Below are 60,948 nucleotides of genomic sequence, written 5' to 3' on the forward strand. Positions count from 1 at the left end.
CCACCGGCCCACCTCACCATTGGTGGTTGGGCCTCAGCCTCTCTGCCCCCACCCTTTGGAACTCCATCCCACAGTCCCTTCACCTTGTTAACTCCCTTGCCTCCTTTAAGCCATGTCTCAAGACTCTCCTCTTTGACCCTGCCTTCAGCCACCCTCCTACCCTCTCTGCTCTCCGCCCCACCCTGATCCCAACCCCTCAGCTCAGGTTAAGGGTCAGCCTTGTAGAACAGAGTTGAGGAAACAGGCTGTAGATGTTCAGTCCTTGAACATCTTCAAGGCTGAGACTGATAGATTTTTTAAAAAATAGAGGGATTAGGGGATATGGGAATAGGACAGGTAATTAGAGTTAGGTCTGAAGATCAGCCATGATCTTATCGAATGGCGGGGCACAGGCTCGAGGGGCCGAATGGCCTACTCCTACTCCTAATTCTTATGTTCTTATGTCCAAATCCCTGACTGCCCATCACCTTGGGACATCCTCCCAAAGTTAAAGGCACTATATAAATGTAATTTATTATTGTTTCATCAGCTTAAAAATATTTCCTGAAAAATGTTTTGAAGGTCAAACACAAGTTCAGAAGAGTGCAACCCTTGGTAAATAATTTAATGATTTATCCCATTCAGACTCAATATAGTCCAGAGCTTTAAAGCAACTTCATGTAGACATCTGCAATTATTATCTGCTACATCTGCCACATTTCAGATAGTCAACAATTCTGGGTAAGACATAAACAAACCTCTTGCAAAATAAACTAAGAAGAAATTAAATACATTTTGGCCCAATGCAGAGCAATAATAAAATAATTGTTTACTAAGGTCTTAACAATAACTAAATAAATGAATAAAATGCAAGTCCTGTCATCGTATATACTCACACACATTAAGTTTAATGTCAATAAAATATAGTCTGTAGAAATGCCTGCCAACACGAATATTACTATATTGTTGAAGGTTAAATGAACCAGCTAATTTGGTTATAAACACGAGGAGAGACCGGGCACCCAGGAACACAGCATTGTAAATCCAATCTGCTATTTTTCATATGTAAAAAATACTGATTTAATGACATTATTGTATGCTCTAGAGTATTCATAACACTTCATCCAGCAAATAATATATTAATTATATTTAACTCAAAACCTTATACTTTGAAGGTCTCAAAGTGCTCAACAACATATTTTTAAGTGTAGTGAATGTTCACTTCCCCCAACAAGACAGCATATCAATAAGTTTTTCCAAGCACATTATTCCTGGTCCTTTCAGTAATTGAGCAATTTAAGCATTGTCTGAAGTGCAATAATATCTCTTTAACATGTTGGTTTCCTCCCCACCTGAAGACTAAGCACTTTGAGATGCTGCCCCATGTGAAGGGCACTATTTAAATGCAAATGTTATTGTGAAACCCATAGGGTATACAAAAGTGAATAGGTCCTCTGTATCTTCCAAGACCATAAAAGTTAACAGAAATATCATTTTACACAAATGTATCTATCAGATACAGTCCATAATGAAACTTCCATCAACCAGTGAAACAAAGGGCATTTGCGGGACCCATGATCTGTAGTAATGATTAATATTATAGTAAAACTAATTTACATACTTATATGGTCAATTGAACACATTACTAATAAGTTAGTATAATGCTTTGACTTTAACCCTTCCTTACACCTTAAGCGATGACTTATTTGGCGTTAGCTGAATGTCTTGACGCATGTGGAAATCCATTACGATATTTAAACATATATGTATACCACCTGTACATAGAAATTTCCCTGTGTCTGGAATGGAATGTGCATTCTCTCCCTGGAGAGATCCACCCTGTTTACCTCATTCCGGAAAGTATTGAATGCAGGTTGCGAGAGCCAAGACTTAGGGGACACAGTGTGCATTGGGATTCTGCTGGTGTTTAACAGCTAAAACCCCATAACTTGCCATGAGCAGCACTGTCTTGCAAGCTTGTTGCTCCTGATCGAGGTAGGACAACCCTGCTTTTGAGGGCTTTGACTTGCAGGGTTAACAGCAGCCAAGTGGGAAGAATCCCTGCCCCCAGTGACTAGTCTGCTCCTCGAAGACTTACATTTAAATCTGTGTATTAAACTCTGAATGTGAATTATTAATCAATACATTTCATTAATACGTTCCTCACTTGGCATAATCCATGGTTTTTAAGTTACTATGGAAGATATTTGCTGATCAATAAGTGTGTGGTTTAATTTGTCTAACAAGCACATCATTCACATTAGCTTAATGAAGCAATCCTCCAGCTATGACCACCCTGGTTTTCATGAAGGTGTTAAAAATCTGCAATGTCAACAGTGTCACTTTTTTCTCTTCAAGGTTCCTTGCTTTATCAAGTTACAAAAGCAAAAGGCCAGAAGCCTAGTGTTTTAGCCTATGAATATTACACCTTTGTGGCTGCACTGGGGGAGCAGAGAAACTATTACATTTCAATATGCTTCAGCAATGCTGGTAGAGCATTGTAGGCATAAGGAATTGTCAGACTAAGAAAATAACTTAAAATAGAAACTAGCCAGATTTAAGAAATCCTCACTCTCCTGCCTTTCTCTTGGTGCTACATGCCACTTTAAAGTCCATATTACTCTCTGTTTATACCCCTCAATCTGCTTCCCTGACTGTCCAGTGCCTTGGGACGTCCTCCTAACATGAAAGGTACTACACAAATGTAATTTGTTGTTGTTGTTATTGCTTCCTACAGTGATGATCATGAATAGACAGCCTCTCTGCAAAGTGAAGCACTTGCTTGCTGAATACTGTCCTCTGATCTGTTGCATAAAATGTTCAGAAACACATGTCTCACTATGTTAAAAAGAAGAAACCTCACCTTCACTGGTGAAAATAACATGTTCTTCTAAACAAGGCATTTGTGGACTAAGAATCTGTGCTCTGATGAATAACCTATTCACATTTCAATAGGTAAATTCACCAACGAAGTCCCCTGTCCAGTAATAAAGAGTAGGTGAGCTAAAAACGCTATGTGCTTAAAAAGATTTTAATTCACAAAAATGCAAAGCATCCATGTCCTGTAAAGTTATTGCTAATGGTAAAGATTTACTGCTCTTGTGTGAAAGATGAAATCAGGAATGGAGGTTTACAATATTTTTAATAAGATATTATATCTTACAGTGCAGATGTAAACCAAAGGATCAAATGTCGATTAGGTTAAGCTATATTTTCTCCATGGATTTCAGCAGTACATACTTCTGTGCCCCCTAACATTGGCCGATCACTGGATAAGAGGATGTGTGATTGGGGACTGGATGTTTCTTTGGTACTAACGGTTGATGATACACAGTCAGCTATGCTGTTTTCTACAGTGTCAGGTTGTTCTGTTAATGAGTTCTTTAGAGTCCACTGTTCACTCTCAAAATCAGATTCGCCAATTCCATCTGGACTGATTAGTGGAGATTCAAACAGAAATGAAATGTCACTACAATTCTGAGGTGGCCCTGTACCCTGTTCTTCTGAAGGACTTGTGTCGTTACAGCCATTGTCGACTTCAAAAGAGACTAGCTTTTCAGATGTTTTTATCCTCTCATTTCCCAATTCGTCAGTTGCTTCCACTGAGCAGGATTGAGGCACTACCAGACAAACATCCATGGCCTGCGAGTCTGTATGCAAAGATACACACACCGGACTTCCACAACTGTCATATCTTCCCGTGTGCATTATCTCAGATTCTTTGAGCTCCTCCTCTTCAGTAACCAACCCGGTTGTTGCAGGCTGACCCAGAGTTCCTTGATCTCTTATTTGATCTAAACATTAAAAAAACATTATTGTTGTTTTTTACATGACTTACTGGCTCTTCCTACATGGCAGAGAGAAACAAATCAACATTGAACGTCAATACTAAATGGTCTTCCCTCTTCCATAGATGTAGGAATTAACCACAAATAAGCACATTGAGGCTATTGTATTACAAAGTAACATAATATTATAGAATTCCTCTAAGGCAGCTGCTTCTTCATCCAAACCATGCTGGTGCATGATAATAATATAATAATAAACCTTGCATTTGATATAGCGCTTTTTCACGTCTTCGAGACGTCTCAAAGTGCTTCACAGAATATACTGTAAAGTGAATTGACTGTATATTTTGTGGGCGAAATGCAGCAGCCAATTGCGCATATCAGTGAATAGAGTTCAAGATCTTTGTCCTCACTTTTAAATCCTTCCATGGTCTTGCCCCACCCTTCTTTTGTGACTTTCTAAAACCCTACCAAGCCATTTGCTCCCTCTACTCAACAGGCACTAGCTTGCCTCACCATTGGTGGTCGGGCCTTCAATCTTTCTGCCCCACTCTCTGGAACTCCTTCCCACAGTACCTTTGCCTCGCCTCCTTCAAGGTCCATCTCAAGACCTTCCTCTTTGACAAAGCCTTTAGTCATCTTCCCAACCCCACCCTCGTGGCCCCCAGCCCTCCCAAATCTAACCCCCACCTTGGGTGCAAACCCTCAACTGTGCAGCACCTTGGGATGTCCTCCCGATGTAACAGATGCTATATAAATGCAATTTATTGTTGTTATTCTAATATTATTGTTCTAATATTATTCTAACACTAACATTATTGACAACAGGCTGAAGCTGAATGGAATAAAATCTTGTTTATGTTGTCAAATTAAATACTTTGTCAGCCTCACCTTTAGGTTGTGTCTGATGCTCTACGGATTCCAACATAGGAGACTTTGGTCTTAGATCCACAGGAATGGCAGCATCGGTTAACGTTATGGTTTCCTTTCCACCTGTTGGCAAAATTGGAAGGTATGGGGCAAAAGAGCACAAATAGTTAGAATGTTGTTGCACATAATGTAGATATTACATACTATTTACAATTATTTACAATTTTACATGCCACACACAAAGGGGAATTAATAAAGGATATTTGCATCACATTTGTTCAAGTACAAAATAGGGCCATAACTAAATAATGCAAATAATCTCTCATCAGATTACAAGATTCCATTGAAGTCCACCCATAAATATGACATGAGATTTTATTCTAATATTAATAATAATAATCTTTGCATTTGATTTAGTGTCTTATCACGTCGTTGAGACGTATCAAGCTCTTCACGGAATATACTGTAAAGTTAATTTACTTTATATTTTGTATTAATATGTTATATTTTACATTAATATACAGCACTGAATATCATCTTACTCATGGATACAGGAAGTCAACTCTCCAAAACAAACACTCAAATGAGTTCTAATTTAACCATCATGAAGTCCGTGTAGGAATATTTAATTATTCCAAATGTCCCAGAACCAACATAATAGATTAAATATTCTGCTTGACACAAAGTGATGGGTATTTGATGTTGTGCATTTATAATGAGATTTTCTGCAGTGTAATCACACATTGAGTACTAGTATCTTTATTGGGTTAACAAACCACGTTCAAAAATTATGAGCTAGGTTATTAATAATAATCCTTGCATTTGATACAGCGACTTTTCATGTTGTCAAGACATCGCAAACCGCTTCACAGGATTTACTGTGGAGTGACTATGTGTTTGCAGGCGAACATGGCAGCCAATTTGAGCACAGCAATGTCCCACAAACAGCCATGAAATAAATGATCAATTTTATTTGGGTGAATTGTTGACCAGGACAACTGGGAGAAACTCCATTCTCTTTCTGAATAGCGCCATGTGATCTTTAATGTCCACTTGAACAGGTTTGATATCTCATCCGATTACTACTACTAATAATAATCCTTGCATTTGATATAGCGCTTTTCAAGTCTTCTGGACATCTAAAAGTGCTTCACAGAATATACTGTAAAGTGAATTGACTGTATATTTGTGGGCGAAATGTGGCAGCCAATTGCGCACAGCAGTGTCCCACAAACAGTCGTGGATTGAAGTGACCAATTTATTATTTTTTNCTCGAGGGATTATTATTAGGCGTATGGAGTAAGGAAACTTGCCCAAGGTTTCGCCCTGCCGTGAATCGAACCCAGGTCTCGCGCTTGAGAGGCGAGTGCTCTAACCACTGAGCTACAGGACTCCACATTCTATGCATTCTACGTCTTTTAAAAAAGCTTTCAAGGTTGCAATTAGCTCAAATGAGTTCCTAATCTCATTAATGAGTGAGTGTTTGGTACAATAAACCCACTAAAATATTACTATTTTAATAACAACCCTTGCATTGATATAGCCTCTTATTACGTTGTCAAAACATCTCGAAGCACTTCACGGGGATTTTACTGAAAGCGTACGTCTATATGTAGATTAACTATGTACAAAGGAAATCACAGTAGCCTCTACTCGTGTGAGTAACTAGTGAAAATATTCTAGGTGATTCTGTAATTCTTTATATTCCTTTTTAATGAAATAATTAAGGGAAATCTATACGAGTTTGCACATTGTTCACCCAACTCGCAAATTATTGATAACAACAGCAAAAATTACATTTGTATAGCGCCTTTCACGTCGGGAAGACATCCCAAAGCACTGTAACCCAACCTGTAAGTTCCACTGTTAAAATCATTGCACTTAGCAGTGAATATCTTGCTCAATATCTCCCCAATTAATGGAGTTTGTGTATTCTTTCATTTGATGGGCAAGATCCTTGTAACACAGGTTACATGTCTTTCACATGAATAAAGAACATCCAAGTTCATTGCCTAAAGGCACCCCAGACATCTAAAACCCTCAGCTCTTTTTAAGAAGGGAAATACATAATACATTTACAAGGCATGAGAGAAGCTCAGTACTCAGAGGTACAACCTATCCTCTATCCTTACCACAAAAGTTTCCAACAGTAGATTGCATTTCCTCTCACTGAGTGACAATAATCACTTATTGTCACCCAGTTCCTCAGTGCTCTTTATTGGTGCATTATGGTTCCTAGGTAATGGCCTAATCATCCGCATCTCAAGAGTGGCATAAATATAAATGCATAGCATTTAAAATGGATACAAAGTTAGTTCAATCAGTACATTCTGTGGTTAAAGAATATTGATGGTTACAATAAGAACTAGCCTCTTTGTCTGCAATACTTAAGGCGTAGGTTATTTTTATTCCTTTTCTCTCTGCTTTTAGGCTCCTTGGAGCAATGAGATGCTAAAACAGGCAATGTATGCAATCTGATCCTCACATTTCTTTATGCACTGGTCACTGGGAGGTGTAGGAAAGCAAGTCTCTCAGGGTTTTCCTCCCACAAAAAAGCACCTGAGGGCTCAAAATTCTCATGGCCTTAGTGTTGGCTCTTTTCAAGAACTGGCGAAAATTGGCTTTCAAACTAAAAGAGAATTTTAGAGATTTCTCTCCAATTTTAAACGATGGTCATTTAGCCTAAGACCAATTCACTGATAGTAGATAAGTTCCAACTCAAGTTAAGGGTTTGTATAAAGGACATTGCGTGTCCTATGTTTTCACATTCTGCACCAACCCAGTGATCCTAAACGAGAATTAACAGAGGTTATGCAGAAATCCATGATCTACATCATTCATAAGAAGTGGATAAATATAATTGTTGTCTTTAGATTGAGATCAATGAGGAGAACTGCAAGATATGATTGTATTCTGAAACCAAAGCTGTCAAATCTTATTGTTTGGGTTTTGAAATGGACAGTTGAAAAATCCCATTCTACATGGTTCCCTCCCATTTTTCTTCTGTTAATGTGTGCTTAACAAAACGTCTGAGAACAGAGTTTGTTAAAATCATGGAATCGAGACAGACAATGTGCATAATTCTCCATCACTCTAAGTCCGCAGGGAAGAAGTCCAGCCCAGTTATGTAGACATTAAAACAGTGCCAATGAAACTATAATTAAGTGCAGAGGACTTATAACATACTCTATGTTTCATCAACAAAATTTGTTCAAAGACAACTGGGAAATTCTGACAAACATTTAACAAGTTGTGATTGCAACTATGGAGTGTAATGAGGAACATGCAGGTGTAATATTACTGTTAAAAGTGTAACAAAACTAAAAAAACTGCTTAATTCAAATCAAAAGGAATAATGGAGCCACCCTTTCTATCCTACACTGCAATCAGTTTGCAAATTACTGGAATGGTGATGTAGACAGGAAATGGTAGAACAAATTTGTCTGAAAAGGAAGCACACACTGACAATGAACAGACAATAATGAACACAAAATGGTGCATTAATGGTTCATAAAGCACAAGTCTGGAGTTTTTCCATCTATCTCTTCACACAGAAGTTTTACCATCAATGTACCCCTTTGAGTGCATTATTATGATTATATAATGCTATTGACCATTCAATAGATTCATTTTCAATGCATTTAAAAACAAGGTTGCTGAAAGGTTTATATGGTAATTCAATGCCAGATTACTTTTGCCGAGTCAATAATAGCATTATATCATTAAAATGTATGCAAGCATGCTAAGACTCAGTGTAGTACAAGCAAAACCTACTCCCTAATCCCACTGAGAGATTGTAGCTCAGACCTGTAGGCAGCAGGAAAGAGAAAACAACTGAGATTATTGTGAGAGCAACATCAACAGAGAGAGACAGAGAGACTGTTAATGAAAGTCTTTTCAGATCATATTGGATGTCCTTGTACTGAAGGCTTAACAGTTACTTGTTTCACAATGTTTTGGCTAATACACAGTGGACGAGGAGAACATTCACAGCACACTAATAACTTGGAGAGCTTGGAATACACTATGTAGCTTGTCACTGCTAAATTATGAATAGGGTTGGTGGAAACTCATTTTTATTTTTTATGACTTTTGTCGGATAATATCAAGGATATTTCTAATTTCTAATATTTCTACAAAATGGCCAATTTCCGTGTCATACGGGCGCTACAGGTGTAATTTCCCCGTCCATTATTTTCGTAACAATGTGGAACATTGGAAAAGCTGACAGATATTGACTTTTTTATAAATTTCACTAGCTGCAGTTATATCTTAAGGCAATTGTGATGGAATTATTCTTCTTGGATTTATTTAAATCTTACTGCGTGTAAAATGCACTATATGTATACAACACAATAAAAGGACATTTCCCAAGGCAATTTTCAATACAATAATAAGTTGTGTTCAATATTTTAACATTTTCAATGATGTCTGGCTCAATTTTGATTGGATACTGTTAGTGCAAATATCTGAATTAGTTCAGTGGAACATGACCTTTGTAAATAGTATAGCTTAGAGTGGTTTAGAATCTCAACAGCAGAAACAGCAATGTAAAATAAAAGGCACTGATGCAATAGGAGTCTATATTAGGATATTTGCAAGTAGAATTGTTGTGTTAAGTACAACTTCCATGACCCGCAAATCTCAAGTATGACTAAGTCCAAAAAAATAAAAGCAAACAAAATGCCTGACCATTTCTTACCCCTGATTTTTAATATTATATATTCTTGCCAGCTTTTTTTTCCAATTTATGACTTGCAGGCTGTGAATTTTACAACGTGAAAATTAAGACCTGGAATTTCCAAATGATAAAACAGATTTGGTTTGCAAATATTGTACATTGGAACAAAAAGTCCAGATAAAACCCTGCATTACAGACCTGGTAGACTCCATAAACCAGAAACTTCTAAGGTCCTCAGCTTTTTTTCCAATTCAGCAACACGACTGCCCAGAATTCTGCAGAAGTGAGAAAGGTAGGGATGAAACAACAAAAATTACATTTGTTTTTCACGGTTGGGAGGATGTCCTAAGGCGCTGGACATTTTGATGGGACACAGATTATAAAGTCCACTGACTTGCATTCAGCAGTTAATCAGTCATTAAAACCTTTTTGTCTTTTGAGTAGAACAACCCTTTATCAGTAGGAAGCTTTGCAGCTCAGTTCACAGTGAGGGAAAATAATTCAATCTTTTACCAAAGCAAACACGTGATATTTCAACTCCCTTGTTGCCAGGAAGAATAAAGAACGTTAATTTGTTGATTTGTGCCAGTAGGAAATCAATGGATTTAATAGTGCCCCACAAGGAGCTCTTGATTAACAAGCTAAAAGAGTGCTACGTGCCTGTTAGTCTGTCGCTGGTGCTGAAGAACCATGTTCTTATCATGAATTGTCTCAAGCAAAGCAGTCGCCAAGGACTTCAGGTCTGAAATGGACTGTGGAGTAGCTGGCAAACTGCAACCATGATCTTCTGACAAGAGTTCCTGGACTGCAGCCAAGGTGAATAAAATAACAGTGACAACATCAATAACACTTCAGCAGAACAAAGGCTGACATTTTGTGAACAGTGAATGAATTAGATGGAATATATTACAGTACAACACCACAGCATTGCATTTATTATGCATTTTCAATGATGTTGTTTCATACAGTCTTGTTCCATATCAACCCATGATATTCCTATCACCATATAAGCATCTTCTCAGAGCTCTTTACCATTACACGGTTTCTCGAATTCCAAGCAATGGGAATGGGTCCCTTAACACAGGTTGTCATATCAAGATGTAAGCTAGCCTGGCACTGGCATTTAAAAAATATTTGAACTGTTATTTGACATTATAGCTGCATGCTACAATGTTTTTTCTATTCACTCATTAGATAGCGTTTTTAAACAGAGCTTTGACAGCTTTTTTTTAGTTTAGTGGATTCAAAATCAACTAGTTTTTTTTAACACCAGTTTTTAGTTGATTCAAAATGATGTTAATTCTTTTCTGTTTTTGTTTTGTCCCCCTTGCCATTTTTGTTCTCTACTACCTCACTATCTCCTTCCCTCCAAAATGCTTTTGACTTCTTGTTCTTTCTACTGGGGTACTGTTCTGCCTCTGGTACCTCATCCCAAGTGTTTTTTATTGATATGTGAACCTTGAAACTAAATGTTGGCAGGCTATTCACCAAGAGGATCACAGCTCAACTCACTGCATACCTCACCTGATATCCATAGATGTACAGGGTGTCCACAAAGTCCTGCTACACCCATGTTTTTTTCCTACAGTACACTGAGCAACTGAAACATGTGGAAAAATGATGATAATTGTATTTAGAAGTATAATTAAGTACAAGTGATTAACGTATTTAGATATCCAGAGGATCGGTGTGAACGCTTTTATTTCAATTCTAAATAATGACCCATCACCATGTTCTGTGTGATATCTTCTGTAACATGATAGAGTGACAGGTATCCAAACACAAACACATACTTGTAGTTGGGGTGACTGATAGTGATAGCAATTGAGCTGAACATCGCTTTTCAACTCCTAGCCCTTGAAAGCTCAAAAAGTGGTGACCCTGACTGAGAAAGATGTTTTAAAAAAACTCCTTCATAAATCATTGTGAAGAAATTATATCAAAGGTGTATTTTTAGATAAATACTGGAGGAAAAGGCCAGTGTAGTACAGTCTTGTCCTGTTGCATTAACAATAACAACCTTTGCATTTGATATAGCACCTTATCACATTGCTGAAATGTTTCAAAGCACTTCACAGAATATACTGTAAAGTGAATTCACTGTGTATTTTGTTATATTCCTTAAAACCAAATTACCTTAAAGACATCGAACATCAATCAACATAGAATCATAGAATTATACAGCGAAGAAGGAGGCCATTCAGCCCATCGTGTCTGTGCCAGCTCTTTGAAAAGAGCTATCCAATTCAATCCCACTCCCCCGCTTTCTCCCCATAACCCTGCAAACGTGCCCTCCCCAAATAATTATCTACTTATTAGTTCTACTTACCAAATCATTTTATTTTAATAAAATAGGGGCAGAGACAGTATTAAGCATGCCTGTGAACCACCAACAAAATATTCAGTACATTTTTTTTCACACTGCCTCTTGTTAAAAAAAATCCCTTTATTACTATTAACTGTCTGCACAAACAACAAGACATTTAAATTGAACGCCATTAAAGTCACTATGGTATCTTTCCTTCAATTCATGAAAGACAAGTTATTAACAAGACAAACGTGTTTTGATCACTGATCCACAAACCAATTAAACCTCCAATCCAACAGCGCACAATTTACTTACCTGCTTGTGACTTGGAGTGGATGGATAGACATAGAAAAGGAAGCCTATTACAACAACAACAACAAGATTCCATTTATAAAGCGCCTTTCACGTCAGGAGGACGTCCCAAGGCGCTGCACAGTTGGGTCATGACCCGAGCAGGGGGGAAATGGTCAGGGTGAGGGAAGGGAGGGAGCGAGGAGGGGGGAAATGGTCAGGGTGAGGGGAGGGAAGGGAGGGAGCGAGGAGGGGGAAGAGAGTCGAGAGGGGAGCTGAAGGCTCGGTCAAAGAGATTACAGCAGATCCAGTAACATTACCATTAAAATTCAAGATTTGCACTAAATGAAAGTGAGTTTGGACAGTTTCACATTCCAACAGACAGAACTGAGGGGTAAAAGCTAACTTTGAAAATGCCATTCACACATGCTGCAGCAAACTTACAGGTTTCTATCCCTTCCCCTCTCCACCCACCTGTACACCCTTTCCCCCGCCCCCCCACTAGTATTTAATTAGTATTAAATGTATTACTGTTAAATTAGAAAATAGAAATGAAGTGCTTCGAGACGTCTCAATGATGTGATAAGCTATTACATCAAATACAAGGATTATTCTTATAATAATAACAATAAACACAAAATTAGTAGGAATTTTTTTGGGTGTATAATTACATACACAAAATGTCAAATAAAATAAAAATGTGAAATTATGTATGAAGAGATTGCAGGCCTAGTCTGTGCTGCAGTTGACCATGAAAGATAAACCCTGTGCTAAGTTTCATGTCTCAGCCATGGCTTCAATTAGGAATGTTAAATTAGACTCAGAACACCTGGATTAGAGAGAGAAATGTCAGCTTGAGTTCGATAACTTTCCAGGAACGTGCTTCTTGTATGGAGATAAGAAGATAATATTGGACTTAACTATGATTCCACTTATCAATGCTTGGTGAGTTACCATGGAACCATACCTCAGCAAAAGGAAACAGTCAAAATTCTTTCAGGGGAGTTGGAAGGGAAGGGAGTGAAGAAAACTGAAATAACACAACTACAACTTGTGTTTGCATAGTTCCCTTCACACAGGCAACATCTCAGGAGGATTTCTCACCTCCTGATAGTGAGGGTCAAACTTTTAACAAGCATCATTCATACATTAATGCTCATGCAAGACCTCTTTGTTTGCTGAAGCACTAATTTCATCCGATTAGATTTCATTCTAATTGGCTTAGACAACCATACGTATAACAGTTTGGAATATTATTCTTGGGATGTGACCAAAACTCTCCAGGCTTGAGGCTTAAGCTTATGAAGTTAAAGAATTAATCAGCTAACTTTATTAACTAACGTTTTAAGGCTGTGAATCAAGGCCCTTCTTCCACATGATCAATGGAGTGGATAGTATTAGGCCAACCAATCTCTTACCACACATCATTAATGATCCTGCTATAAGCTGACAAATGTGTTCTTGGAGCTGTCTCTGATGAAGCTTTCTTAACACAAGTCAATCGTTCTGTGAAGGAACCAAAAACCTTCTTGTTGGTAATTGGCATGGAGAGGGTGTGGGAAAGATTCAATTGCTGGAATTGGTGGTGGAACACGTGTTCATTTGTGTTTCTTTTAAATGTCTGTAATTAGAAGTTTTTTTTTAAAATGCTTGTCCAAGTAAAGCATTAGTTCCTCTGCTCCTGGTCTGGCCTCTTCTTGCTTGCTGTGGCTCCATAAGCACTGGTTGCCCTTCTATGCCCTGCACAAGTATTTACTTGCATTTACTTGTGCTCTGACATGCTACCCTGTAGATAGGGCACAAATTAATTGCAAGTTATTGTCGTTGTTGCATTTCCCATTCAGAGCTTTGATGATGAGGGAGGGCATTTCTTCACTCTCCATAGACAGTCTTCAGATTTGGAGGGTCTAACTTCAAAGACTCCAAACCTGAATCAGATACAGGGAAATTCTGATATAGTTCCCTTTCAAACAGCATTATCTCTCTTAAGACAGTGGGTCTCCTGTTAACCTGCAATAAGCACTTCGAGACGTATCGAAGACATGATAAGGCGCTGTATCAAACGCATGGATTATTATTATTATCATTTATTAACCTGTTTTTGGTGCTGACCAATTGGCTTCCTGCGCAATAAAATAGTAATTATGACTTTGAGCAGTTCAGGTTAATACAGTGGCAGAGGTGGAGCACTCAAATAGGCAGGAAGCTGAAGATGCTCTGCTCCATCGTGTCTTCCTGCACCTCTGCAGCTTACCTTGTTTAGCAGAAAGGACTCCTGTAAGTGCGCTACTGTTACTCCGGGCACTTGACTTTGGATTTTTCTTGCGTTCAAGAGCATTCTGCTGGGAAAGTGAAATTGTGAGCATTGTGGAAATATTCAGCTTATTCTTATGACTCATTTTGATTATTAATTGTAATCACTACAATAAGACAGCAATAAACATCTAGACAAACATTGGTGCAAAAAGTGTGTCAACACAATAAAACGAAAATATTGACCAAGACACGCAGCTTTAGAACAAAAATCCTATCAAAGAACAGCATTGCCCTGAAATTGTACAAGTAATCTTTCCTCATTTATTTAAATATCAAAAACCAATGGTATTTGTATATAGTGAATGAAAGCAAGAAAGCTGGCAAGCAAAAAAAAAGTACAAGAGCAAGAAATTCTACAAGAGGTTTTGTTATTTCAGGACATGACATAACCTGTATCTTGCACAAATGTAATAACTTTACCAAAATTGGAAGAGTGGTTTACTTCAGTTTTGATAAATCAGAGTTCAAGGCACTTATTTTAAATTAATTTTGTTGTTTGGAGTACTGTACAAAAACCTTAGGCCAGTGCTTTTTCTTTAAATTCACAATCTGTCAAGAGTCAGCCTTGATGTCTTTTTCAAATTTCCTTTGTACTGTAGCTAAAAAAGCAACAAAACATTAAAACAAAAATGTGGGTAAATAAAGATTCAAAATGCTCAGCCACAATTCATGTAAGAGGCCATTTGGAGATTTTAGTCTATTTAAAATCTAAAAATAGGAATCAAAATGGTCAAATGCTGCTAAGAATACATTATAAAATAAAGGCCTTGAAGTACCTGACAACAAAGACTTGGAAACTAAATGGAGACAAATGGCCAGTCAAGAGTAATCTCATCAAGAGATGTAGCCAACAAAATAATATCACAAGAGTGAAGTTTGGGAACTTCAATACCGTTATGAGAAACCTCAAATAAGATTACTGGCTGTGTATAATACTTTATATTATATAGTACGAAGTTGGTGAGATCAGTTCTATTTCATCTTCAAGCTCTTGTTTGTTAGCAGCAACAGGCGTTATGTTGGACATTTTCTAGCTCGGAGACTTAGTTTACATTTAAAAATCTAATGATAATCAACAATTTAATACAGGAAACAACAGTTGTTCTATAACATATATAAATCTAGCTCATGCTTAAGGCACTAGTTAGTCCATTTCTGTGTGAAGACTGGTCACCAGCAATCGGAAATATATCGCTGTCCTTGCCAGGGTGCAGTGTAGGGCACAAATATAATGATGCTAGGTCTCAAGTCTCAGAGTTAACAGGAAAGGTTAATGATGTCATGTTCGTTTTCTCTAAAAACGAGGAGATGTTGAGATGACGTAAAATGAGTAAAAGGACTGATAAACATTGATCCCGCAAAATCATTCAATTGCTCTAAATTGAGAATCTACATGTTCAAAACATATGTAAATAAACAATGTAACCCTAGCATTTGATATAGTGCCTTTCATACTGAGAAGATGTCTCAAACTGCTTCACAGGGTTTACTATAAAGTGTAGTAACTGTGTATTTTGTAGGCAAACACAGAAGCCGTTTTGTGGACAGCCGGTCCCCAAAACAACCATGACGTGAATGACCAGTTGTATTTGGGGGATTGTTGGCCAGGACACCAGGAAAAACTCCCTTCTCTTTTCGAATAGTGCCATGGTGTCTTTAATATCCACCTGAACAGGCAGATGAGACCTTGGTTTAACATCTCGTCCAAAGGACAGCACCTCCAACAATGCAGCACATCCCTAGTATAATTGTGGAATGTCAGCCTAAACTTTGAGTTCAAAGTTCCAATGTGGATCTTGAACTCGCAAATTTCTGACTTAGCGCCAATTGTGCAATCAAATTAGCCGGTCTATATTAGTGTGAAATTAGAATTAAATAACAATACTCAGCAGAGCTATTTCACACAAAGAATAAGAGAGATACATATGATGAGCTACCAGGAAAGCCACCTTACAATAACTAGTGCTAACATAGCACCTTTCATCTAGAATAAACGTCTGAAAGTGTTTCATAAAGACAACAGGTATGACTGGGCAGAGAGGAAAGGAGGGAGAGTTTGATGGAGTTGACTAAAGGTACAGTCAAACAGGGTTAACAGTTTTGAAGGCAGGGTGAGAAGACACAAAGCAAGAGATTTGGAGAGAAAGCTCCAGTTGCAAGGTCTGAAAACTTTGCCTACAGCATATAGTCTGCCAATAGTGGGACATAGGAAGTGCAGAATGAGATGTATACCAGAGCTGGAAGAGTGGAGGATACAAGCAGGAGAATAGAGTTGGAGGAGATTATAAAGGAAGGGATAAGGCAAGATTATGAGGTGATACAAACGCAAGGATTGGTCTTGAAGAACTTGAAGAATCTAAGAGTTCCTGAGACTACTTGCTGGTAATAATAAGTAAATAGTGCTTATTGGGTCAAATAATCTTTTCTTATTTCTCAATCTTGTTCAGTTTCAAATGAATGGTAAACTTCAATTCAAAAAGGTTAAAGTGTAAATACTGTAGTCATCACCACCTTGTATTTAGAAATATTGTTTTTGAGAATATTTACTTCCTCCTGGATCTGCTTCAGGTGTTCATGGAGATACCTGTGAAGTGGAAAGAAAAAAAATTAGGATTTTTTTTCCATCGACCTGACCATCAAGTGGATTTAGGAGATTGTATTTAACTGAGCAGTGAGGAGAGAACATAGTGGGGTATTCTCTGCTTTTTGATAAATTTACTGATCTAATTAGGCAATCTCATTTTGTACGTCCCTAGTTAGTCATGTTGATCTATGGAAATGATAATGGGAAAAGAACTCACTCCCATATGCAACCAACACTTAACAGACAAGTGAGGGTAAATCATTTAGGAAACAGAATAACATTCGAAAAATTAAAATGGAACCCATCATGTAGCATAAATGAGATGTGCTTATTAAAAAAAATGTTTGATAAAAATTGTTTTTAACAAATTATAAATGCCTCAAAGGGCAGTTATGCATTAATGGGAAATCCCATTAAATCCACAGAGGCTCACGATGCCTGAAACCTGCCAGCACTTGAAGCTTCATCTCCCATGAGTTTTACACTTCTTGCAGGTTAGAGGTAGATTAAATATAGAACTACAGAACTAAAATCTCATTCTAGCTCTTTGATCAACTGTTGTAAATCATATGACTTTAGGTCAAGGTGGTCTTCCGAAAGTCATTCTTCATGCCCGCAAAGGGAATTTTCAAAAACATAGCAATGAACATAATTCCAATACCAAAGTTAGGAGCTGATGCAGAAAATAGCCACAGTCTTTATTTATCTCACATTTGTGGAATATTTTTTACATGCAATACGAGTAAGTTTTTCTTGAATTTACTGATCATACTTTGTATTAGGAAACATAGGTAAAAGATCAAAACCCACATTTCTATAGATTTCAATGTTCGAAAAGAATAGGAGTAAGAGAGATATGATTCAAGAGGTAACGGTTAGATTACATCAAGCTTGGGTTCTAAAAGCATGTAGATTGTAGGAGGAAGGGGAGACTGAGAGAGGCAAGTTCACAGTTCATGGAAACATATCAGTTAGAGTAAAATAGGATGTGATAAGTGGAGAAAACATCAATGCAGATCTTGTGGACCAAATGGTCTGTTTCTGTGCTGTAATATTCTATGAACTGTTGATTGAGTCAGTGCAATTGCAGGGAGAACAGATTGTAGGATAGTATATTTGAAGTTAGGAAGAACAAGACAGAAAAGTTCAGAGGAGCAATGACTTTTTATTGTCAATAAAATAAAGAACGACAAGAAAGATTTGGGTGGACACTTGATATTTGCAATAAATTAGAGAAGGATGGAGTCACCTGTTCTCCATGCACAATGCATCCACATCAATTATACGATTTTCATGTCCTCCAAGAATATGGTTAATCTCTTGGTTTAGACGATCAGATTTTTCCTGGTAGAAAGAACGTTCTACCTTAACATCTTGAAGTTCATCAATTGCTGCCTGATAATCATGCTCTAAGTGTTCAATCTGCAACAAACAAAAATACTGAAACAACTCATAGGTACAAATGAATACTTATTTAAACCATGGAGCAAAACATTTTACAAAAAGATCCTTGAACAAAATGCTAAAAGAATAGCCTCATGTCTGTAAAAATGAACTTACTACTTTCTCCTAAAATATATTCTGGAATTATCTTTGTTCAAACAGAAATAACAACTATAACAATTTGCACTTATATAATGCCCTCCACTCAGGGTAGCGTCTCAGAATGCTTAAATAAGCTTATAAAAAAGATGATCACTCCGCTGTAGGTGGAGCATTGCTCAGAAGATAGTTACCAAATTGCATCACACAAGGTCACATAACCAGTTTGACAGGTTAAATAAATCATATGGATGCCTTTCCTCTTAAGAAACATTTTTCTCCAGAGTTTCTAATCATAGAAAAAAGCAAACCACAATGCCTAATCCTACATGTCCCCTTTGTAAAAGGAGCGCACACCACCAACAACAATAACAAACAACAACTAGCATTTATATAGCCCTTCACACAGATTTACAGAGCTTAGGCAACTGGATAATTGCTCTAATTGATCAGCCATCCTTGTCGAGCGAGTGAGAATCTGAACACCAATTTGCAAAGCAGATAAAATTAAGAATTTTTGAAAATTGATCTGGATATTTAATATAACAACAAAGAATATGGTTAGGTAGGAAGTACCTGCATTATAGCAACACGTGGAGTCAAAGCTTCTATATCTGGAGAGACTATCAATTCTGCTTGTGGAGAAACACGGGTCGATAAACCAAAATCCAAAGAACCAATAGTTCTCCAGCTTTTGGTTTTATCCAATACCTTCCCTGGAATCAGCATGTGGAATTCCATGCATCAGTTCATTCAAGGAACTTTGCTACACTCTTGAGTTTTCACCTGTCCGAATTTATCTCATTTAGCCTTGTTCTCTATCACCAAACCAAATCCCCATACAATAACAACAACAAAATCACATTTGTATAGCACCTTTCACGTCAGGAGGACGTCCCAAGGTGCCGGGGTACATCAAAGAATCATGAAGACAGATTTTCTGGAGGTTTTGGGATTGAGAATCCATAGATTCAAAACAGCAAATGGAATAGTCAACATTTGGCCAATAAAATAAATGTTCTTGATTGAATATTTCTTAATTTATGCCATAAATAATCAAGAAAAAAATGGAAACAAAACAGATTTAAAACAGACTCACTTAGACTAGTGTGAATTTTTGCAGGTCACTTCTTTACGGGCCCGTGGGCCATAGGTTGGCCACCATGGCTGTCGTTGTTATTTTTCCCAAAGTTTTAGCTCAATGAAAAAACTCTGAGGTCAAAACTAAACTATTGAATCCTTTAAAGTGCAAAGTCGTTTTTAAAGCTGTGATGCAAAAATGGTTATATATAATCCCTGTATTTGATAGAGTGCTTTTTCCACGTCTTCTAGACGTCTCAAAGCACTTCACAGAATATACTGCAAAGTGAATTGACTGTATATTTTGTGGGGAACACGCAGCAGCCAATTGCACACAGCAGTGTCCCACAAACAGTCATGGATTGAGTGACCAAATTATTATTGTGGTTTTTTTGAAGGATTAATATCCCCGGAAAAGCAATCTGCCAATTGACTAAGAACCGGGTTCCTACTTACTGCTAGGTAAATAGAGGCGTGTGGATTAACGAAATTTGCCCAGCATTTTGCCCTGCCGGGAATAGAACCCAGGTCTCTCACTTGCAAGGCGAGCGCTTTAACCACTGAGCTACAAGACTCCACAGGTTAGGTCATGACTACAGTAGCATTCTTGCTTACCTATGGGAGACGAGTATTCAAAGTATGTAAAGACATGCAGATTTTCTGCCTGCATATGAAAATGAATCAGTGTGTACCTGTTCTCGTGCCTTTTCTAATTGCTGAACAAGGTCCTCACGCTCATGTGGTGGGAAGTGACGAGCCCCTACTTCTTCGTCACCCAACCGCTGTTTTGCAATTGTCATTCGGAGAAGCTGAAGGCCACAGATCAAAGATCAATTGAGGAATATACTAGGCAATACATTTTGAAAGCAGTGTTAAACAGCTCTTTAATGATAGATCATTGATATCAATTGGTTGTGAAGATCAATGGGCTTTCATAGCACATCACTTTAAGTGCCCTCACACAAAGTTCATTGGCAAAACAAGTCATCTCTCAAACCTCATTCTGAAATTCAGAATTGCTTGATAGATTGAAGGAGCATCACAACTGTAAGGTTGTTGCAGGAACGAGTTATGTTTTTATTCCACCCAAAGGCTGTGGATTCCAATAACAAAGCCCACAAGTTTCAAATGTAATTTTCATCACTGATATCCAGTGCTCGACAATTAGATTATTTCAACAATTACATTAGAATACATTAGAATATACAACACAGAAACAGGCCATTCGGCCAACTGGTTTATGCCGATGTTTATACTCCACATGAGTCTCCTCCTGCCCTTCCTCAACTAAGTCTTCAAGCATAACCTTCTATTACTTTCTCCCTCATGTACCTATCTGGCTTCCCCTTAAATACATCTATGCTATTTGCCTCAACAACTCCTTGTAGTAGATTGTTCCACTTTCCCACTACTCTCTGTGTAAAGAAATTTCTTCTAATTTCCCTATTTGATCTATTTGTGACTATTTTATATTGATGGCCCCTGGTTTTGGTCTCAACAACTCCTTGTAACTCAAACATCTTCCCTATGTCTACCCTATCAAAACCTTTCACCATTTTAAAGACCTTTTAAAATTGGTTTAGAGCTAAATAAATGGGTTCCAGAGCCACAATTAGATTGCCATAGCTGGGGACACTGAGGTCAAACCTACACTTAGAAGTTCATAGGACTAATTAGCCGGTTCTTTCAGAGAGCCAGTGCAGGCACGACAGGCTACACCCTCTTTCTGTGTCATAAATTTCTCTGATTTTAACAAAAGGAGGAGAATTGACATTGGCAAGTTTGCACTGAGTTCAGTTCAGGACTGAACCATTCCAGTACAAGTCCGTATTAAAGCATTTTTCAAGAGTTGTTGAAGTAAGCTGCAACATTCTGCAACTGAGTGATGGACAACAACTGCCAGCGTCTCAGTCAGCAGCTGAACTCCTTAGAACTGAAAGGTCTGCTGACCTGAAACCTGGAGGAAGAGACAGCACTGATAACAGTAGAAACCTGAGGCAATAGAGAGTGGGTACAGTTCTGAATAGGTTGAAGATGTTAATTGGCACAGGGACCAATGCTGGTAATGACAAAGACATGAACCATAATATTTGAAATACTTGCATTCACTTATTTCTTTTCTATTTGCTCTCTCACCACATAAGCCTTTTTAATTTTCCTATTTAAGTTGTGAGTTTCTTGATTACTGAGATGCTTTGAAGGTCCTGTTCTCAAACTATAAGCAGACATGCAGATGGCTCCCTTCCTTCCTCCTTCCCTCGTAAACGATACCTTGTTATCACCCTGTGCCTCAGCCAGTCTCTGTTGCAGTTCTTTAATTTCTTCTGTCAGCTGCTTATTTCGTTCTCGGGAACTGCTCAAAAGTTGTGCAAGATTTGCCTGAACAAGAAAGTATAGTTGAATCCATATAGATCTTCTCCACAAATGCTCACATGACACAATTTTGTCAGCGGTCTTGTTACATTCAAGCAACATTATTTTGGTTAATTACCTCAGGCAACAATTTGCATTTACATTGTGCACTTCATGCAGGACAGTGTCTCGGAGCGCTGACAATGTAAATAAAGTCAATAGGATCTTACATACTGTTTAAAAACAAAATCCATCAATTAGGAATTATCCAGTATGCCAGTGGCAAATTCCCACCACCGTTCTCTATACCAAAATCCGTAAACACCAGTCAGAGTTGATTTCCGGCTCACAAGTCGCAGCATTCTACTGCTGTTAGTGGAATAGCAGCATTTTACGAAAGGAAAAACCCACATTAAACGCTCATAGTTGAAAGCTGTGACCTACAAAGCTAAAGTAGAATATCTGACCAAATAGTGAAGAGCCATTAGCCAAAATCAACGGAGGCACCATGGTTAGAAATTCCACTAGTTGCTTCCTCTACATAAGCAACAGTTCAGAGCATACAGAATTTGCCAAATTCTTAAATACCGCCCTAACTTTGAAGCCAGTTTTCCGTCGTTTTTTTTTAAGAATGAAAGAAAACCAACTTCAAAGTTAAATGCTACATTAATAGAGAAAATCTAGACCCAAGTGGAATTTTACCCAATGCATGCATAATAGAGTAGATCAGCTCTCGAAGATGGTATTTTTGTCTTGAGAGATTTTCTTCAATCACAATCCTGTGTTTTTTTTCCTTCACATTTTGCGCTTTACCATTTTAGGCCCTTTTTCGTTGGCATGGGAATTGCACTCTAGTGAAATAGTGGAATAGTGAAACAGGTAGCAATGCTTTTTCAAAGGCTGGGGAAGGTGTATTCCCCATGGACGTTTACTGTGGCTAGATTTACAGTCAACTTTCATGAATGAGTTTAACAGAAATGAACTCAAACTAAAATAGGTCAAACGTGAGCTTTCAGCTCGTATCTTACCTGGTTCCGTTTTTCAGGGGGGAGACTCGGATCACCATCCTACAAATGGAACGGAAGGAAAAAATTAACAAAATGATTACAATTTTCTCAGCTCATGTTTGGGAACTAAAGGTGTACAGAATAAACTTGTCAAAATTTAAAAACTATGCCTTTCATTTACACATTTTTAAATAATCGTTGGTGCAGTATGTTTCCTTTGACAATGTAAGGACATTAAATAAATAATAAAAGTAATAATCCTTGCATTTGATGCAGCATCTTATCACGTTGTCAAAACTTATCAAAGTGCTTAGAGAATTTTGTTTTTACTGTAAAGTGAATATAGCAACGTTCTACAAACCGCCTTGAAGTAAATAATCAGTTTTATCGGGGGTGGGGGGTGCGTGTGGTTGTTGGCAAGGACACCAGGAGAACTCCCTTCTCTTTTGACTAGTGTCACACGATCGTACACGCCCACCTGAACAGGCAGGTAGGATCTCGGTTTAATGTTTCATTCAAAGGGCATCACCCTCATCAATGCAGTGCTCCCCGTGATTCAGCATAGACTATGAGCTCAAACGCAGGCTAACAAAAGCAAATTGCACTTTGGTCTAAAGTTAAAACAAATATATTCTAAATGTATTATTTAGCAGTACATCATCAAGTTTCTAATCTGAGCTTCTGCATTTTTCTGACAATATACCCAAATCATTGTAGCAAAAACTGCTACATTCAACTGGACTAAGATGATTGATATCCCCATTATTTTACAGCCTATTCTCTGACAGCAGCCTTGGCTTCGAGGTCCTCTGAAGTCTTCATCTGACCTCTGCACAGCAAGGGAAATAACTGTGTCCATATAAAAACAATAAAAATGGTGCAGTGTAGATTCACTAGGAAGTTATCAGGGTGAGGGTGCTCTTTTGATAAAACAGAGATGCAAAATTAGTTTTTTTCCTCTGCAGTCGAGAAGCTTAAGGGGTACCCTAACGGTTTAGTTCAAGATTATAAATTTCAAGCAACAATTTAGAAAATACTGTGAATGCCCCCAGCTTAGATTCTGCTCCAAAAGCTGGGTGGTGTCCAGGCACCACTAGCCTCTGGCTATTTCAGAACCGGTTCTTGCATAGATTAAGTTTAACGAGGAAAAACATACCTGCTCAATAGTACACTGTCGGTATAATCAGTCACTGACAATATCATGTGTTTATACCAGCCGGATACACATCCTGTTTAATAGTTTCAAACTAAACCAGCAGGAGGTGTGAATTACGCACATTTAATGTTGTTAGCAGTGTTTCTGCATGCTGTTCCGATCTGCAGCAGGTGGCATTGACATCTCCTGCAGATTTCATGAGGTAATAGTTTCTGTATTGTCTCTTTTGACTTTGGAATGAACTTCTTTTTACTAAGATTTCAAACCTTGCCACAAAGTTTTCCCCACCCCAACTGTTCGCATGCTCACACATGCCCACTGGGGGTTGGAAACACCATTGGACTTCAATGTATATAGTTATATTTAAGGTTATGAAAGGAATATGAATCAGGAATATGACACCAATACTCAGAAAGGGGAATTTGTTCAGCAAAGTGGAAAAAAAGAAGCATCAAGTTCATATACTGAAACAAGATATTCTTGCTTTGTAAAGATTATTGATAAGGTGCATTTGCAATTCCTATACTTTGCGTACAAAGATAACAGATAAGGCTAAATTTGTAATACTTTATAGTTTTGACTACGCAATGTCAGAGTAGATATTAGTCAGGGTATGTCTGTTCAGGTGGATGTCAAAGATCCAAGGGCACTGTTCCAAAAGAGAAGGAAATATCTCCTGGTGTCCTGGCCAATAATCCCCCAGATAAAGTTGATCATTCACTTTATGGCTGTTTGTTGGACAAATCTGGCTGCAGTATCAGAGGACACAAGTACATAATTAAGAAGTCCAGATAAGGTCTTGAGATTATAAGAAATGTGTTTTCACCAAAGAATGTTTGATATTTTGAACGGACTCCAAACTAAAACCAGTTAATGATGTGTTGATTAACATTTTTAAAAAAACTGAATCAATAATTAGTTATAAATGAAACAAAGTTAAAATAGGAAGAACAGACAGATAGAGATTATTAAATACTATGGAGACCACAATGTACCTGAATTGTTGAAGCCAAGGAAGGCGATTAGTTAGTGATAAAAAACATAGGAGATAAACATATATGGCGCGTTTTTCTCAGTCTTTGGGAAACAGAAAGAAATGTTCTAGCGAAAAGGTCGGACAAGTGGAAAATGCAGATTAACACCGATCAATGCTGAGTGCTATATTTCAGGGGAAAATATAGGAAGGATGTTGGAGATGGAAAGAGTGAACAGGAAAATTCAGTCATTCCATTCAGCTTGTTGAGGCAATTTTATTTGATCGTGACAGATCTTTATATTTTCAATCTCATTTCACCACTGTTTCCCAATTTGCCTTAACATCCTTTTAACTACATCAATCCATGCTGCTTTTATGGCCTTGTGGAACCCGTGCAATCTTTTGTGTGAATAAATATTTCCAGTTTCACTTTTAACTAGTCCAGCTGCATTCTTAAATCATTGCTCCGTTTGTGTTCCAGAAAGTAAAGCTATTCCTTCTCTACCTTGTCAATGCCCCATTTTTTTAAAAAAACACTTCAATCACCCTAATGATCCTGTCAATTGTACTTTGGAAAAAATAGGTCTAAGTTACAAGAATTTTAAAGGGCTGAACTTATAGGAGGATAAAAACATGGGATGCCAAGAATGTGCGAATCAATGTCCATGCTATGAGAAAGTTAATATTGTCCCCATCCCTTTCCTCTCACCCCATCCAAATTTAAATTTTTCAGGAATTCCTTGTTTCAATTAAAACTTAATTAAGCACATGTTAAAAAAAATTCTTAACTTTTATACCGATTGCCCCCAATTCAGGGAGTCAACAACAACAACAACTTGGATTTATATAGCGCTCTCCACGACAGACGGCGTCTCAGAGCGCTTTACAGTAACAGATCCCGAGCCATGATAAATTAACCCAGGATTTGTAGAATTAGACTGCATCTTACTATGAGCTCCCTGTATTTTTTCTTCAGGGACTGATGCCGTTCTCGAAGCTGATTAGCCATGAGTTTGTACTGGTCTCGCTCTTGCTGGCAGGTGTCCAGCTCCTGGGAGAGGATCAGTAAGGCTTCCTTCTTGCTCTCTAACTTCCTTTTGCATATTAAATACTGTAAAACAGAGAACAACAGAATTAAAATCAAATTAAATGCAAATCAACAGATCTCTGGACTTCTTTATAAACATATTTTTTTTTCACAAACAAATATTGACCTACGAATATTGCAGTCACAAATGATGTACTGTATTTGCAAAGCACATTCCTAATAGTTGAATTCTGCAGGTAGCTGGACGTGAATCATCCTGTGGGAATCCTGCTCTGACGAGATCTTCTTCTGGGTACAAAAGAGTGGATTTGGTTCTCCACACATCTCCTTAGAATAAAAATGATCCTTCAATTTTATATAGCAGCAATAACCTGCACTTATGTAGCATTTCGAAGCTAGAATATAGTGACCTATTGTGACACTGAAGTCTCAAAGTACTTTACTTCCTGTAAAGTGTAGTGGCTGTGTATTGGTACACAAACATAACAGACAATTTGCATATAGCAATCTCCCAGAATTTGGCATGAATGACCAGTTTTACCTGGAGGATTGTTGTGGCTCTCATCCTTTAGACCCAATTATGTTTCCTACCATAGTGTACATTTATGAAATAATTCACCATTTACATAAATTATTTCAGTTTCCTGAACAATGAAATGTAATTGCTGAAATTGTCTGAATTGTTCTGAAATTGGACCTAAAAATATCTAATTATATTACAACAATAAAATCTATTGCTTGGATTTAGGTATCAATTACAGCCTGTCCAAGTACTAAAAGGGCAAAGAGATGAGATTTTCCATTTGCACATACAGCATGTGAAGTGTCTAAATTTGAAGAATGGTATGACTTCACTGTTTTGTCTTTAAAGCCATAAAACATACACTGACTGCACTATTTTATGGCAATGAATTGTCATTTAGCACCCGATAAATTTGCAATGATTAAATCGTAATCCTTAATCTTTCAGTGAAAATGTCCTCATGCATCAACTGCACAAAGCAATCTGGCAACCTGTGTGCAGAAAGAGACAAAATGCATACCCAATTCAACTCCACCACATTACATCCACTAGGCTGAGAGATGCATGCGCGATAGATAGGCGACAATATTCTTATCTTGGGCTTCAGACAATGGTTCTAAACCACTCAAGTGCTCATGCCTTATGAAGTTATCTTAATTTCCTGGATAAAAAAACTGCCTTGCAATCAAGCTATAACTCTCAATTTCAATACTGCACACAAGACTAGAGAAGATATGAAAGTACCATACATCAGGCAACAATATGGTTCACCCTTGACTGCTTCAGATTGAACCTATAAATTAGTTTTGTTTTGACACACATGGAAACCCACTACCATGCTTAACCCCATTCTAACAGTAAAGTTACCTCATAGAAGGACCTTTACAAGACAGCTTATGATCCACCTTGATGTTCTACAGGTCCAAAGACCAATGTACCAAGCTTACTCAACACCAACTGCTTAATCTTCATCCTCACATGAGGGGTCTTGGCAAAGAGACATACCTGCTATGAAGCCAACTTTGCCTCTCGGGTGCTCAGCCACAGGTCAGTGCAGGCCGGAGCCCTCCCTCCCTACAGCCATTTATAATAATAATAATAATCCTTGCATTTGATATAGCGCTTTTCATGTCTTCTAGACGTCCCAAAGCGCTTCACAGAATATACTGTAAAGTGAATTGACTGTATATTTTGTGGGCAAAACGCGACAGCCAATTGCGCACAGCAGTGTCCCACAAACAGTCATGGATTGAAATGACCAATTTATTATTGTTTTTTTTCTTGAGGGATTACTATCGGGGGTGTGGAGTAAGGAAACTTGCCGAAGGTTTCACCCTGCCAGGAATCGAACTCAGGTCTCTCACTTGCAAAGCGAATGCTCTAACCACTGAGTTACAGGACTCTATCGAAATAAACCATTTCTGACACTCCAATGCAGGGGAGAGGGGGGGTTGCTACATTATTGGAGGCGCGTTTTCAGATTGGATGAGATGTTAAATTTAAGTCACACCTGAAGGATACCTTACTGTTCAGGTGGATGTTAAAGATCTCATGGCACAACTTGAAAAAAGAGAGTTTCTCCTGATGTCTTAGCTAACAATCCACAAATATAAAATTGCTCATTCATATCATGGCCGTTTGTGGGACCTTACTGTGGACAAGTTGTCTGGCTTGTGTACCTACAAAGTATATAACCACTACACTTTGCAATATATTCTGTGAAGCCCTTTAAGTTATCCCCCCACATGAGAGGTGTTTAATCAAATGCAAGGATTATTTTTATTATATATTATCAAAGCAGATCCATACTGAATTAAAATATGGGCAAAAATAGTTATAAGTTTGGGGTTTTGACACGGTTTTTGAATGCCATCTGGGAAGAATTAGCCTAAAGGGATACTGAACTATAAATGATTAAATGCTGAGTCTGGAGTGTGTAAACAGGAGTTGCCCTTGAGCAAATATATAAATAATTCACTAAGTAACCAGAGTTTATCTCTATTTTATTAACTCCATTTTGACTCCTGCACACCCACCCCAGCATGGATTATTCCTTCTCCTGGGTCTCTGGCTATACCTTGTGTGCCTGTTAACCTAAGATCCCCAAGAGATGCCTAAACTAGTTGCAAAAGTAGCAGATACCAGACGGAGTGACTGACAACAAACTGCAGACCACTAGAACCAGAACCGAAAGCACCCCAGTGCATTACAACAACAACAAGATTCCATTCATAGAGCGCCTTTCACGTCGGGAGGACGTCCCAAGGCGCTGTACAGTTGGGTCAGGACCCGAGCATTGGGGGGGAAATGGTCAGGGTGAGGGGAGGGAAGGGAGGGAGCGAGGAGGGGGTAGAGAGTCGAGAGGGGAGCTGAAGGCACGGTCAAAGAGAAAGGTCTTGAGACCGGCCTTGAAGGAGGAAAGGGAGGAGGCGGCGAAGGCACTGGGGGATAGAGTTCCAGAGCCTCGGGGCTGAGAGACTGAAGACCCGGCCACCGATGGTAGGGCGTTTGGGGCGGGGGATGTGGAGCAGACCGGAGCCAGAGGAACAGAGGGTACGGGCGGGTAGGTAGGGGGATAGTAGGTCGGAGAGGTAGGAGGGAGCAAGGCCGTGAATGGCCTTGTAGGTGAGGATGAGGATCTTGAAATCGATCCTCTGGGGGATGGGGAGCCAGTGGAGGCGAGCGAGGGTGGGAGTGATGTGGTCCCGAAGCCTGGTGCGGGACAGTACGCGAGCTGCAGAGTTTCATGATAGTTTATTATAAGCAGCATTTTATGCAGCATCTGAAAGTAACCAGTGAATAAAAGAAATCTTCTGAATGACAATCAAAAAATTAGAAAAAAATCTTCCTGGGCAAAAGCAGATCTCAAGAAGCAACGATAATAAATAGTGCTCCGATGGTGTCTCTTTTGGGCATCACAGAATCAACTGGGTTCCTACTCACTGCTAGGCAAACAGATACGTGCGGAGTAATGAAACTTGCCCAACATTTCGCCCTGACACGAATCAAACCCAGGTCTCTCACTTGTGAGGCAAGCGCTCTAACCACTGAGCTATAGGTCTCCATTCCAATAAGACCAATCCTACTGTATCCAAATATCCAGCAAGTCCACCCGCACCTTAACTCTGCAACAAATAACAGGCGCCCATAGATTGTAATGATAACACTGGAGTCTAGTATGCTGCTCCTTGCAGGAAATAAAGACCAATCCATAGTGCTGATGCTAATTAATGAACAAAATTAAAACATTTTCACAAGATAAATTTGAGCAAGCCCAGCATATCATAAAGTTCTTCATAGCAAGTTACCAAATATACTGTTACTCTATCCTAAAATTGAGGCAACTCTGGTGTGATATCCTTCACAGGTCGTAAGCATGAGATTTTCAAAAGTGCACAAGTTCAAATGATAATAATCATAATGCTCCATCCTCATTAACACCTTCAGTAAACTACAAATTTCAGGCCAAGTTGACATTGTTCTGTAAACTTTGCACATAGATTAACATAATGCATCTGATCTCTGAATCTACGGGAGATGATTATTTTTATGATGAAGTAATTTACAACTTAAATATGAAAACATAATAATAATAATAATCCTTGCATTTGATATAGCGCTTTTCACGTCGGGAGGACGTCCCAAAGCGCTTCACAGAACACACTGTAAAGTGAATTGACTGTATATTTGTGGGCGAACGCGGCAGCCAATTGCACACAGCAATGTCCCACAGACAGTCGTGGATTGAAAATGACCAATTTATTATTGTTTTTTTTCTTGAGGGATTATTATTAGCCATGTGGAGTAAGGAAACTTGCCCAAGGTTTCGTCCTGCCTGGAATTGAACTCAGGTCTCTCGCTTGCAAAGCGAGTGCTCTAACCAGTGAGCTACAGGACTCCACATTTATTTGAAGTCCTATCAAAGCATTCAAGATTGCACCAACCACTCTTGATAGAACTCTAGCCCACCAAATAATCAATTACCCTTTAATTCAGTGCAGTCTGAGTCTCGTACTGCACAAAACCTCTTTGTCATACTAATTTTCTTGCCTATCCTATAGTCTGGCAAAGTTTGTGGCATTTATTAACTATCATTTTGTAACTATTGCATGAAATCTCTTTTCATGTGATTGTTAATGGTTAGTGGTTAAAAAATGCCAATCCCTCAATGATGGGAACTGTATCTGAACAGCAAAACCCCAAGCTAATAGATCCTCAAATCAAATAATTTTTATGCTGAGTCTTTCAACATATTTTTTTATGAAATACACATTTGCACAGAAAAATAACAGCATCAGCTGAGGTAAATTATCCTTGCATTTGATATGATCAAAAGGAACAGAAATTTAGTGTTACATATCATATTCATAAAGTTTTTGGATCTTACGTCATGGCTCGTCTGCTTTTCATACAGGAAGTACCAAATGTTATGCCTCGCATCCTCAATTTTACAGATGTGTGAACACAACAGACAATGTGCATGATGGTTGCTGGCATGAAAAACATTATTAAACCATAAGCTATAGCAGTTGGACTCTTGAAACCTATTAGTATAGCATAATAGATGTCTGACAGCAACACATATAGCAGTATTTAAACCAAGAGATTCTGATAACAGAGTAATCAACGAGACCAAAGCCTGAGTAAATTAGATTCAAAAAATTCAACTACAGACTGGCATCTAGCAGGTATTGTTTAATTCTTTATATGAATAAAAAAAACCTTGTCACATATAAAGAATAGGAATCCGGTTGTTAGTCGATTGGCAGATTACAATCCCTTCCCCCCTCCCAAAAAAATTATAATAATTTGAACTCACTTTCCTTTCTCCATAGATGCTGTATGACCTGCTGAGTGTTCCCGGTGATCTCTGTTTTTGTTTATTATTACTATCAGTCAGTTTAGTGTGTTTTTAAGGAACTTTTTTATGTGCATGCCTTCTAAAAGCACTATTTAAACAACAACTTGCATTTACATAGCGCCCCTCATGCAGGATAGCAGCCCAGTGCGCTTGACAGTGGTGGAGCACAACGCCAAGCCGGGGGGAGATGACTGTAGGCACGGTCGAACAGGAAGATCTTCACCTGGCTCCACTGGCTTCCCATCACTCAAGAGGATATAGTTCAAGATCCGGGTCCTCACCTTCAAAGCCCTCCACGGCCTTGCTCCTTCCTAACCCTGTGAACATCTAACCTCCTATCACCCTGCCAGCTCCGGGCTCCGGCCTGCTTTACGTCCCCCACCTCTCTCGCCCCACTATTGGCAGCCGGACCTTCAGCATCTTTGCCCCACCCTCTAGAACTCCATCCCGCAGTCCTTCCGCCTCGCCCCCTCTCTTGCCTCCTTCAAGACCTGTCTCAACACCCTCCTCTTCAATCGTGTCTTCAATCGCCATCCTTTCCCCACCCCCCCGCGCCCTTCACCCTCCCCGATCCCAATCCCCAGCTCGGGTGCGGAGACCTGACTGGCCAGTGCCTTGGGACATCCCCCCCCCCGACATGAAAGGCGCTATACAAATGTAATTTGTTGTCGTTGGATATCGGATGGACTTCAGTTTGTGTTACTTAGCAGTTTGAACTATTAATAACCCTCTTAGAACGTCACCATCCGTGAGGCTATCAAATATACCTCCGCAAACGCAAGATTGTTGCTGCTGTTTGCACGGGCCCGGCCGCCTGAAGATGGGGGGCGGAGGAGCAAGTTAAAAACCTACACCAGACCTACACGGCTGATACTAAAGCCGTTGGCACTGCAATCTTATCGGATTGTTTTGCACCAATCGGCAGGAATGCAGAGGAGGGAGAGGCAGCACAGCAAACAGGATGTATGCGCAGTGACCCTGTGGAGTGAGCCTGACGTGGAAGATACAGGGAGAAGGATTTCCCTCCCCCCCACCCCCACCACCTCCACCTCCCCCCCACCCCCTCACTCCCCAGTGGAGCTCAGACATGACCAGGTCCACAGCGCCAGCCATGTCCTGACCATCCTGACAAGAGCTGCAGCCAACACAGGCTCAGCAGCAGCAGCAGTAGGGCCACAGCCCTCAGGTTGTCGCTGGTGAAAATAAAGCTATGTATACGCACACACACACACACACACACACATATACATGTGTGTGTGTGTGTGCATATCATTGCTCACTCATCAGTCACACACACACACACACACAGCCTCACTCACCTCGTTGACCATCCCCTGCCACTCGCCCTCGCTCCGCCTCGCAGTCATGTTGTTGCTGAGAGAGGGAGAGACGGACGGCGCCGCCGCACCGCCTTTTGTTTGCAGAGCGCACATAGAGAGATCGGAGAGATCGGAGAGACGGAGATATCTGTGTGTGAAGAGGAACACCTAAACAGTCTCCCGAGCGGCCGCACGTTACGGGGAGGGGGGAGGAGGGGGAGGGAGGGGGAGGAGGGGGAGGGGGGCAGGGAGGGGGGGAGGAGGGGAGGGGAGGGAGGAGGAGGAGGAGGGAGGGGGAAGGGGGAGGGAGGAGGAGAGGGAGGAGGGAGGGGAGGGAGGGGAGGGGGAGGGAGGAGGAGGAGGGGAGGGGAGGAGGAGGAGGAGGGGAGGAGGAGGTGAGGAGGGGAGGAGGAGGAGGAGGGAGGGAGGGAGGAGGGAGGAGGGAGGGAGGAGGAGGAGGGAGGAGGAGGAGGAGGAGGGAGGGGAGGGAGGAGGAGGGAGGGAGGAGGAGGGAGGAGGAGGAGGGAGGAGGAGGAGGAGGAGGAGGAGGAGGAGGAGGAGGAGGAGGAGGAGGAGGGAGGAGGAGGAGGAGGAGGAGGAGGAGGAGGAGGAGGAGGAGGAGGGGGAGGAGGAGGAGGAGGAGGGGAGGAGGAGGAGGAGGAGGAGGAGGGGAGGGAGGAGGAGGAGGAGGAGGAGGAGGAGGAGGAGGAGGAGGAGGAGGAGGAGGAGGAGGAGGAGGAGGAGGAGGAGGAGGAGGAGGGAGGAGGAGGAGGAGGAGGAGGAGGGGAGGAGGAGGAGGAGGAGGAGGAAGGAGGGAGGAGGGGGGGGAGGGGGGAGGAGGAGGGCACAAACGCAGTCAAAGGAATCGGTGCGTAAAAGGGCAGCGGAGCAGCGGGTCCCCACCGCGGCCCCAGTGCCCTCCTTCCCCCCCCCTCCCCTCTCCCCCTCTCTCCCCCCCCCCCCCCCCCCCTCCTCTCTCCCTCTCCCCTCTCCCCCCTCCCTCCCCCTCCCCTCCAGCAGCAACTCCCCCTCCAGGCAGAGGGCGAAACCTTGGGCAAGTTTCCTTACTCCACACAGAGCCTAATAATAATCCCTCCAAAACCAAAAACAATAATAAATTGGTCATTTTCAATCTACGACTGTTTGTGGGACATTGTTGTGCGCAATTGGCTGCCGCGTTCGCCCACAAATATGCAGTCAATTCACTTTACAGTATATTCTGTGAAGCGCTTTGGGACGTCCTCCTGACATGAAAAGCGCTATATCAAATGCAAGGATTATTATTATTATTATTATTATAACTATACCTCACTTCCATGTGCACAGTGAAGCGCTTCCCGGTGTCAGGTCACTCCGGGGGGTAGTCCTCAGCCCGTCTGCAGCAGGAGGGCCGCCTGAGCAATGCATTAAGCTCTCCCCCCCCCCCTACACACACACCCACACACACCCCCACACACACCCCATACACACCCACACACACACACCCCCACACACACCCCATACACACCCACACACCCCCCCCCCCCCACACACACACCCCCACCCCACACACACACACCCCCACAAACACCCCATACACACCCACACACCCCCCCCCCCCCCACACACACACACACACACACCCCCACACACACACCCACCCCACATGCAAACACCCCCCCACACACACACACACCCTCCACACCACCCCCCCACACACACACACACCCACCCCCCCCCACAGACACCCCCCCACACACACCCACATACACCCCCCCACACACACACACACCCCACACACACCCCCCCCACACACACACACACCCCCCCCACATACACCCCCCCACACACACACACCCACCCCACACCACCCCCCCCACACACACACTCACCCCCCCCCCACATACACCCCCCCACACACACACACCCACATACACCCCCCCACACACACACACCCACACCCCCCCCACATACACCCCCCCACACACACACACCCACATACACCCCCCACCACACACACACACCCCACACACCCACCCCCCCCACATACACCCCCCCACAAACACACACACACACACTAAAGACCTACAATACTCACCAGAGGCTGCAGTTCCTTTCACGGGAGGTGGATAACCTAAGCAAATGTTTTGCTGCAAAACAGATTACAATAATATGATAACAATCGCGATTGCTTTTTTCTTGGTATGTGGCGGATCCTTTCCTGTCAGAAGGATGTCTCTTACAGGGCTCCTTGTAAATTGTAGTGACTGTGTGGGGGTTGGGGGGGGGGCAACACATGCAATGGTAATAATCATCAATGTAAAAGAAAAGATATATTGATACGTTGACTCACTTTACTTTCTCCATAACAACAACGGTAAAATTTTGTAAAGCGCCTTTCACGGCAGGAGGACGCCCCAAGACGCTGGACAGACAGAGTTTCGGACCCGAGCTGGGTTCGAGGTGGTGGAGGGTGGAGGGGTGGGGGGGAAGGAGGGTGATTGAACGTACGGTCGAAGAGGAGGGTCTTAGATGGATTTTGAAGGTGGCGAGGGAGGGGGCGAGGCAGAAGGACTGCGGGATGGAGTTCCAGAGGGTGGGGGCAGAGTGGCAGAAGGCTCACCCACCAATAGTGGGGCAGGCGATGCGGGGGACGTGAAGCAGACCAGAGCCCGTTGAGCGGAGGGAGCGAGCAGGATGGTAGGGAGTTAGGAAGGCGCAGAGGTAGAGGGGAGCAAGGCCATGGAGGGCTTTGAAAGTGAGAACCAGGATTTTGAACTGTATCGTCTATGCCTGACCTGCTGAGTGTTCCCAGCGACTTCTGTTTTTGTTTTAAAAGAAAAGTTAGTTATGTTTGCAATAAACAATGTCAATTTATTTGGATTCTACAACTTGCTATTCAAGAGGAGTTCGGAAAACTTAGGTCTGATCTGTGAGGCATGAAAATGATATGTAAAACTGGGTGACAGGTGCGGTTTGGCAGTAGGAAAATAAGATGGACAAATGAGATCAATTATTGCTAATACTATTCTATCTCTACACGGAAAATAACTATTTATTCTGCTCATGGTTTCTGTAATAACATTATAATAATCCTTACATTTGATATACCACCTTATCGTTGAAATGTCTCAAAGCGCTTTACAGGATATTCTGTAACGTGGTTTGACTGCATTTTGTTTGTGGGAGAAATGTGGCAGCCAGTTTCACAAAACACAAACAGCCATGGAGTGAGTGACCAATTTTATTTGGGGGATTGTTGGCCAGGACACCGGGAGAAACTCTCTTCTCTTTTCAAGTAGTGCTTTGGGATGTTTAATGTCCACCTGAACAGGTAGGCAGGACCTCGGGTTAACATAACAACTAATGTCAGTGTATTTGGATTTTCTGATTTGCTGTTCAAGAGGAGTTGGGAGCACTTAGTTTTGAGCAGTGAGGCATGAAAATGATATGTAAATCTGGGTTGCAGGTTTACATATACAAAATGTGGCGCCTCGGACGTGAAAGGTGCTAAATAATTGCAATTTGTTGTTTGGCGTTTTTTTTAACTTGTTTTCTCTTGCCTTCCCTTTTACATTTCTTTTACTTATTTCCTAGTTGTTTTCCCTTTTATTGAACCTTCTGTAAAATAGGTTCAGCCATGTGCTCTCCAGCTATCTGTTCTTTCTTTGTGTGTGCACAAACTGTCAAAGTTCCATGCAGAATATTAATCGTGCAAATTAAGGTGACTAATGTAATTTATTTTAGTATTCTTTTGTTTGATATAGCTCCTCTCACATCAGGAGGATATTTCAAATGCTTTATGTGATTTACTGTAAAGTGTATAGACTGTGTATTTTATAAAAAAATGCATTAACTTGCAGGTCCCATTCAATTTTACTGCCACTTGTGACTTAAATCCAGTACATTAGAAAATAGGTTATTTTGCATAACCTGCACTTTTGACTACTTTTAGTGATTTAGGCAACGTTGTTTACTTTAAACTGTTTTTAAAAATGTAGAAAAACAACACACGGGAAAGGAGTGTTGCCTTGAATTATTCATTATGACTGTTTAAACAAGTGGCTGTTTTAATATATTGAATGTTGGGTAATGCATCTGTGATATATTTATGGTCTGCGTACTTATTGGTTCTCCTCCTCTCCACCACCCCCACTCCCCCATCCCAGCCATTTAATAATCCTTGCATTTGCATTTTGATAATACTTCCATTTCATATAGCACCTTATCACGTCTACTAGACATCACAAAGTGCTTCACAGAATATACTATGAAGTGAATTGACTGTATATTTTTGGGCAAAACGATTAATAACAAATAATCCTCATATCTGAAGTAGCGCCTTTCACGATGGTGGGACGTTTCAAACAGGGTTACTGTAAATTGTATTGATTATGTATTTTCTAGGGAAATGCAACTGCTAATTTGCACACTACAATGTCGCATCTCCAATAATGCAGCGCTCACTGGGACTATATTGGAGTGTTAACATAGACTGTGAGTTCAAAGTCCCAATTTGGGTCTTAAAAGTACAACCTTCTGATTCAGAGGCAAGAGAGCTACCAACTCAGCCAGGCTGACAGCAGTGCTAAAAGGGCATATGTTTCAGTTTATTTCTTGTCATCAGTAAGATACAATAATCATTTAAACACAATAAACAACAAAGTTAATTCATGAACAGTATTTTATTCTGTCACAAATTGTCAATATTAGATAAAAGTTCAGCATATGTATTTATTTTATGTAATTACCTTGCACATATGACTATTGGTATGCATATCCTAAACAGAATATATTTTAACATTGAATTGGTAAATACCTTCAATGCAGACCATTGTCTACAAATTATACTATCAGCAGCACAGTTTAATACAACTTTATTCTAATGTCTTAAAACTTGGATCTGAGTTTAGGTAATGTATAGGAAGAATGCAGCTTGCCAAATCTTAATGTTTGACTGGACTTTCTGGTGTTTCAATGTCTGTACCAGGAAGGAAGCCATCAAACATAGAATGTCAGTACTTGGTTCTTGGCAAGAATTTTAAGAGTATACTTATCCTCTAAATCTAGAATATATTTTAAAAGGAAATCTCCTTCATTCTTCTCTGCTTACAAGGCCGAAGGAGAATCTGAATCAGCTTCTATTCAGATTAAATTAGCAAATTGATGAATTTCTCATAGAAAAGATAATTATCTTACTAATTCAGTTCAATCTTGGTTACTTTTCATCAAATTACAAACTCAGATCAACAATTGCATGCTCAAAAATTTGTGTATTCCCTTTAAAACTTGAGGCAAATAAAAAATCCATTCTATCTGTGGATACAGCGGTAAAAGAACGAGGAGCTTGCACGTAGACTTCTTTAAATTTTGCGAAGACCTTATTTTCAACATCCCAAGAATAAATTTGTGAGAAAGTGTAGTCACTTCCCATTACCAGGTAATATCGGTCTTTAAATGAGAAAGGCTGCAATATCATTGATCCTCGTGAAGGCAGATCTTGTATTTCTACAAACTCCTTTGTATTCCATTTCATTATTTTAGAGTCACCAATAAATCTAGTCAGGCAAATGAACAGGTCGCTTTCAATTCTAAAACTTTTCACAGCAATAACATCCTCCATATGTTGCATTTCACTCTGTTGGACGAACTGCTTGGAATTTTTGTTCCATTGAAAGATGTCTGGAACTTGTGACCGACTTGTTAAGATTAAATGTGACTTTCCGTCAATGTTGACATACTCTGCATCAGTATCTCGGAACCATTCGTGCATAGTCTGATAAGAATAGAATCCTTTTCCGTTCCATTTATATATTGTTGATAAGCCAGCTTTCGAGCTATCTGCTATGATAAAGAACCATTCGTTGTCAATCTGGAAAGCTTCTATGTCATTTGGTTTGGAAATTTTAGAGACTTCGATATCTTGAAATTTCACAAATTTAGTCCAGCTTTCATCGTATTTATAAATGACAGAACCGCCAAAGAGCTGTGCAACTACAACAAAGACTTGATCTTCAATGACTATTGCTTTGCATCCAATTATTGACTGACCTGTAAAAATACTGCAGTGCTGTTATTTCACATTATTTGCATTTGAATAAAGACAATAATATACATTCCTTTCTCAAAGCTAAAACTGTTTAATGAACGCAAACACATACAAGGATTCCAATGGTCAATACTCCCCAATTATAGGAGTACTGAAAATTCAAATAATGTCAGAAAAAAACTTAAGGAACCTTCCACATTCCAGAACATCTCAGACAAAAGGTAAGTATGTGATCTTAGCTTTTCAGATGTCCATGGAGTTTTAAGATATTCCACTTGGCTAATTTTATCTTGATGAATAAAAGTTTAATTTTAACGATGTTTTCCTTTGCCAAAAAATGCTTTAGTATAACTGGATTTGTTGTCGGTCAATGGTGTGTCATTTCAGCAACATACTTATAAAAATAATAAGCCTTGCATTTGGTATATTAAGTTGTCCAGACGTCTCAAAGAGCTTCACAGGATTTACTGTGAAGTGTAGTGTGTGTGGTGAACGTGACAGTCAGTTTGCACACAGCAATGTCCCACAAACTTCATGAAATGAATGAATAATTTTATTTGGAGGATTGATGGCCAGGGCACCAGGAGAAAATCCCTTCTCTTTATTGAAATTTTGGTAATTGGAATCAAAAAGACTACAAGAAATTTAAATTAGAAAAATAACAAGATATTTTCAGATTAAGCCAAAATCAGGACCCCGTAGAAAAAAACAGAAAAGCAGAAGTGTTTCAACAGACTTCCTTACTCAGAAAGAATTATAACTGTAATAAATAATATATCATCCTTGCATTTGATATAGCGCTTTTCATGTCTTCTAGACATCTCAAAGCACTTCACAGAATATACTGTAAAGTGTTGACTGTATGTTTGTGGGTGAAACGCAGGAGCCAATTGCGCAGTCGTGGATTGAACTGACTAATTTATTATTGTTTATTTTTCTTGAGTGATTATTATCAGGTGTGTGGAGTAAGGAAACTTGCCCAATGTTTTGCTCTGCCGGGAATCGAACCCACTCTCGCTTGCAAGGCAAGTTCTCTAACCACTGAGCTACAGGAGTCCGAACTGTAACTTTGTTTGCTAGTCGCCAGTAACAATGTTAATAATAATAATGTTGAAGGCAATAAAAGCTTAGTGCATCATGCCTAAAAATGTCAGGAGTATCAAAATCCATAAATAGGAAGGTTAGAGGTAACAATTTTTATAACAATCTTATAACACTTGACAAAAAAGTTAAACATTCACAGAATGTATGAGAGTCAATACAAGACCCAAACATGTCTCACTAACATCTGAGCACTTTCACTTGAGAGGAAATTTTATCCCACAATTGGAAAGATGTTTTCCTGTTTGTTTCCAGTTCTCCAGTATAAATTTCCTGGCCACTCAAAGCACAAGTGGGCATAAAAGATTTTTATGAAATATCTGGCATTGTACCAAGGACAGGGTGCCATAGCTTCTCACTAAGTAAGGGGCTAATCCAGTGCAGAGAAATAGCATGCTGCGGGACTTTCACATGAGCTTTATGCTATACTGTTTTAATTCCAATGTGTAGTTTGATTGTTAACGATTCTTCAAAGTTCATGCAGCAAGAAACAAATAGACATTAATTGCTGGGTTTGTAAAGCAATAATATACATCTGTGAATTTCGAGTACAAGACAAGAGATGGTCTATATGCTATTTTGTTTGCTGGGTACACTGTTTACATGATGTGATCTGCTTTTGATATTATCAATTGCTAAATTATTCAAGTAATCTATCTCAGTTGCCTCTTCCTGTTTCAGGTTCGATAGCCCTACTCCACAGAAGGAAGCCTTGAAAATATGCTCAGAAAAAAAGCACTTCTGCACGACTCAGTGGGCTGATTAACCAACATTCAGCTCTGTGGAAAGTTACATCTGTGATTCACCAGGAGTCACCACGTATTATTCTCCCACATCTTTAAGCTTTACTATTTTGCATCACTTACAATACAATTTTAGCAAACAAAAATAGGATATGAACTTTCTCATGTCTTGTATGTGAAATACAGACAATTAAATAGTATCTTTCACATTGAACGAACATCTCAAACTGCTTTGCTTTTTAAGGAAATATGTGTTGACTGGTATAATTTATCTTTATTTTTGTGTTTTGCCGATCTTCTACTTGAGATATATTTTCCAGAGTGAATCAATGGTAATGGCTAATGCTATTGTGCAGGGTTGAGAACATATCTACACCTCCAAGTCTCATTGATAAGGCAGATATTTTGGTCAGCCAATAACAACACCTTGGATCACTGTCTCTCCTTGAAGCAAGTAATTGAGACCTTGCTTATCTTCTTTCACCCACCCTCCAACAATATATTGGTTAGAAATGCTACTCATTTTATTGACTCCAAAAGTGTGCCGGGTTCATTGGAGTCGCCAGGATTTAAACCGAGCACCTTCTGACCCCCAAATCAGGATGGTATATTAATATATCAGATGCTAAGGGAACAGCAACAAATTAATAAGCATCTACTCCCTGAGATATATGCCAAAATACATCCCAGTTTACCATCAACTTAACCAATCTTGAAATAGTAAGTATATAAGTTTTAGTCACCAATAGTATTGTCTATTATGATATGGTTTCCAGTCATAGGCTGTCAACCTGGCTCACTTGGTAGTATTCTCCCCTCAGTCAGAAGGTTATGGGTTCAAGCCCTAAGTCAGCACTTTGAACTCATATAGTCTGAACTGACAGTTCAGTATAGATGCTATGTAAGATGTTATGACAGATAAGATGTTAAACTGAGTTCCCATCTGCCTATTTAGGTGGACGTTCGGTTGTGGTATTTCAAAGGCTCCCTTTATGCACATACATACACTTTACACATATTTCCACTTTACGTGTTGATTAAAATCTGCAAAAGAGAAGGGAGTTTCTCCCTGTGTCCTGGCCAACAATTACCCAATAAAATTGGTCATGCACTTTTTTGGCTGTTTATTCATAATAACTGATTAAATAGCTCCATTGGCAGAGATTGAGAAGATGCCTATTCTCTGGTTTGTGAAACTTACCATGCATGGTGGAGGAGCGGGGTGAGTTTAGACACAGACAGGTAGGCAGGCAGGCAGGCAGAAAGTAATTAAAATGGGTGAAACTTATCAATATAGTATAACTGATATAATTTTAAAGGAATTTATGATTTTCCCAGTGAGTGCTTCTCTGCACCACTGTAAAACGAGTGCTCCAGGCACATACAGGGTGACCAAAAAGTCGGGATATCTACCCTATTATTTAAAAAAATTAAAATATCATAATTTCCTTAAGACTTATTAGACATTGTAATGGTATCATGGCTTTTTAATCACCTTGTACTTAGCTGCAATGCAGTTCAATGAAAGGCTAATTTTGGATGACTGATAATCTCACAGTTGTCATGAGTCATTGTATTCTTGTCACCAGTTCTTTGAATCTTAAGCGATGTCTTGAAACTCAAGATACCATCTATATGTTCTCTTGTTATTCTAGGATTATTGATTCTAGATGTGGAAACAAAATTCTAGTGGACACAGTCCATCGACCCTTCTCCCTACAGATTTCTGTTTTAATTCACTTCCTGAAGTTGTTTAATTAGAAATACTGACAGTTTACTGCTCAGCACTGGAAAAGAAACTGATCTTTCTCAGATATGCTCTTCTTTAAGATAATTGGCAAAAGAACTAAAGGGGAGATGAGGAGTGGGACTGATTGGGTAGCTCTTCCAAAGAGCCAGTGCAGCCACGATGGGCCAAATGGCCTCCTTCTGCGTTGTAATACTCTATAATCCTATGATTCTTTCTGGGATTTGTTTTTCTTTCTCATTTATAGGCAATTAAGCCTGTTCCTTAATAGCTCATCAAATCACATATCCTTTTTTCTCTTCTGAGTATATTATATACTATAAAGTGGAGTGAAGTGTGTTTTGTGGGTGATTTTTTTTCACACCATTCTTGGTTCCTAGTCAAATTGGATGATTAACAAATTAATAATTTACTTTAAATCATTTGTACTAAATTAAGTAACAATATAACAATCCTTGATTTGGTATAGCACCTTATCATGTCATTAAAAAGTCTCAAAGTACTTTACAGCATTTACTGTAAAGTGGAGTGACTGCATTTTTAGGTGAATGCGGCAGGTAACTTGATACAGGAATGTTCCACAACATCTATAACGTGAATGATCGATGTTATGTGGGAGATCAGGATGAAACCCGGGAAATTCGGGTGAAACTCCTTTGACTGTTCAGGAAATCCAGGTGAAACTCCCTTCACTTTTCGAATACTACCATGGGATTTTTAACATCCATCTGAGATGGTACCCTACGTGGCAGGTGCTATATCAGTGCAAGTTGTTGTTGTTTAAGATAATAAAGGGAATTGACAAGCCACAGAGTAGATGACTGTTCCCTCAAGTAAAGGCATCCAATTCAAATGCTATCTTAACATTATGGCTAGGACAATTAGGAATGAGATCAGAAAAGAATTTTACACACAGAGACATGCAGAAATGTACACTGTACTCTCCCAGAGGTGGAACAAGTTAGGAAGTTTAAAGGGGAAATAGATACTTGGGAATTAAGAGTATTAAAAAATGGGTAAGGAGGAAGGGCAGTGAAACGGTATTGAAAGATTTGTTGCGAATTAATAATCTGGTGGTCCAGGCTTGCTGGTCTGAATAGCTTCTTTCTGTTCTGATAATTAATAATAAAAATAATGATAACATATTTCATGTGTGATCTTATAAGGTGAATAATAAACTATTTCACTATGGAAATTACACACAGGAACCTGATCCAGTTTTATCCTAATGTCTATAAATGCACACAGTCTGGGAGAGGTAACAGATTGTAATCAATCTGCTGCTTCTATTCATCTCTAACTTGGCAGCACTGAGGCCAATGTTAGTGTCCACACTGCTGCTTCAGCTAACTCTACAAAAATTATGATTGAATTTGGGACATCCCGAGATCAGGACTAGACTATGTTACCAAAGCAATGACATTTTTAGAACTTTCTAAACTATGGAAAGGTTGTTAATTTGAAGTAATGGTAAGCTTGACAGAATGTGAAAGGAGATGATAAAGATTTACTGTATAGCCACTCTATGCCTGTTTGCCTTTAGGCTCTACACATGCCAAATCTCCTTTGTATTTGTAGTATGAGATGTTATAGTAATCATAATTTGAATCATTCAGCTTTGACCAATTATGATAAGAATATATATACACATTTATATCAGCTGTCAATGGAGATTCATACGTACCAGTGATATTATCGTAACTTCTAAAATTCATTTCAATGTGATCCCATTGTAACACTCTGCAGTTTCCCACATTTGGCTGTGCAATTGCTACAAATATGTCGTCTTTGAAAGAGAACGTGTCCACAGACAGAGATTGGTAGGGTAAAACCTGGTGCACCACGAACTCTGCATATAACAAAAAAATTCACATTATATAGGTCAATAATAGGTATATATCGCAATATTTAATTTATCTTTTCTCCCATTTAATGAATAGTCACTCCTTTTGATTACAACACAGCAAATATTCTGCCCAACATTGTCCAACAACACCCTACTTACAAAGGTGGTGAGAGCTTTATAAAATATTGTAGCATATCTGGGGATCATGACTGGTGGATAAGGTCTTTGGCTTTCACCACAAAGGAGAACAGCGAAGACAGAGGCACACCTGATCATTATCAAGCCCATTATGGGATCAGGAGGTCACAGGTTCTCCCATCACACAACAACATCTTGCATTCATATAATGCACTTAACTCGGAGAGGCGGCTTGGAGCTCTGCGCAAAGGTGGAGATGGGCTCCAGGGAATGTGCAGCACTTTCTCAGCAGGAAGCTGTTGTTACCTCCATCAACAGGGACATTAAGGGGTATAAAAGGATTACTACAGGCAAGAAATAGTGAATCTGGAGAGACTCAACTTAGGGCGTTGGCAACCCAGATGTGTGGTACCTTCAGCACAAGGCTTTCTGTAAATGTTGAGTAACACATCTGCCTTTGATTATTTTAGCCCAGATGTTTTTCCCTCCATAAACTATTAAGAGACGATTCTTCAAACATTGGTAAAATTAGAATTGATATTTTAGCAATTATTATGTTATGTTTTCTTTCTGAATTCAGGAAGCCACATTTTGCCCTTCTTTCCTTAATTTCCCCAGGACCATTGTTGGAATCACATGTGAATTAACTCGTCCTTCCTCTATTACTATGTTTTGGTCAGCGGGGTACTTGGCACCTGAAAGCCATCACCACGAGTATCCAAACCAGATTGAGAGTTCTACAAATGCCAGCCACATGTGGCAAAGTTCCCTGTGTCTGGAATGAATTACACACTTTCTCCCTGCACCTATTTCTGGAGGCGCAGGTTGGCACCAAAGGTTAGCGATCTCAGAATGTGTGTTGGGGTATTGCTGGACTTTAACCAGCTAAAATCGCTTAGCATGCCATTGAGAACACTCCCTGGTAAGCTTCTCTCTCCTTGTACAGCTACGGCCACTCTACCCATAATTGGCTTTGCAGGGTTAACAGGAACTGAGTGGGAAAAATCCATACTCCAGTCTGCCCCTCCAAGTCCTGCTGATGAGCCAGACTTGCCAGTTTGTCATCAGGAATTGAACTACTGAGACCACCACAGATGATGGATTTCTGATATTCCATTAGAAGGCACAACACCTGGATCCATCTCAGTCCCAAGAAGACCCTGCTTCCACCATCACCACCCCCACCACCCCAAGAATAGTATTTGAATAGCAATCCTTATTTGCACAGTTGAAATTGTAGAAAAAAACAAAAAATCCATCTTATAGCCTGTTTACAAAAGAAGATCCATGAATGAACCACCACCTTAACTTTCAGATTCTGACAATCAGCAGGTTCATTCGACCAGACGTTAAAAGGAGTTGGGAATAATGCTACATGACCTTTTAACTCCTTCTCAATTACTGTAGAAAAGAAGAGTTTTCCCTTAGGATTAAGGTCAAACTTTTTTGCTAATAATACAATTGAATTGTTTGCACCAATACATCTACAAGATATTGATTGCCGAAATGTATATGGAAGAGAAAGTACTGTGGTACCCAGATCAATATTAACAACAATAAGGCACAGTGAAGACATCTGTGGAACATGCCTAATGATTTTACACAGATGCCTGGAATTCTGGACTACTTCTGAACCTCTGTGACCCATGTCTGCTTCTGCTTCCTCTCTTCATGTTACTATTTGCTGAGTTGTTTTCTGCTAATGAACCAACAGCCACAATGAAAAAGATGTATATATCATACAATAATGTTATCACACCGTTTCAATTATTCCACCACGAACACTGAGTGGCATATTTAAGTTTATGTTGTTACCTTGGTCTTTAAATGCGAAATTGAAAAAAAATTAAGTCGAACAAAACAAATCAGAGGAAAATAAGTGAATGCAGTGTATGCACTGTATTACAACAGATCATATGCACAGCAAGGAATCACTTTAAACTCTCTCCTCATATAGGATGGAGCACTCAATCCATGACTGTTTGTGGGACACTGCTGTGCACAATTGGCTGCCGCGTTTCGCCCACAAATTATACAGTCAATTCACTTTACAGTATATTCTGTGAAGCACTTTGAGACGTCTTGATGACGTGATAAGAGCTATATCAAATGCAAGGATTATTATTATGAAATGATCAACTCTAAAGTAGCGCATCATCTTCCCTCTTTCCTTTTGAGGAAACAACCAGGGTATGAATGCGAGCACCACCCTGCAGAGGATAGAGCTGGGGAAATGCAGCACTTTAATCACAAGGAAATGGCAAATCTTCGATAAACTGAGTACAATCTTACCAGATTTAAATTTTGAAGTCTCAATTCCCAGAAAGATTGGAGCTGAACAGGAGATGACTGTTAGATGGGAACTCAATGTAAGTGTTTGCCTCTGGAGAGCCAGTGATCATGGAAATCACTTGGTGCGTCTCACTTGGTTGTGAATGATGTAGAGATGAAGGTTATGTGGATGAATGGGAAACCAAAGAAACCGCTGGACATCAAGGCTTTTATCATAAGACTGAATGTGGAATATTATAATCAGATTTGGTCTCCTAATTTCAAAGCGACATAAATTAATTAGTAATATTACAGAGAAGAGAAGAGCAACAAAGAGAAATTTCTACAATTTGATCATTTTAGAAGTCAGACTGGGGTAATCAAAATGAAGAGTAAAAGCATACATAAATCATGCCTTTGAAATAAGACGGATAAAATTAAAGTTAATAAGTATGTTTAATTGAATAATTAATTTAAGATAGTATCCCCCTTGGCGAAAGGGGATGCTTTCAAAGCTAATAATGTATTTACTGAACATGAGATTGGAAAGATCTTCACGTGTGGATGTCATTGTGTGGCATACTCTGCCACTAATCTGCAGGACAATTCATATTTATTCAAAAGGAAACTCAAGAGGATGTCACTGCAGGAAAGGAAGGACCAAGGAGTGAGGAGCACAACCGTAAATCTGGAGCAATATGGTCTTTAATGGGTTGAAGTTTGAGATATAAGGAACCAGAAAAAAAACATGGATTTTTTTTCGAGAACTGTTCCGTTGTGATCAGAATGGTGGTATTCCTAAACTTATTCCATTCTTTATTTAAGGAAAGAATGGATTCTGTTTGGAATGATAAAATATATTTTGAAATAATCCATCCCCCAATATCGGAATAATGGGAGTTCCCAAGGCAATGAAAAGCCCTAGGTGTTGCTATCTTGGAGGTAACTTATCAAGCCTCACTAAAGATTTACATGGGCCTCCATTGCCATTTGCAAACACATGAACATTTCTCTGTGGGCTTATTCATCAAGTACCGCCCTAGTTCAGATAGAGTTAAGATCGTATCCCCTCAATAAACTTGCAAAGACTATTTTTAATATTTCAAAATTATCCCCAATCTGCAGAAATCCAAGATGATGTTATCCAGAGCCTTTGGATGCCACCTTGCTTCAAAAATTGGTAAAATGAAAGGAGGGGTACTTCAAACCACATTTCAAATAAAGAATGGAATGTGTTTAGGAAAACCACAATTTGAACCCAATAGTCTTTACAATTGTCAGTTGGGCTTTGATTCAAAACTGTACTGTAATTCATTCAGACTTTCTTGGGCAGCTTTTAGAAAACAGCATACCTGTCGCTGAGCAGTCAAAAGCAGTTAAATCTATTAACTTCTTTCCTTGATGTTCAGGTGGGCCAGCACAGATAACATCAGAGACTGTGGCATTTGTGGTCTGCAACCAACCAATCAGCCACTTGGCTTTACAATCACACTGTAGGTCTGTTCCTCGTAAATCCCTATAAAGGAGACGGCAGTTAGAGAAAATGCTGAATAAATATTTATAAAAATTTTAATAGAATGTAAAATATGTGAAAATGATGTTATCCATTAATCTAAATAACAAATCTCCATCTGGTGGAGAATATGGACGCATGGCACAGGTCAGGTTTCAGGATAAGCATGTTTTCCGGTACATAATGAAAATGAAAGAGCACTAGTTGGGAAAGCAGCAGGGTAATTTAGTGCTTCGCATCAGAAAAAGTGTCTTGGGAGGTAAAGTGCATCCCCTGCAGGGAGCTCGGCTTCATGTCATGATGACCCATGAGAACTCACCTCCAACCCGCGATCGCATCATTTCCAGCTGTGAAAACCCTGCAGAAAACCTAACACAGTTTTTCTGAGACACATTAGATTTTAGTTCAAATTACAAATGGGTTCAAACCACCCGATTTGATATTAGGCTTGCTGCACACTCCTCCTTCTGTGTATAACAACTGCACAATGCACAGCAAACAGTCATACTTATTGAGCATTGATCTTCCATGCAGTTTATCTCCAAGTAAAAGGCAAAATACTGCAGATGCTGGAAATCTGAAATAAAAACAGAAGTCGCTGGGAACACTCAGCAGGTCAGGCAGCATCTATGGAGAGAGGAAAGTGAGTTAACATTTCAGGTCGATGACCTTTTGTCAGAACTTATGCAAGGAATCAAACATCTCTAAGTAAGTTTGATTACAAGTAGCAGGAAGAGTTTTAGTTTGGTTTATGCTTATTTATTTGTGTTTATTCATGAAATGTAGTGTAAATGCTAATAACCAATTTATAATGGAAGTTCTTGCCAACCCTAATATGTGATAATTTGCCAGATTCGACTCATTGGGTGACTTTAGCTTGTTCTTGGCCAGAGTTCCACACGGAGCAAATCATTGTAGCAATTTCTAGAGGCAAATTGTCACAATCTTGAAAAAAAGGGCAAAAGTGGGAAGAATCAACACAGAGATGACTTACTGAGCCTTGCTGGGGATAACCTCCTTCTGGTTTCTTTAAACAGAATTACAATTTACAAACGTATCAAACAGAGAAAGAGTTTCATATTCGAAACCAACAATATCCAAATTTATCTTTCACTGCTAAAAAAGTAAGAAACTTACAGTTCAAGAAGAGAATCCAAATCACTGAAAGCATCCCTTGGTAATGATCTGATGTGACTGTTAGCCAGGGAACTGGAAATAAAACAATCATTTTTTTAAATAATCTCCTTTGATTTGAACCTCAGTTCTGAGAAAAAATATTGCCTCTTTCTGACGTATTTGTTTCTTTCTATTGAAAAACTAGTTTCACAAATATTTTATACTTATACACTTTGACAATTAATTGCATTAGGTACTTACAGATGGATCAAGTCTCTAAGACCTCGAAAAGCATATCTTGATATAGAATCAATTTTATTGTTTTCAATGAATCTGCAAAAGTGGGAACAATCAGTACCTCAAATGGTTGAGTAATACATTTCTTACAAACACCGAGGAAAACATATTATCTTAAAAAATATGAAAACTAAAGTACTCACAAATACTCTAGATGTGAAAGCCCAGCGAAGGCATCATCTTTTATTAACGTGAATGAGTTTGAATTCAGAAGGCTGCAAGAAAGAATCAATATCGATTTGCTTAGGGGTTATAACTTTAAAGTTACATAAGAAACATCTCTGGATTGATGACTATTTAAAACGTATCTGCGTAACAATTATTTTGCAAATGCTGGAAAACTAATTTTTGAACTTTAATAATTCCCAGAGGGGAAAAAATCAGCTTCAATGGTGGACAGTAAATTCCAAAGGTTTCACAGGAAAGATATCAGCTAATTTCTGTAAGGGACAATGATATTATCTTTGACTAAATTTATTTAATACACTTTAATGCAGCCTGATAAGGCTGGTAATATCAAGGTTGGCCAGCATGATACCACTTCATCTGGTAATGTAGAAGCCCTGACAGCCATGTGTGGCCTAAACAGCTATCCTGCTTGAACCTTAAAAATAAGTGCTTCCGATGCCTAAAATTCACACGATTGATATGATTAATCAAATTGTTTTTTGCAAATGGACAATAGGTCCAAAATTCCACCTATTCTTCATCTTTAATCTTCATCCTGTCTTAAAATTGAAGAATGTACAAATTTATAGAAAATTTATTAATTAATTCCTAATTTGGAAGCCCCGGTTGTTTTTAAGAACTATGGAAAATGGGCTGACAAAGATTTTTGACAATTCTGGACAATTTTACATGTTAAGCGCTTTGAGATATTATCCTACATGAAATGTGTCATTATAAATGTAGGTTCTTGTTGTTGTTGAATGCCAAGGCTAGATGGGGAGCACATCAATCCACTCCAATATAATTCTAGTTGCAGTTATGGTCATGCTCTGATCACTGATGTTATGGAGTTCAGCTTGATAAGTCTGACATGCCTTGCATTGGGTATCAGAGACTATATCAGTGAAAGTCTACCAATTCATACACTTCAATCACCAATTTGGTAAAGTAAAGTTAAAGGCAGAAGGCTTTTGACCTGATTGACAGATTTTCCAAAGTGCAGGATGTAATTGATGGTATCCACAAAGCCACTAAACAATCTGTTAAGGCAACATTTTTTTTAGTGTAAAAAGGTATTAATCCACGAATGTGTTCATTGTTAACATTAGCTGAGACAGATCCATTTTACACATTAATGCTCAATACTCGCCTAGGTCATCACCATAACTCATCATTCTGAAGTGCTAATAGGTTCAAGAGCATTTGCTGGAAATAACCCTATTGATTGTATGGGATTGTGCATATCCTCTCAGTCTGTGTCTAATGACCACTTCATTAGGAGACCTACATCTGCATTAAAGCAGGGTAATCTTTGCATTTGGCATCACACCTATAACATCCAAATGTCTCCAAGACGCTACCCCGCAGCATGAAGGACAGAGTATAAATGCAAGTTGGTGGTGTTGTTGTCTCAAAGTGCTCTACAGGTAATTACAATCAAGTATAGTGATTGTGTATTTGTAGACAAATGTGCAGCAAAGTTGCAATCAGCAATGTCCATAAAGAACCACAAAGTGAGGACTATTTTTCTTTAGACTTGTCTCATGATAAAATAAACTTTGTATCTGATACAGCGTCTTTCAAATAATGAGAACATATCAAAGCGCTTGCTTCATAGGGTCTATTGCAAAGAAGAATGACTGTGTATTTTGTAGGAGAACACAGCATAGTGCCTTTCATATTGGGAGGATGTCTCAAAGTGTTTCACAGTGCTGGATGGGAACCCAAGCTGGGAGTGGGCAGAGAGGGGTCTGCAGACAGGCAGGTAGGACATAGAATAGTATCTCATCTGAAGGACAGCACCTACTGCCAATAATGCAGAACTGCTCCAGTATTGCACTGGAGTGTCAACTTGAACTATGAGATCAAAGTCCCGGCATAAAGCTTGAACCTACAATCTTCTGATCAGAGTGCTACCAGCTGAGTATTCTGAAACAAATGTTAAGGTGCCTTGACTGTTCTCTCTGCACTTATCAATATAAAGCAGAACAATAATAATAATAATCCTTGCATTTGATATAGCATCTTTTCACGTCTTTGAGATGTCTTATATTTTACAGAATATACTGTAAAGTGAACAATGTGCATAAATACAATGGGATGTAGGCTGTACAGTTTTGTTCGCCTGGAATAGAATACTGTGCTGTAAGCTACTTTGGTAGAGGATGGAAAAACTGGGCCAGCAGATGCAATCCTCATTCCTGGCATTAATCCAGAGGATGTATTAGCTATGCAACATCACATGATAGCCAGATTTTTCTATGAGTATTTTTGTTGAGAAATGGTTCTCTTTGAACGGGAAGTCTGGGCTAGAGTAATGGCTTTCCCCCCAAATTTGCAAATTCAAAGAGACTTTCCATTAATTATAAAGAACAACATTTTCCACTTCTTCTTTTTCTTAGAATATTTGGAAGATGGAATGTTATCGAAAAATAGTTCAATTTGGCATATTGAATACAACTACGTGGTTAACAAAAGATCCAAAATCCTTTTGCTTTTATATTTCAATGTTGCCCCTATAAAGTTGCCGAAAGCATAAAACAATGGATAAATTTGGGGAGCCATAGAGTAGTGCAGACCCACTTGGCTCAGGAACTGGAATATTGATCCCACCACAGAGGGTTGGCTCCATTCTGACATTCTGATGCCAACCATGCCACTTTGGAGAGACCCTATCTATCCCACTCCCCCCCTACCCCCCAGGAGGTCAGTCACAAACTGGGGGTTAAGCCCTCACTAGATGTATGGCAGGTAACAGGAAGGAGCTTCCTGGTGGGGCACACAGCTCAGCACGAAATGCGTGAGAGCAAAGCAACCATCTTCCTGCCCACAGCTCGGATACACATCCTTTCCCATTGAGCGATGGTTCCACCAGTTGGAGTTGCGGAGCTTGAATAGCAGCAGTTTACCTCTTTGCAAGCTAATTATGGTGGATTCCAAGTGCTAGAAGCACTGTATGTTCATAAATGTGGACTCCAGCTAATGCTTTCTAGCAGCTGTTGCCCCAAACCTTATCAGCCTTTTGATACCTTCAGCATGATGGGAGAAACAACAGCTTGCATTTATATAGTGCCCTTCACACATGGTAGCGTAAGGAGCACTTAACAGTGGCAGAGCTTGATGCTGAGCAGCAGAGGGGAGGTGACTGTAGGCATGGTCGGTGAGGAAGGTTTTCAGGTGTGATCTGAAGATGGGTAAGGAGGGAATAAGGTGGAGGGATTGAGGCAGAGAATTCTAGATTTTCAGTAAATAGAAACCTGGTTATTAGCCAATTGCCGGATCGCTTTTCTGGGGTTAATAATTCCTTTAAGAAAATAATAACGATAATAAATTGGTCACTTCAATCCACGACTGTTTGTGAGACACTGCTGTGTTCAGTAGGCTGCTGCGTTTTGCCCACAATAATATACAGTCAATTCACTTTACAGTATATTCTGCGAAGCGCTTTGAGATGTCTCGAAGATGTGATAAGGCGCTATATCAAATGCAAGGATTATTATTATATATTATATATATACATATATATATAAATGACTGAAATCCAACCACCAATGGTGGAGGGGAGAGGAGGAGGGATGTGCAGAAGGCCGGAGCCAGCTGAACAAAGGAAGAGGGTAGATGAGTGGGGTGTAAGCAGGTTTTACAGCTTTTACCTAGTTCAATCAGATACCATTTCTGCCCCATGTATGAAAAACACTGACAATTTCATACTTTCCATTTGTATGTATGTTGTAGTCTATGTCTTAATGTTTTCAGTACCTGGCTGCTTAGGGGAAGAAACCAGCAATTGTACAAATTCCCACTCCCCAAGGCTTCAATAATTTCCACCATTGTGGGTCAACTATCTGAGTCCAATAACTCCACCACCATTTCTTCTTCTGTGGGCATGTTATATGCCAGTTTTCTTATGCAAGGATGAATGTATTAATGGTAATATTTGATATGTTTTTTATAAAATAAGATAATGTCTTCCTTTAGAGTTATTAAAATCCTATGTAAAATTTCCTATGAAAACGTTATCAACTGAACAATAGCAGGGAACTACAGTATATTAAAATGTTTCACTTGTCCATTCCCATTTCTTAAGGCTGTGCATATTCTTCTGCACCTACATACCCCAGCCTTCAGGTCATCTCCAGTGTGTTTACATGATCTGTGGTCTACTTCCCAGGCCCTTAGATGTCTTAGCTTGTGTTGAATGTCTTCTGTTGCAAAATGCAAAGCTCTGTTGGCAACCATCACATCTTTAAGCTCTATCCTTGTGAACCTACTTTTCATGCATGCTAGCTTTTTCCTCAAAATGTATTTACAACAGTTATAAAAACCCATATGTTATCTTTCTGTGCCTACCTATCCTATATCCGTTCAACCTCGTGAATCATGATATAATAATGTGATTATATATACAAAAAAACTAGTTGGATACTTTGGACTAGTTGGGTAGCTCTTTCAAAGAGCTGGCACAGGCATGATGGGCAGAATAGTCTCCTTCTGTGCTGTAAGATTCTATGATTGTATGATATATATATACTGTATATCTATATCTCAAGCATTTGTGTACTCCATTTCTAATGGCAAGGGAATTTACTTAAAATAAACATCAGGATTAAAACTATTACAAATGTCAACCTAAGCAGACGATAACCACTTGGAAGGTATGCGTTTTGAAGCCTTAATAAAAATTGTATTCATTCTTGATAAAATTTTCATGCTCCAATCATTCAACAGTATATCATTTTTACTGGCCATTATTTCTAGCCCGTAGAATTGTTCAAGTTCGTAGTGATGACATTATAAAGCATACAATTTTCCAACACTAAGTATCCTCTAATATTTTTCTACATTACTTTCTGGCCTGATCAGTTTTCCTCCAGGTTATTCCTTCTTATCCCTCTCTTTTTAAATCTAATTGATGGAGTTTGGCTCAGTTGGTAGCATTTTGCGTTTGAAGGTTGTGGGTTCATATCCCACATTAGGATGTGAGCCCATAATCTAGGTTGAAACTCAAGAGATGCCATCCTTTGGATGAGAGATTGAGCCTAAAATCCATCTGCCTGTTTTTCGTGGTTGACATTAAAGATCCCATTACATAATTTAAAAAGAGAATTTCACCAACTGTCCTAGCCAAAAATATTCCACATCAATTAGTCATTTACCTCATGGCTGTTGTGGGAAGCTGCTCTCACAAATGATTGCGGCCAATCCCTACAAAAACAGTCATTACATAGGTCAGTAATTGCTTGCAAAGTGCTTTGAGATGGTCTGACATGATGAGAGGCTGTAAAAAGGTAAACATTTTTTTCTATCCCTCTCTGAAGATAATGGTTGAAGGTGGAATGTGATTTCAGGAACAGCAGCTTCCCCCAGGACTCGCTTAAGTGGCCAATTACCATGTGTGATCATGGCCAATAAACATTGATAGGCAACAAGATTATGGGTATATCATGTCTGCAGAATATACAAACCCAGGTTATGAAATCACCCAAGCCTGACCATTCTTGCTCAGCATCCACACACGGGTACTTCCAGAAGAATAACGGTCAGGACCAGTAACCATGGTTAGTTCTATACGCCTACTTTAATCAGGAATTTTGAAACTAAGTGTGGAGCCCCACTGGCACCCCAGCACAGAATAAGCTTCAGATCTGGGACTTTATGCTTCACCATCTGATACAATAACCAATTGAGTTACAGGAACACTTGGAAAGTTCAATAGGTTTAGCTGATACTTTGTGTAGCATTAGATTGGCTGCAAACCACCTCCCGCATCGTAGAACGCTGACTGAATAGATAATAGAGAAGTCAATTATCACAGATCATTGATTCCCCAGCCATTATTACCATCTTATATGCACAATACTCCTATAACGGTAATGGGAAGATTTGACTCTTGCTATCGTCATCCACCATTGTTCAGAATTAGCATGGTCCATTTGTGTCTTCTATTAATTAAGTCTATATACAGTCAATTCACTTTACAGTATATTCTGTGAAGCGCTGTGACATCTCAAAGACGTGATAAGGCGCTGTATTAAATACAAGGATTATTATTATTATTATAGATAACTTTGTTTTACCAAAACATAACTGTATTGAATACAATTGCCTTACGAAGAGGGGAGGGTGAGGGTAATACTCACAGAAGTTGCAAAAACGGTAAGTGCGAAAACATGCCTTCTGCCAATTCCCGATAGCTGGCATTTACCAAGCTCCTGGGGGCACAGTAAGTACAAATGAAAAGAATGCAATCGATTTTTCACCAGTATCAGGTTGACCTTGATACAACAGAAACTCTACCACAGTCTCTGGCAGTAAATATTGATTTTAAAATTATACAATAATAGAGTAAACCTACTGTGGAATCTCTATGATCTGTGTCCTATTGTAATAAGTTACTGTGGCCTCTGCCTTTATAAAAGATTGCCTCCTACAATTATTTGTGCTGCACAGCTTTGGTCAATTGTGCCTGTCTTTGGCACTTCTGTTATTTCCCTTTTCTTTGCAGTTAGTTTCCCACTGATCATGTCTTCTGCTTAACAGCAGTCACAGGACCTGCTAAGCTGCGTGCAGATTAACACAGAAATTCCGCCTTTTCACAAATAAAAAAAAAAGGAAACCTTGTGAAAACAGAGCGAGAAATGAAAACAGATCAGATAAATGAATTTGAGTGATAAACATTTCATGGCCAGTATAACATCACGCGGGTGTTGATGAGGAACCCCCCCCCCCACCCACCCACCCCCCCATCCCCCCCCCACTCTCTTCGTTTTGCTCCGTATTAATGTAACCAAACTCGCAGCGACCATCACACAGCTCTTACCCAGTCATTTTGCACAAAAAGTCTAAAATAAACCCTGCCATCGAATTGCATTCTGTCAGAATAATGTTGCACATGATGGAACTAGTACGTGAGGGTGCAATGTGGAGCTACCAATCTGCTGCACGTCCAATAGGGTCTCGATTGCCTCCCTCCCAACCTTTCCCCCGACTGCCTTACTATCACGATTTTTTTTTTGTGTAATAGTGTTGGAAAAAAAACATGATCCGCGATAATAGCATTTTTGCATCCTCGATTGCCTTTCCTATCCCCCCCCCACCCCAACCCCCCCCCAACCCCCCCCCACCCCACCCGTGTCTTTGTTTTATTTCATGCAGCGCTGGACTGGCTGGTCCTGGGGTTACTTACAGGGAGTTTATGTCACTGGGGATGGTCCTCGGGACTGATGAATATCCAACACATATAACAGTGTCCTTTGTGCAACTGCACGGAGACGGACATCTCGTTTTCCTGAGCTCAGCGCCCGGTAATAAGCCGATCCCGATGGCCGCACAGAGCAACAGAAAGTGGCCGTCCGAAGTGCGCATTTTGCCTGTGACACAGTCATGTGCGATCGGAAAATAAAGAAGGAGAGGGGGGGGGGGGGGGAAGGAAAAAAAAATTTTTTTTTGCAACCCAGCCCTGCGCTTTTGCTTTGCCTCCACCGCGCTACGCCGCTGCACTAAAAAAAAAAAAAGCGCTGACATCAGCGTTTAAACTGCAGCTCCCGGCTCCAATGAATTATTTATTCATCGCACTCCTGACTCCGGAGCGTTTGAAATATATATCCCGTTTCCGATGCGCTCCGGGTTCTCATCGCGCACTTGTGTCCACAAGCTTTGCTTTCGCCTCCGGCAGAAGGACTGCCCTTGGTTTCCATTCCAGGTTATAATAAACATTCTCACACACCCCCACACACACACACACACACACACATATATATATATATATCCATATTGCACATATATCCAAGTTGCATACGGTAACTATAAAATACACAAATCTATGTAATGTACATATATACATTTTATAGTGTACCGTCTGCAACTTGAGTCGAGAAACGAGTCATTTTGAGGGAAGTTGCACCGCAAAGCATCAAAGCTTTTCTTTCGCACTTTTGCAATCTGTAAACATTTCCCTGATGTTCAGTCGCCTGCACGTGCCGAATTATTTGGCCCTAAAAGCCCTTCTTTTCTTTCCCCCCCCCCTTCAGCAGTCGTTTTAAATGGGTTTTCCTTCCACGGTGCACTTTGTGGCCTCTGATGTGCATCCGAAATCGAGCTCTTCCTTTGCATGTTTTATTTTTTTTTAAATCAGGGACTGAATTCCCAAATAGCCCCCAAATATGGATTGCATATCTCCCATCGGTGTTCAAGACTGCAAGTTGGAGGGGGGGGGGGGGGGAATTGGTGAACTTTTTAATAACAGTGGTTGAGGGCTCCCAGACTCCCATCGATTTTATTATTAATTCTGCACCAATAAGTGGAGGGTTGAGATTCCCAACCATTGCAATCAGCACCTTGGACAAGGACAAGGACAAGAGCTGCCACCAGTCACCTCGCCACCGAGCAAACAGCATGCAGTGAAGCAGAGTGCAAACCAGGGAGGGGGGCATCAGGAGGGGGTTAATGATCAGCGTTGCTCACACGGGCTCTCTGCCTGGCAGCTCCTGAGAGCACAAGCTGAGTCATTGAAACCATTTCTATTCGGTGCTAAAAATAGCCTGTGTGCCAGGTCAGTAATCCTGGAGGGAAGGACAAGGGAACTGCAAGCGTGCCCAAGGCATTGAAGATATCCAGGTGCACTGAAATGATGATGATGATGATGATGATAATAATAATAATAATAATAATAAAGCGAATGAGAAACACAAATGCAAAATCACCTTGTATCCACGATTCACTATTAACCAAATAACACAACGGCAGAGGAAGGCAACCCTGCCTCAGAGGCAGCACTGTCTTCATAACAAGAATAATAGTGAAAGGGGCCCCCATTTGGGGAAGGGGAGTGTTAACATTTTAATCATGGGAATGAATAACATTATTTAAAATAGCCGCTGTGTATGATTTAAAGGGCATTACAATATGTGTGTGTTTGTGTTTGCACCATTCCACCGAGAAGCTGCTGATCACAACATTAGGGGTGAGGGTGACATTTGAAAAATCTCTTATGTTCAGAGGCACCACCCCAGGAATAACAAGTGAGTACCTTTGGATTTTATTGGTCTATTTATACTTTCTGTACGTACTGCTGATTTATGTAATACAGCATATATTTTCCTTTCAGTTGCTGTTAATGGAAAATCTCCCAAACATAATAATCCTTGCATGTAACACAATGCCTTATCACGTCACTGAAATGTCTCAAAGCTCTTCACAATAATTTATAGCAAGATGTAGTTACTGTGTATTTGTACACGGATGCAGCAGTCAATTTATTCGCAGCTGTGTTCCACACAGCCATGAAATGAATGATCAATTTTATCTGGATTGTTGGCCAGGATGCTGGAAGGTATTCCCTTCTCTTATTGAATCATGCCAAGGGATCTTTAATGTCCACCTGAAGGCAGACAGGACCTCTATTTACTGTGTCATTTGAAGGACAGTACCTCAAACAATGCAATGCTTCTCAGCCCTACATTAGAGTGTCAACCAAGACTATCAGCTCAATGTACCAATGTGGAGCTTTAATCCACAATCTGCTGACTGAGAGGTGAGACTGCTATTAACTGAGCCAGGCTGACACCCAGCTCAAACATATGACAAAATAACTTGGGGGAAGAAGCTAAAAAAAAGGTAATTAAACAGAATATAAAATCTATTGTGATGTTTCCCACAAATGACATATGAGTAATTGGTGTTAAAAACATTTGCTCTTTTTGACCGCCCCCTCAACCCATTTCACAATTACCATAATTTATTCACAGGCTTACTATCAAAATAATCTATTGCTTCAATTGTATTACACGGTACTTTTATTATTAATTTTCCGCCCCCAGTTTTCTTTGCCTTCCCCCCAAGATGTGTTGGCCTATTTTTTCTTCCTACTGGAATATGGTTACATAGGCGGCAGTTACCCCTCTGTCATTTCACCCAAGTGGCCATTATTCAAATGAGCTTTGACAATAAATGAAAGCTATTTGACCGTGGTAGGGGAGGAGGGTCATTCACTCTTTCAATTGACCTTTTCATTTGTATTAACTTGCCAAACCTTGTGACTGATGAGAGAATTTCAAAATGTTCTGATTAAATATTGTTTGTAATGAATTACATTTTCTTACATCCAGATTGCAAGCAAATTGATTCTATTTGCACAACATCAAAATGAACCCAAGATTTCAATATTTTAAAAAATCCATATTTTTCAAAATGCAATTAAATTGCTTAACCAAACTAATCAGACTGCTTCCTGAATAAGAAAATATAATTATTATTCTATAGTTATCTCAATTACTGAAACAACTTTTCGAGGAAGTGAATAATTGAATCAAGAGAACCAAAGCACTCTTCCAAGAGCCATTATGATTACCAGGGACAACTTTACATCTTTATTCAGGTATGGAATCAAGAGGAACTCTGGGCGATGGAGGATAGTGGACAACACATTGATTCATTCCAATCGCATACACCCTCTGGCAACTTTCACACAGTTGTATTGGCATAAAACTGAAACAATCAGATTATCTTTGCCTTCCTTCTCATAGTACCTATCTACTAAAGCAAGATTTTATAGTTCAAGTGCAAGTCCCAAATGCAAATTACATCTATTCAGAGCCAAGTTGCCATATTCAGCCTAAGCAATCTTCTTCTGATATTCTATTATCTGATTTTCCCAGCATCATCTTTCTTGTTCCTCCTGTGCTATGATTCCTGAATTCTGCATTTTCTTTAAAACTTCCTTAAAGCTTGATTTTTTTTAACATTTCAATTGACAAAAGTATTCATTGGAGTAATCGACTTTAATCTTTGTCCTTTTCAGGTTGCTATTCTGATTAATTTGATTAGGCATGTCCTTCGGTGAGTCCAGTTTAACTTAAAACTGCTGATCAAAAACTACTTAGGAAATTAACAACTTCCAAAGCCATTACTGTCTTTCCTGCCTTCAAAAGAGCGATGGCTTGTGTCTACAGAAGTTTGATGCAATATAATTGATATGGCAATGCACTTCAGCAGATCTGCTTTTACAATTACCATAACATTGCTTCTGCCTGTGTTGTTGGATTTCTCCAGTGGAAACCCATTAAAGGGGACTAGATCATCACTGACACTTCTGCAATTCACTTGACAAAAACATTTTGCCTTCAGGATATGTAGAAGTGTTGTGTTTTCCATTTCCTTTTGTTCTTTGGCAAATTTGAATGATAATTGCTATAATGGCTAATGTTTGCTAATATTCACAAGTGTAATTGTGCTAATGGCACAGGGACATTGAAACAGGAGTAGGCCACTGGAGCCACAGCACCATGTTGTTGCTCATGAT

The 60,948-nt window shown here is 39.6% G+C and overlaps 2 protein-coding genes across 3 annotated transcripts; both read right to left on the minus strand.

The window, feature by feature from the left end:
- Positions 1 to 2,991: 2,991 nt before the first annotated feature.
- LOC103175823 (coiled-coil domain-containing protein 149) lies at positions 2,992 to 32,878 on the minus strand. Its single transcript, XM_042341085.1, has 13 exons — positions 32,682 to 32,878; positions 25,880 to 26,041; positions 22,820 to 22,858; positions 21,711 to 21,818; positions 20,132 to 20,248; positions 18,067 to 18,239; positions 16,745 to 16,817; positions 14,172 to 14,256; positions 9,979 to 10,123; positions 9,517 to 9,593; positions 8,412 to 8,444; positions 4,659 to 4,760; positions 2,992 to 3,773 (listed from the first exon to the last, which is right to left on the minus strand). The coding sequence occupies exons 1-13, from the start codon at positions 32,793 to 32,795 to the stop codon at positions 3,181 to 3,183; spliced, it is 1,821 nt and encodes a 606-aa protein (XP_042197019.1). The 5' UTR covers positions 32,796 to 32,878; the 3' UTR covers positions 2,992 to 3,180.
- Positions 32,879 to 37,356: 4,478 nt separating this feature from the next.
- On the minus strand, positions 37,357 to 57,031 carry LOC103175824 (leucine-rich repeat LGI family member 2). Of its 2 annotated transcripts, none has more exons than XM_007889049.2 (8): positions 56,836 to 57,031; positions 55,790 to 55,861; positions 49,625 to 49,696; positions 49,446 to 49,517; positions 49,206 to 49,277; positions 47,908 to 48,071; positions 43,985 to 44,149; positions 37,357 to 38,711 (listed from the first exon to the last, which is right to left on the minus strand). In XM_007889049.2, exons 1-8 carry the CDS (start codon positions 57,012 to 57,014, stop codon positions 37,894 to 37,896), a joined length of 1,614 nt encoding a protein of 537 aa, XP_007887240.1. In that variant the 5' UTR covers positions 57,015 to 57,031; the 3' UTR covers positions 37,357 to 37,893. The 2 variants fall into 2 exon arrangements, with proteins under 2 accessions (XP_007887240.1, XP_007887241.1); XM_007889050.2 differs by lacking the exon at positions 56,836 to 57,031 and adding an exon at positions 56,470 to 56,738.
- Positions 57,032 to 60,948: the final 3,917 nt, after the last annotated feature.

This window comes from Callorhinchus milii, unplaced genomic scaffold (genome assembly GCF_018977255.1).
Source record: "Callorhinchus milii isolate IMCB2004 unplaced genomic scaffold, IMCB_Cmil_1.0 Scaffold1, whole genome shotgun sequence".
Taxonomy (NCBI): domain Eukaryota; kingdom Metazoa; phylum Chordata; class Chondrichthyes; order Chimaeriformes; family Callorhinchidae; genus Callorhinchus; species Callorhinchus milii.

Coding starts and splice junctions, on each gene's coding strand:
- LOC103175823 (XM_042341085.1), bottom strand. CDS start 32,795: ATGTGCGCTCTGCAAACAAAAGGCGGTGCGGCGGCGCCGTCCGTCTCT. Junction 4,761..8,411: donor TCTCTCAGTGGGATTAGGGA/GTAGGTTTTGCT, acceptor TTTTGCCAACAG/GTGGAAAGGAAACCATAACG. Junction 3,774..4,658: donor GCATCAGACACAACCTAAAG/GTGAGGCTGACA, acceptor TTTAATGTTTAG/ATCAAATAAGAGATCAAGGA.
- LOC103175824 (XM_007889049.2), bottom strand. CDS start 57,014: ATGCGCACTTCGGACGGCCACTTTCTGTTGCTCTGTGCGGCCATCGGG. Junction 49,697..55,789: donor TTACCGTTTTTGCAACTTCT/GTGAGTATTACC, acceptor TCTTTCTTGCAG/CCTTCTGAATTCAAACTCAT. Junction 38,712..43,984: donor AAGTTACGATAATATCACTG/GTACGTATGAAT, acceptor GTATTTTTACAG/GTCAGTCAATAATTGGATGC.